Raw genomic sequence first — 61,356 nt, 5'->3', positions numbered from 1 at the left:
AAGGTGGTATTCTTAAGACTGTTCGTTCACTGGCAGTTTCAAGCCATCATAAATATCTTTAAAAACACAGGTTTTGTACACAAGCAGTATTACCACAGGAACTACATAAATACAATACATTGTTCGTATCAAAGTGCACTTGCACATTGTTCTGATTTGGATAATAACAATATTGACACTGATGCGTTGTTGTACGGTAAGTGTCTCAACATGTTCAACACAATTTCAGTCACACTATGGTGACTGGATAACACAAAGTAACAAAAGTCAAAGATATCTATCACTTTAGCAAAATCCCAGACTATGGGTAAGAACCTGAGACAGTGGCAACTGAGGGAAAGAACTCTTACCAGTGACAGAGTTTGGCTTCAGAGACAAGAACAGTCAAATGGGGATTTAAATTAACAGAAAAAGTGAAATCTGTTTACTAAAGCTCAATGTAACACTAAGTTTTCAAAAGCTTTCTACAAAGGCACAGTTCAAAGTTAACAACATTCAAAGACTTCTGAACTCTTATACTACTCCACATTTGATAGGGATATTTTTATCTTTCCATGATTAGTCCTGGAACAAATGCAAGAAAAGTGCCCATGTTTTAGGATCTTTAGCAAAAGTGTTAGCCAGTAATTTGTATGACAGCTCCCACCCTATAGAAATTACTCTCAGTATGGAACTAGCCACAGAATGTATCAGGTTATTTACATGTTTTTTTCCATGTGTTCCATTATTCTTTCATTTATGAACTCCCTGCCGTGATATTGCTCAAATATTGCTAAAAGATGCATAAACCATACTCACTCATTTATAAACATGCAAAATAGTTTACCCAAGCAGCTGCTTAGTTCAATATGCCCGTAGTTGTTTGGGTCAGTCTTATCACCCTTCTCATGTCAGGTGGTGATAACCGCGGTTGCCCAGGTCTGTGGGAGGTGACCACTATTTGAGACATCATTAAACAGTTTAACCAACTGGTCTATAAATGCACAAGATATTGATTTTGAAAGTTCATCATCTCTTTGTTTTAGAGTTGTAATATTCCTGAAGTGCTTTGTCAGCTCCTCAGGATCAGGATAAATTAATTCCTTGTTTTGATAGGGTTTCCAGTTGTCCTAGCTGATTTTTTTATATACACGTTTTCTTCTGGGTAACATTTGTATTCTTTTTTGGGGGGCAAAAAGAGCCCTATCATTAATTGATAAATTGTTTTCTTATTGAACTCAAGACATTTTCCCTCCTTATTAAGTTTTGCCTCTTTACATTCAACATCATACCATTGGTTTTTTGGTTCCATTTGATTTTTTTCTGCAAGGCTTTGTTGATAATTAGTTGACGGTTTGTAAAATATCAGAGGATGCGCCAACGAGTGCTTCACATTCAGAACTATCTCGTGGGCTGGTGGTTAACATAATTGTTTAAGGCAGTTTGAATATTTAAGCTAGAAGTAGCATGTTCAACACATATGTGACTGTTGGATGCCAGCATCTGTATTTAGTAAAGGTTACATTGGTGGCCTTATGAGTGAGTGAGTGAGTGAGTTGGGTAAACACCGCTTTTAACAGTATTACAGTTATATCGTGGCGTGTCAGCTTAATGTAGGAGGAAAGCCTGAAGTGATGCAGGTCTCAGACGTTTACCACTTCGGTGAAACCCACAAGCACGGGTATGGTGCTGACAAACCTAGAAACATAATCGGGTGAACCGGGATTTGAACCCACAATCATAGGATTCTGGCGTACCCAAGGGATGCAACTCTGCACAGCGAATCATGGCGCCTTAGACGACTGGGCCACCCGTGCCCCCTGTGGCCTTATGAAAAGTTATGCCAATTATATGAAAACATATACTTAAAACACTTCAATAGAACATATAAATATTATGATTGTACTGTTAATAGACATTTTAACTTTTCATAAGTGTTTTTCACATTGTGAATATATCCAATAACTACCATTCTTTCTTCTCACTTTGTTTAAAAAGAGCAAACCCAAATCAATGAGCCCCTTACTCTGTGCTGACCACAGATAGGCAATGGTGCTCTACATGGTCCAGCATTGCTGTGTGGGTGATAGGGCAGGAGGTATCATATTACCTGATTTTGATGGTATCTCTACATTTTGCCCAGCAGTATGATCATGGACCCTAAATATAGTATTAAGTGTCCATGGTATGATGCACAAAAGTGATTCTCATAATGTCAAGTGTATATTTACAAAGTCATATATGATTACCCCTATCAAAAGTCGAGTAGTATATGTTGCTTCCTCATCGTAAGTACACACAGACATCATTCACAGTTTCAACACAGAGTAAATTTCAAATCTAGTCCACATCAGACAACAAACACACATCCACTAGAGTCAGTACATCAGTTATGCAACAACTCATGCTTGCGGTAAGAGGCGACTATGCGTGTCGTAAGAGGTGACTAACGGGATCAGGTGGTCACGCTCGCTGACTTGGTTGAAGCATCGTATCCCAACTGGGTGGATCAATGCTCATGATGTCAATCACTGGATTGTCTGGCCCAGACTTGACTATTTAGAGACTGCCGTCATATAGCTGGAATATTGCTGAATGCGGCCTTAAACAACAAACAGAACAAACAAAAAACATCAGTTATGTCTCTTCCGGCCACCACCCCAGCCTACATCCACGTCAGTTGGTTTGTTCCTCCATGACATCTTCTCTTTCCGCCGGCCTCCATTACTGCCACTGCTTCCTGCAGAGTTGGACTTGATCGGAGGCAAGAATGTAGTTTGACCTGGAGTAGACAGGTCAAGACCAGTCAGGTACTGTCAGTTGTGGATGCAATGAAATTTGGTCACTTATGATTTTTTTTTTACATCGATACCATTCTGTCACTCATCTCACTTTTTGCAACTTTGCAACAATTAAGACAAAAGGCTAAAAAGGTTAAAATAATCGCATGCCATACTCAGTGCAACATTAAAACAAAAGCCCCATGTCTCAAACTACATTAATAAGAAACTTAATGACCTTGACCCTCACTTTCAGCAAATCATATGATTTATTCATTCTTGTAGAAAACATCTCATACAAACAAAAAGGGTCAATTCAGTACACAAGGAGGCAGAACGTCCTTGAGACTGGCCATTCCAGTCACCTTGACCTCCAAGGAAGGATGATCAAAAGCCTACAATTCAATGCCCAACCCTTAGGATAACTAGTATAAATGGTATCCAATTACAGTCAACACTTCCAAAGTTATTAGATATTTTTGACAGAATGACCTTGTGGGTGAATTTGTCCTTCAATATCAGTCGCAAGATTTTTAAAGGAATAACCTGCATATAAACCAAATATGCATATTGGTGGAATTCAATGAAAAAAAAAGCATACCGTATGCTACTTATTAATAGTGGGCAGCAGTGACTTCTGATCTCAAAAGATTGTCATCAGTTGCCATACCTAAGTATTCAAACAATATAACCACAACATGCATAAGACTTTTAAAAAGGGCATTATAGTGATCTTTACTGTGACCTTGACCTCATACGAAGGTTAAATATAGTAATACAGTTTCTTGAGTTACAGTTTAAACAAACTTTTCTTCAGGATATGACCTGGAGGATGATCTAGACATCTGACATGACTGGTCAGTAAGTCCAAAATATTCCCAGGGCTATATGGGAGATATACATGACATAATATCCCTGGCATAACCAAGCACCTCATGGTTAAAAAGACAAATGGCGGTGGCGGACAAATTCAGACAAAACCTTAAAGCATCCCCATTTACACAGGTCTGCTTAATTATCAATCATATATAGAAACTAATCAACTTAAGTAAAGGAAACACTCCTACTTACCACTTAATATATATACCTGGTATTATTATGAACTCTAAGACCTTTCAACAAAACACTTCCTGGCATCACTGTTTCAGCATAAATATTAAACTGAATTATTATGAAATAAGCAAATTTGGGCACTTAAGTAAAATTCCATGTTCAGCTTTTATTCTTGACGTGTGATGTATCCGTACCTTGAGCTCATGACCCATGACCTACCTGAACCTTCACCTGACGAGAACCTCCTGCCTCTCCGCTCCTCCACATTGTACGAGTCATCATATCCAGAAGTCTGTGTGTACAGGAGAAAACAATTATTGGGAAATATTATAATGGCCTTTTAGTTCTTGTTGCTTGGTTTGCCGATTTTTCTCTCAAAAATAGATGTGGTCAGTGAATGTTTTCTAAAGTGGTCCCTGTATAGTAAAGTAGGTAGGGTAATCCTGTTTAAAAACATGACCAGTTTTAGAACCAAGATCGCAAAGTCATCCCAGAGCCAGTAAGCAATGATGACAATTATTACAGACATATTCTGTTTATACCATCAACATTATGGGCCCTGAAAATGTCCCAACTAGTGAAATATATTAACTTGGCAGAAACAGACAAATGACTTCTCATAACTGTTTTTTTACATCTCCATTTGTGAAATGAGGATTGGAACACTTTCATACCATAACCCACATGAGCAAGTGTCATTGGTACATCTTGTTGTAGTCATACAATGGTTTAGAAAACAGGAATAGTCTTCAAGTAATGTCCCTATTCTGGGGACAAAACAAAGATCTTGTTTGTGAAAAGTGATGGCAGTCACCACTGTGCCACCACCCACTCAGAACAAGGAGTTTCTATCAGTCACATTCAAAGGACGTTGAACCAAACACTCTCACTATCAGTCACATTAATTATAAAACAATAATTACCTACATATATACTACCATACATATAGGTTTAATGCATTCTTTTACAACTCTCCCCCCCCAAATAGTTTTGATTAATTACATTCTGATTCCTAAAATGAGTGGGTGAGTATGGCTTTATGCCGCTTTCAGCAATATACCAGCTATACCAGCAATATCACAAAGGTGGACACCAGAAATAGGCTTCACACATTGTACCCAATAGGGGGATCGAACCTGGGTCTTTGGCGTGACAAGTGAACGCTTTACCAACTACGCTACCCCACCGCCAAGATTTCTAAAAGATCATTAACATCAAAGAGATCAGTAGAAGTCATGATGACTTACCATGTTCATGTGTCGAGCTACAGGATGACCTCCCTCATAGTCACTGTTCCTCTCTGACGGCCTGGATCAGTCAATCAAATGTTCACTCAAATCTTACAGACACTATGTTTCTTTTATATTTTAATTTCTGTTTGATGCTTAACACACCTCAGCAATATTTCAGCTATATGACAGCATCCTGCAAATTATCAAGTCAACACCATACAAACCAGTGATTGATATCACGAGCAACATCTCAACCCAGTAGGGTACGTCGTCAGAGTACATGTTATAAACCAGGACACCGACTCTGACCACCCAATCCATGTAGACACCTCATATAACAAACAATAGGTTGCTCAGGACCTTTTCTAATCCAGAAACCTGTTATAGTTATGTTAGATAACATCTTCCCAAGGCAAGGGAGTAACCAGTTTCCACTAGGGCTGGGACGGGTAACTAGGGTATCGGGTTGGGTGGGTACTGAGTAGGACCCAGGTACCCGCAGGACTACCCGGACCCGTGGTTAGTCACGTGATATATTGTTTAATGACAAAAATTATCAAGAACTCTTTGGTTACACTACAAGTCACTAATGTTCACATTTCTTTCTGACTAAGCACCCATTCCTTCTGATTTTTCATAAGGTTGAATAAAGATATAACTTAATTCAGCTTCAGTGTATGAATGACCAGATTGTTTACTACATGTATCTAAATACGTTTTGCCAGGGCTATGCTAGAAATGTTCCCAATCGGACATTTTGAGACATCTCCTGCGACCTACAATGGCTACCCGGTAGGGTCAGGTAATAGGGGGGTGAGTACCCGGGTAGTAAATTTGGACTCGTCCCAGCCCTAGTTTCCACCTTGACGAACTAGGCTGGAAGTATGGAGCAATACTTTGGCTGGACCAACGAGTTTGTGCATAGTCCAATTAAAATTGTGTAACGAAATTGACATCTGATTCGTAAACTGCTGTGCAGATTTCGTTTGATTGCAGCATTTGCAAAGCATCTGTACTGTCAACATGCTGTCAACAGAAATTTTCCAATTCTTCTCATGTATTTTTATCAGGGTGCACATGTGATTTGATGCACTTGGCAAAGTAAGATCTGCTTTATTACAAAATAGACCTTGATTATCAATCAGATTGTCTTCCCTGGACACTGCCATTTAGTTTGAAGCAAATGCAAGTAATATGAGAGGTGGAATCTGATTGGTCAAGAGGAGGGACACAGAAGCGACATTACCACTGTTGGCTCTTTGATTGAGCCCAGAAACTGTAGTCTAGTTCGGCAAGGGTGGAAACTGGACTTAAATAGTCAGTTAACTCCTTTGCCTCGGGAAGATGGATAGATAAATGACAATCTGAGTCCAATACATAACACAGACTACCAGTGCTATGATAGATCGGTGGAACAAGGCCCAGTTCATCAGGTATTTCAACAAACTTCTCCATGCAAAGGTACTGGGGCTATCTCAGCTATTGCAATGATATTTCTATGGTGTTATACTTTCGTTTGTCTTTCCTCAAACTCACATTTCCATGTTCCTTTATTTGTTTGTTTGTTCGTTCGTTCGTTCGTTCGTTCGTTCGTTCGTTCGTTCGTTCATTCATTCATTTCTTTATTCCATGTTCGATGAACGATGTCAACACCAAAATGACAACAGAATCTCTACTCTGCAATGTTTTAGCTTCACAATATATACCCACTATGGGAATGGGGGTCTTATGTGAGAGAAGTTAATATACTAACAGCATAGCTACCATAAGTACAGCTTCACATTTACTGTTAGTTGAGACCCAGAAACAACCATTGATGGAGCCTTATTTTCAGTATATAGTCTACAACACTTTTTGCGATATGTCTACAAAATTCTGCCTACCCCTCCTGGAAGTTGGCAACCTGTGTGTGCAGCCACTCATATGTGCGCACACTTCGTGTCTTCGCCTCCTGTCGTTTCACAAAGTCCTGGCGTTGAATCTCATCCTCTCGAGCTGGACCCCAGAAAACAAACATATAGTCAAGAAGCAGACAACATACAATCAAGAAGTAAACAACATGGCTGCCCAGACTGTATTAAGCCTCTGTTACATAAACTAAATAAGTAATATTTAGCAGGGGTAAGAGTATTCGGCATCACGGCAGTCATCACTTGTTTGTAAACATAACAGTCAGTTGGCTGTGAGTTCAACTCCAAGCGTGGTTGTTTTTGACTAGTGGCAGTGATAGTATAGAGAGCTCCACGAATGAGCTATTGCTGTGAGGAACTTGGTTGATTCATATGGAAAGGTAAGTAACTGTTACCAAAACATGTAAAGTAAGACTTAACTAAGGTGACCTCAATCTACAACTAATCGCAGTAAATAAATAAAAGCAGTAATGTGCTGGGTGCAAATGGACCTATCTTTGGACCAAGATTGCCCTAGATTCTACTTTCTTCCTTTCTTCCCTACACATATGCTGCTTCCATTTTCCCCCATCAACCATACTTTCCTCCAGAAAGAATATGTTTTTGCAATTTTATTTTATTACAACCAACCTATTCTTTTTATCTTCTTCTCATAACTAGAATGAACCTTAATAGACTATAACTGATAAATCAGGAAAACAAATGAAGCTAAAGTGGTCTTTGATATCAAAACATTACCAACAAGAAAGCCCCATGGCAAATACATCTGAAATAGTCCTTATAATTTAAACTCAAACACAAAGTTTGACAATAATCTAAGAACATGATCTAATTAAAACAAACAAGAAGCTGTTAATTGAACTTGTAAATTTAACTGTGCTCAAGCATATTGCATTAGTGACCTACTACTACCCATCAATATAATGCAGAGGCACAGAAAGAATGGTGAACATTCTAGACTCTTGTGACAGGCAGGCAGTGGGTGAGTGAGTGAGTGAGTAAGTTGGATTTTTACACTGGCCAGTAAATCTGTTCTACCTTTGTATTTTGTTTTGTTTGCTGTTGCACTCAGAGATATTCCAACTAAATAACAGACTCTGAACCAGAAAATCCAGTGATTGACATCATGAGCATCGATCCACGCAATTAGGACACAATGACATGCATCAACCAAGTCACCGAGCCTGAACACCCATGCTGTTTAGTCACGTCATAAGAGAAGTACAGCTTGTTTGGGACTTATGTCCTGACGCAGAATCCCAACGGGCTCTGTTCTGTCATAGTGGGTTTGCTTAATGTGGGAGGAAGGTTCAAAGTGATCAAGGTCGTAGGCTTTGATGACTTGGTCAAACCAACTATCAAGGGTATAGTGGTGACACACACTTGGCTAATTAGGACAGTGATATGGCATCCTAGCATCCTAGGCTAACACTTACAACAAGCAGACGCCACATCTGGAAACACAACACAGAAATACCACATACAGTAAAGCTACTAATCATACCATGAGTTCCAGTTTTAGCTAAAAATACAAATAATTAAAAACTGGTAAAGTATCATATATAAAGACAAGTGCTGAAGACCATGTATGTTCCTGTTGATTAACTTTGAGTCATGGAGGATGTTTAAAGCAAAATTCTCATTAAGTATTGGAGAAAACACACTTACGAGGTTTTGGTAGACAGAGCATGCCCTGGGGAGAGGAAAAAACCAAGGGGGCGAAGCGGTTTTTCCCGCTCCCCAGGGCATGCTCTGTCTAACAAAACCAAGGGAAAGTGTTTTTCCATACTTATAAACCATCTTAATTGATTAAATGTTATAACGAGAAACTATAAATGAGGCGCTTCATTAAAGCGCTTCCTTGAAGACGTGATATCATAACATGCACGTGAAATTTTCGCTGACTTGCCAGGCGTCCAAGAGCACTTGGATGTGTCAACAACAAAACACAACTAAAATACTTACTTTTAAATGAAAGTAAAATCTTCGGTTTCTAAATGTTTGTGTTGCAATATTCCACTTCTTTTAAACTTTTCAAAACAAAAATTCGCAAATCGCAGGTAGTTGTCACGTAACGGCTAGCAGTTACTGCACATGCAAATGGTGCAGCATTGATAAGCACTTGTTTAAAAGCACGTGTTTTGAAACCTCACTGTCCTTTCACCAGCATCTTCACGAGGCAAGAGAGTTAACTGACTTGAAAAGTCCAGTTTCCACCCTTGCCGAACTAGGCTGGAATTCCTGGGCTCGATCGTAGCGCCACCAGTGGCTATTACCAATTATGTCCCTTCTAAGCCTCTCCTAAGGACCAATCAGATTCCACCTCTCGTATCACTTGCGTTTGCTTCACACAAAATGGTTGCGCCTGGTCAGGACAATCTGATCTATAATCAATATCTATATTGTGATAAAACGGGTCTTACATCGCGCAATGCATCAAATCACATGAGCACCTTGATTAAAAACAATAGAAGATTTGGAAAATATCTGCTGACAACGAGTTGGTGGTGCACATGCTTTACAAATCCTGCAATCGACCGAAATCTGCACGACATTTTATGAACCGGATTTTGATTTCGGTGTGCGATTTTGATTGGATTATGCATGGACTAGTTTGGCAAGGGTGGAAACTGGACTTTTATAGTCAGTTAACTCTCTTGTCTCGGGAAGATGTTCACCAGAGACTCTGAAGTGATGTCGCTTTTAAATGTCCACGCGGAACTGTACACCTGACATTCAATTTTAATTGAATTAAATTTTGAATTGTTGTCATTTTTTCAGTAACTTGGTTAAACCAGGTATCTGAGGTTTTACATTCAAAGTAAAACCTGCCAAACGAAAATAAATACCTCATAATAGGTTTTACTTTGAAAGTAAAACCTCTTAATGGGTTTTACTTTGAAAGTAAAACCTCACAATAGGTTTTTAAGCCTATAGAAAGAACTCTCTTACTTAATAGAGATCCCAATGAATAGGTTTATAAAATCAGATATTTCACTTTGATTATGGAACCTCTCTGTGAAGATATAAGTTATCAGCCAATCAACGTTGAGACTTCTGATTTTTTATTATGAGTGAAAGAAGCATTCAGACAAGCATATTTGATTTCTGTGTGTCAAAAACAAAAATAATCATGAAGTTCCAAATGCAAAAAATAAAGCTGAGCTATCATATTGAAGTGGAGATCTTATCCTCTGTCATTTCTGTTTGCCATGGCACCCACACCCAAAGGTGTCTCCTTTGGAGTTTATATTTGTAAAGAAATGAAGCCAAACAAGCGTAACGAGACAGAGCGATCGGTATGGCCAATATGGGGGCTACTCAATGTCAGATAGCCAGAACCTTAAACTGCCCCCAGACCACCATCAGCAAGTTGATAATCCGCTACCAACAGACAGGACAGACTCAAGACCGGCCAAGATCTGGAAGACCGAGAGTGACAACACCGGCCGAAGACCGTTACATCCGGCAGATTCACCTCCGAAACAGATGTGTGACGGCAACGTCAATGGCGGCAACAGCACTAGGGCATGCCATCAGCAGACGAACAGTCCTTCGACGACTTCGTACAGCTGGTATACAAGCCTACCGACCCTTCCGTGGAAAGGCCTTGACCTGTCTCCTCGTCAACGCAGACTGCAATGGGCACGAACTGTACGTCGGTGGCAGCGACGTGACTGGGCGAGAGTGCTCTTTACAGATGAAAGTCAGTTCTGTCTGTTCAGGACCGATGGCAGAGTTCGAGTTTTTCGACGAAGGGGATATCGACTGGCGCCAAACTGCATTAGAGAAGTTCACCCGTTTGGAGGTGGAGGCGTCATGGTATGGGGTGGCATTTGTGGCCAGATTACAACACGGCTGGTTATCATCCGAGGAAACCTGAATGCTCAGCGATACAGGGATGAAGTGTTGATACCTGTTGTGGTGCCCTTTATTCAACATCAGCCAAGAGGATTAATTTTGCAACAAGACAACGCAAGGCCTCACACCGCCCGAATTGTTCAAGACTACCTGAACAACATTAACATCAACGTATTGCCCTGGCCACCTTGTTCTCCAGACATGAACCCCATTGAACATCTCTGGGATCATCAGCTGGTTCAGCTGAGACAACATGTACCGCCGCCTTCAGCGAACCGACAGGAACTTGAACAGACTCTATTGAACTTATAGAACAGGATTCCTGTTGACGTTATCTGCCGACTGACGACGTCAATGAGGAGGCGTATGTTGGCGTGCATGGATGCCCAGGGTGGTCACACTCGCTGCTGATGATGTGTTACCTGACTACTGTGTCATTAATGGACTCTTCATGCACTTTTTCAATGAACTCTGATTTGTGTAATTTTTAATTTGGACCCCTTGACTCTTTCTTTGTGTATTGCGGAGAATGCAATATCGGCATTACAATGCATTTTCATTCTAATTCATGGAAAATGATTTCTGTTTATAAATTAATCATCATAAATCTCACATATGCCTTTGTTTTTGGTGTTTGGTCAAGTGAAGTCGGTGAAAACTTTCTTTTGCTCGGTAGTTTAATTCTAATACAACTTTGTGGGATAGAATGCTTGGGTTTTAATGCACAGAATAGTTCTAAAGAATCTGAAAGTTAGTGTTACATTGGGTAGCAAATGGGAACACACTTTTCTTTAGATCAACCATCATCTAACATCCGAAAATGCCACTTAAGCTATTCACACACTGTCAGCAAAATGTTTCTATTTATATTCTTACCTTGGAAATATTCCTTCCTTGGTAATGTTCGCCTAACAACTGGTCTTATTGGAGACAGCTTTGTTGTTTCTTCCAGTTTGCGAAACAAAGCAAGTCTTTGTTTGGGATCTGTTAAAACAAAAATCATATTTAAAGGGCATTCTTGTGCATTTGTAAAGTAATAGCATCCTGTTCTTCTTGCTTTTTCGAAATAAACATAAATGTTCATGTGATTCATTTAAACAAATTATTACTGTGACAGGAGTTGTTCCATCATGCTATGCAGGAAAACAAACAACCAGTATATACACAAGTGACTGTGTCACAAATGTGTTCTTAGAGTTATCTACCCTTAACAGGTACTAACATAGTTACCTACCCTTGTCCTGCTATAAGACCAGAAAACAATGACCTATGTCATATACAGGCTGGAGAAGAATGGTGAAAACAACAAAGAAGGTTGTTTCTTTCCCTTGATTAATTATTGCTTCCATACCTAGTTTACTCAGTTTCTGTTTCTTGTCAGAGTTCAACTTCATTTTCTTTGCTCTCTGCATCATCAGTTCTGCAGTGCGAGAGCTCTGGAACCCCCTGTAGTAGAAGGCAGGCAGCATTTTGAGTCAACATGGCAGAGCTAACAAAACATCATACACTTCATTTTGTATAAACATGTTGTATTTTCAGCTTATATTAATTTCTTGCCTCTGAAATGGTTTACAAGCTCATTTCGAACGTTTCATTTAAGGCTAATTATGTATTGGTTGTTTTTCCTTTGTTACATTCACACACTTTCACTGTCATGAAAGTACGATTCCAACCCTGATATCATTACATATTAATCTAAAGATCTATTCTTTCACACAGTAACTATTAACATCTATAATGGCAGGTCGTAGGCTAAAAAAACTAAGATTGGGTCAGGCAAGCCAGTGGCTTGAGTAACAGTTCATGCTGTCCACACACATATCTTTTTCTTTGTTTGTTGTTGAACACCACACTCAACAATATTCCAGCTATATGATGGCAGCCTGTAAATGATCGAGTCTGGACCAGACAATCCAGTGATTGACTTCATGAGCATCGATCCACGCAATCAACCAAGTCAGCGAGCCTGACCACCTGAACCCACCACACACAGACCAGTTGTAACTATCTCATCCTCATCACTTCACTCCTACTACATCAACGGGGTATAGGGACCTATTCTGCCCTGGAATCCCCACAGAGGTGGCAATCATAAGGAAGTAGTTACATCTTTTGACATGTTGAGTGAGTTGGGTTTAACACTCCTTTGAACAGCGTTCCAGTTATATAACGGCATGTAAGCTTCATGTTGGAGGAAAGCACTAAGTGATGCAGGTCTCAGATGTTACCACTTTGGTGAAATCCACAAGCACGGGTACAGTGCTGACAAACTTAGAAACATAATTGGGCGAACCATGATTCAAACCCACGATCATAGGTTTCTGACATGCTCCTGGGACACAACTATGCACAGTGACTTGCGAAGCCTTAGATAACTGGGCCACCCTTTGACATGTTGAAGAGTAACTTGCGAAACAAAAGGCCTCATAACTCAACTATATACCTAGAGAGCCACCTAGCTCCTCATGGTATTTCCTGGTTGGTAAAGCAATAGTTTTCAGTGTCAAAAACTTCATAATCAATCTCCTTAATGAAATATTCAGGTTTCAGGTTCATGTTCGTTCAAATGCAGGATTGCACAAGTTGTGTGTAAATGTAGCCTGGGTACTGAGGTTGGTCCCAGAATGCACCTGCTGACATATGTATTACAATTACACAGCATCTACCATTCCTCGGCCAACTTCTCCTCCTTCTTTGACAGGCCCGTACGATGGGTGTCGGTGACACTCCTCAATGAGGAGGGGGGTCGTGGTGGGTGGGGACCCAGGTCAGACAAGGGTGAGTCCGCATTTCTCCAGGCCTGGCGGGGACGGTTGGGTGGGTGGACGGGGGCTAGCTCCAGCTTGAGGACATCCGGTGTACCCCGTCTTCCGATAGGTGGTTTGCCCAGCACAGGATGGCTGTGACATCAGTAAAGAAATAATGTATGAAACTACACCTTTTTCATTTTTCAACTGACTAATAGCTACAATCAGAAAATTAAAACAAAACCTAGTTGAAATTTATTTCTATGTACTAACCACTATATCTTTAAAAGTAAAGTAAACTCCATAAATGTTACAAACATATCAGTTATTTTTAATAGGATAATAGTTTCTGGTTGCAACTAACCCCTTACAAAGAGGAAAAACCTGATGGACACAACTAAATGTTTTAGGTTGCTGGTTCACCTAAACCTTGATTCAAAATGATTTTTAGCTTGCAAGGTCTGCAATGTCAGGTTCCAATAAATACTAATGTCTGGAACAGACAAATTAGTGAAAGAGGTGTGAGCGACAGTCCACTTCATTGGGATATTCCAACATGCAAAGAGCCAAGCCACAGAGTCTCTGATTCCCTGGTTAGTTGGCTCTTACAATAGGCATGAGGTCATGGGTACCCAGAATCCCCACCGGGATAAGACTCTTTGGCTGCTATAAGCTTTTATCATCACAAATTGGCTCCCACAGGTGATATCGCTTGAGTGAGATCTACACTGTAGATATCGCTGCAATGAAATTGCATCACAATGCTTTGCAGACCATTGTGACATCATTGGTTACCATGATGTCACAATCAAATGACATCACTAATCGCTCTGCTACTGAAGCTGTAAGCAGTACTTTTTACACTTAAGACACTGCTTATTACTGTCTACCAACTGAAAAAGTTGGAAGAATGATGTTGGATGATAAATAAAATTGTTGATAAAAGTGGAAAAAATCCTTGGCAAGCCTCAGAGTTTTCCCACTTTTATCAACTTGTGTTGATATATTTGATATCAAAAGACACTCAAGTGAGATTCTCTATTTGTCTCACCTCTGTGGAAGCTGGGGGGTTTCTGTTGGTCTCCAGCCCCTCTCCAGAGATTCCTGTAAATACAAAAATGGGGAAAACTATGAAATCCATCCATGTCTACTTGAATAGTGAGTATGATTTTACGCCACTTTAAGCATTATTCAAGCAATATCTTATCGGTGGACAACATCAGAGATGGGCTGCACACAATTTACCCATGTGGGGAATCGTACCTGGGTCTGTGTACTTGTAACTGCAATAAGCTATTAACTGTTCTTGCAAGATTTCTCTCACAACATTCCTATGAAGCAGTGACATTTATTTGTGAGCGATTGAGCATTGTTTACAAAGCCATTCAGCAATATCCCAGCTACATCACAGTGACCTGTAAATGATTGAGTCTGTGCCATACAAACCATCTGGGCTTTTAGTTCTTAGCCAGGTTACTGTGCCTGATGTGTGGGCCAAACCTTGAAATTGGATGTCATAAGCTTTTACTTTAATTGCCTAGCTACCCTACTCCAACTTCTAAGAGTGTCAAGATATTACCTCATCAAAGGTTAGATCATCCATATTGAAGTCGTCTAGATCGGAATCATCATCATCTCCCTCCCTCCTTGCATAGTCCAGCGCAGCCGACAGCTTCATGCGCAGGTTGTGGCCCCGCCATGTGGCCTGCAGGCAAATATAGCATTGGATCATCTCAGTGTTATTATGTACCTCTTCCCTTCTTACTGCATGTAAACAGTATATGTTGATTTTAAGCTATAGATTTATCTATTGCATTAGATCTTGTACATGTAAATATTTGGTCCGAAAAATATGTAAACTAAATGATAGAAAACTCTGCCTAAGAACTAAACCACCAGCATCTAAATCCACAAAGAAACCTTCACACTACGACTGTCATTGGTCAATGTAACATGTTAAAGTATGGCAAGTAAAGTCATAGTGCAAAGGTCGCTATGAGGAACAGGACTCCATTCTACAAAGAAATTTCAGAACTAGGACCATCTGGCCATCTTAGCACTAAGATAGCTCAGCAGAAAAGTGTCCCAGATCACAAACTAATCCCAATCTACAATGGTCATATTCTGTAAGTCAGAGTAAGTAAACTTGCATTTTAGAACAGGACCAACTTGCACAAGCGATCTTAGCACTAAGGCTATTTGAACGCCTTTACTTCAATATTGACTTACAATAGTTTTAGCACTAAGACAACTTTGGGTTAAGTGGTCCTATTCTTTTAAGCAATGGGGTTCCATGGCCCTAGTCCATAAGCAATCCTAGAGCGATGACCTCTGTAAACAAGTGCTAAAGAATGGTTATGAGTTACGACTGTCTTAGCGCTAAGATCGCTGTGTACTACAGGACCCTGGCTGTAGATTCTCCATGCTGCAGCTCACCTGTATCCTGGTGGCTGCTGAGTGCAGCTCCTCTAGAATGGCCAACTCGTCTGGAGGCAGATTCTGTAGCGAGGCTCGAAGATTCAGGTCACCCCGGGCAGTGTCAGCAGGCCATGCTGTGTTCTGTGAACCAGTTCTGAAGCATGGACAATATAACTCTTTGAAGTTCAACTTTTCAGTCAGTGTTATATTCATAAAAGATGTTACCGGCTAATGTAGAAAGTCCAAGCGACATTGACATTAGCAATGTCCATACAATTTTATATATTGTATATGGATCATATCAATTTTGAAAAAAAATTGTATAATATTTCCGACAAGTCACACAGTTTAAGTCTATCATAAATATGGTTTCGAATCTCTCTTTTTAAAATTTCGGGTGCACATATGATAGAAACAAATGAAAGATGAGTGAAAATAAATTCTGGAAACAATTTGCACTGTTAGCCGAAGATCAGCTCATCAATTCTACATTTTATTAAAACTATGTCACCAAATGATTTAGTTATGTCATTTAATTACATCAATGTAATTACTATGCCTCATAATGAGGGAGTGCGCACCCCTGCAGACCCTGTGTGTTAGCATTAACAATGAATTAACAAAGATGGTTGTGCTTCTATTAATGAAGACAACAGATCCATGGCTAAACAAACCCTATATGGCAATCAAATACTTCCTATCCATCTCACCTCTGTTCAGTCATCTGAATCTGTATAGACTTTTCAAATAGATCCTTTCCACTGCCCATCCCCTGTGATGTCTCAGTTCTCAGACTGCTTTCAAACAATTTCTTGGCATCACTGCATCCTCCATGAACTTCTCCAGCAGTACCACCACCCCCGCCAGTCTCTGTGCTGGCCTTCAAAGCTTTCTCAAACAAGTCTCTGGGGTTATCAGATACCAGGCCACCCTCTTGTTTCATCTCTTCATCCTTCTTGTTGCTGGAGTTCAGAGCCTTTTCAAACATTTCTTTTGGGCTCAGATAAGAATCTGTGTCTTTTTGAAGCGCTTTTGTCCTGGCGGATTGTGGCCGACCAGACTTGGGTGTAGTTGGGGCAGTGGGTATTGTCATAGACACTTCACCATATTCGTGCGCATAACGGTGTTCAACTGCCATTTTGAAAGATTTGTCACAGTAGCGGAAATACACCTCACACAAGGCCAGGTCATCTACTTGAGACTTGGATTCAACAGCCCTAAAAACAAAGTCAAGTATTGTAATTAATGAATTTCATCTTGCTGATTATGGTGGCCGTATGTTTCTTTGACATTCTGAGACATTTTGAAAAAGGGAAGAAAGGGATTTTGCTGAAGACAAATGGCAGGCATTGGGACATTTTCATCGATCTATCAACTTTTTATAGGACATGCTTCTATATCTCAACCAAATCTGCTAAATATCTGTAGAGCATTTTGGATGACAATCAGTCATTGTTCTAGAACATGAACTCATCTGAAACCCTGGAACATGTTGACCATAATATTGAACATATGCTGCATTATTTCATCAGCTGCAGGTGTATTGTTATTCACCTTGTTACTATTGAAACATATACTTTGAAAATGTTGTAAGAACTTTTAAATCATGTGGAAACAAATAAAATATTATGAAATAAATACAATTTCACTCTTGTAATTCTAGTTTAACCTTGTTAAGGACATAAACATCATAAGGCTCGGGCCAATAAACCAGTGGTTGACAGGGTAAGCAAAGTTCAGTGTATGATGACACACACTGTCACTATCACATACTCATTGAGCTGTTACTACAAGGTATAGGGGAGCAATGATTGCCATAATTTAGCAAAACATGCCTTACCGTAGAATAGGTGACTTATAGTAACAAAATGCGCATTATTGTTAGAAAAGGTGACATGCTGAAGCAAAAAGTGCCTTAATGTAGCAATAAATGACTAACTGTAGCAATAAGTAACAAGTGTCTTACTGAAGCAATACATGACTTACTACAGCAATAAGTGACTTCCTGCAGCCATAAGTGACTTTCTGCATCAATAAGTGACTTACTGAAGCAATAAGTGCCTTACCTGCAGCAACAAGTAACTGACTGCACCTTACTGAAGCAATACATGACTTACTACAGCAATAAGTGACTTACTGAAGTATTACATGACTTACTACAGCAATAACTGACTTACAGCAGCCATAACTGACTTACTGCAGCAACAAGTAACTGACTGCACCTTACTGAAGCAATACATGCCTTATTGTAGCAGTAAGGGACTTTCTGTAGAAATATGTGCCTTAGTGTAGCAATTAATGAGTACCTTACTGTAGCAATAAGAGCCTTACTGTGGGAATAATCGAATAAGCGAAGCAATAAGTGACTGACTTACTAGCAATAAGTGACTGACTCACTGTAGCAATAAGTGACTGACTTACTGTAGCAATAAGTGACTGACTCACCAGCAATAAGTGACTGACTTACTGTAGCAATAAGTGACTGACTTACTGCATCAATAAGTGACTGACTTACTGTAGCAATAAGTGACTAACTTACTGTAGCAATAAGTGACTGACTTACTGTAGCAATAAGTGACTGACTTACTGCATCAATAAGTGACTGACTTACTGTACCAATAAGTGACCAACTGTAGCAATAAGGGACTTACTGTAGCAATAAGTGACTGACTTACTGTAGCAATAAGTGACTAACTTACTGTAGCAATAAGTGACTGACTTACTGTAGCAATAAGTGACTGACTTACTGCATCAATAAGTGACTGACTTACTGTACCAATAAGTGACCAACTGTAGCAATAAGGGACTTACTGTAGCAATAAGTGACTGACTTACTGTAGCAGGAAGTGACTGACTTACTGTAGCAATACGTGACTTACTGTAGCAATAAGAGACTTACTGTAGCTCTTGCAGGAAGGTATTCCTGACACTGGTGTGGAACTGACACTGTGTCATACACATGGCCTCGAAGTCAGTCTTAGGATGCAGGACGGTGGTGCAGCCAGGAGACGTTACTGTTGTACCATCTAGCGTCTTCAGTCTGGTAAAAACCTTTGTAAACTTCTCACTGAAATGCCAAAAGTGGAAATTTCAAAGAATTTATATGTTGCTGAACAGCTTGCATATTGACAACTACACAAATTGATTAAGAAGACAATATTTTGGTTTGCAGATAAACAGATCAGAAACAAAAGTTACAATCACAAAATTCAATAAAAATAATTTGTATTTATTTGCTTTGGTTTGATCTGTTGTCTTGAATATCATTATAATTATTATTATTGACAGTGAACATTTTCTTGCCTCATACAATAAATACAGGTAAAACTAGAATGTGTTTCACTCATGATATAACTGAAAATTCCAAAAAAAGATCAAAAGTGTGCCTCAAGAATTACCTTGAGTGAATGTGCAAAGGTTTTCTCCTGAGAGATAAGTGTTGCATTACTTAATATTGATTTACTGAATTAAATAAACACTCACTGATATGTGACTCCATCGGTGGCTGGGTTGTCCTGAACATTTATGACCTCCAGGTAAGGGAGATAACTGACAGCTGAACACAGTCCCTCTAGGTCTGTAGGAAACAGAGATACTTGGTATACATCCTTGCTGTTCAGCCATGCTACAGTGTCTGCTGCTGTGCGATCATTACTATGGGCGGCCATTCGGTCCAAAAATACAAAGTTGATAAAAAGGACAAAAGTATGCAATAATGGTCATATGTGACTAATAATTGCATTTATGGTAGTACTAACTACTAAATGACTTTATTGCACGTATCCAAACCATTGGCATATTACGTCCGTAACTTAATCACCCCTTGTAACTGAAAGACCCCTGGGTCAGCACCCTGAATTGTGCCCATTGGCACTAGATCCCACGCAAGTGTCATCCCTCCTTTGTTCCCTCTCTATAGTCCACCATTCGCGCACCGTCTTTCATCAAGTACACACATGTTTTGCTGTAACTAATCGCTTTTGTTTCACTGTATCTAATCGCATTCGCTTTGTACGATTTCTTTGTACACAATCGCGTTCGTTTCGCCAATTTTTGCCTCGAATACCTTCTATATCAGCACTTGTTGTATCACATTTATTTTGCTCTACTCCAGTTCACCCCAGGGACATTTATCACTTGTGGATTACCGCCTGAATCAACTCGACCTGCCGTGATGCCTCCTAAGAGAAGAGCAGTCATCAACCACAAGCTTGTGAGGGGAGCGAAGCAGGCAAGGAAACCCAGGAGACAAACCCCGGGAGTACACATTGTACAGGAGGCAACAGCTGATGGTGAGTCTTTGAATTATGTGAATATCGATGGTGGCACATCCACGCTTCATCCCAACAATACAATTAATGTTCAATCGGCACAGCTAATAAATGCAGAGCAGGCTACTAACTTCGGTACCCAGGTAAACCAGCAACTGGAAAAAATACTACAGATTGATTGACTACAGTTGCTGGAACATTCAGCACTCGGTTAACACAAAGCAACAGGTAAGGCCTGGTTTAGTTCTCCCACCATTTTGCCCAACATAGGGAGAATCCATGAGGCTAATAACGAGGCTGCCAGTGACATGGCTTGGCCATCCAATCAGAACGCAAGTTATGGGGATTCCCTTTCCTTCTGTGCGGAAATGATTTCAAAACATCTTCCTCATTTTTAAATTATGCAGATAATAAGGGGCCCTTATAATAACTTCTCCTTTCTACCATAATTTGCATCCCCTAGGCATGCTAGAACGCTATGATCATGGGTTAATTCAATTCTTTCTTGGCTTCAAGGACATTCTGATCTATGCAATTGGGATAGGATGACATGTGTCAACCAAGTCAGCAAACCTGACCACCGAATCCTGTTATTTTCCTCCTAAGACAAGCATAGTCGCCTTTTAGGGCATGCACGAGTTGCTGAAGACCTATTCTACCCCGGATCTTCACAGGTCAAAACCACAAGGTCTGATGAAGCCATGTAAAAGATGACAGTGACAACTGACCCAATAGTTGGTTGTTGGTGATGTCCAGGCTCCTCAGTAGGAGCAGATTGTCCACCACGTCCACCTCGGTCAGACTGAAAGTACAACACCCATTTAGCATATAGTTATCGTAAGTCGTTTTTTTCAAAATGCATGATATCATACGGATAACAAGTTCTGTATTGTTTGTAACAATGGATGATGGAACAACAGGTAGGCATAAAACATTTCATCCATAAAAACTACTAAATGCCAATCAAAGACTGTATATAACTATCTCAGATGAATTATGAAAAAATAATGGCAGTCAATCGGATTGGTATAATGCGTGCAATTTGTGGAGACACTGATGGGACCATTCTTACCAATATTAGCTCCATATGCCTTGTAGTTTCTGAGGTGTAAAAGTTGCAGTAACACTAGAAAAATGTGGGTATGCGAAAGTCAAAAAAGGTTGTAGCTTGATGAAAAATCAAAATATGCCAAAATTCATATCATCATGATAATGTTATTCCTCATACAACATACTTGCTGTATATCAAATTTCATAATGATACATGCAAAAATATCTGAGTAACGGGCAAACATAACATTTACAATATTGCTGTCATGTTTAAATTGGATTGGAATTCTGTTATCAAGTTTTGAAGACAACATACCAGGGACCATTCAAACAAAGTTTCTTCTCCATAGGCCTTGTAGCTTCAGAGGAGATGTCGAAAATGTAAAATTTATTTACGGACAGATGAACGGATGCAGACAACTGAAAGTTTCAGTCAGATGAGCTGATAGAACTAGACCATCAATTTCTACTAAATGGGGTGGGGTGTGTGTGTTGGGTTGGGGGTTGGGGGTTGGGGGGGTGGGGGAGTGGGGGGGGGAGTGGGGTGGGTGGGTGGGGGAGTATGGATGGTAGGATGAGAGGATATAATAGATTTAAAAACTCAAACATACATATGTCATGTTTGTGAAAGAAGACCCTGATCATATTGTGGTATAAATCTTACGCACTGACTGACCTGTTTTTGGCGAGACTGAGTGTAGTGAGGAGGGGCAGCCAGCAGCTGGTGAGTCCGTCCAGGCAGCTGATGCTGTTGTCCGACACGTCACACTCCTCTAGCAACACTTGGTTCCTTACATCAGGGAACTGCACACAGAGGGAGTGAGTTGGTGGGAATGAACACCACTTTAATCAGTATTTCAGCCTCATCATGGACAGTGACATCAAAAATAGCTTTCACACATTGTGCCCATTTGGGGGCTCAAACTCAGGCCTCAGGCATGACAAGACAATGCTTTACAAACAAGCCTTCCCCCCCCGGGCACTGTATCTCAAGAGATAACCACTGGATCCATTCCCATGTTTCTAGAGCGATCTCAAATTACCTTTCTTGAATTTTATTAACATTTTACCGACGAATCAAATGTTGAGATAAGGAAAAAGGAAATCAGTAAAGAAGGACTCTGCAAGAACTAGTCTTGATGATCTCCATACATCTAGCACAATAGCCAACAAGCCAAGACAGGGGTTACTGTTTCCAGGCATACCTGCAGTAGGTTGTTAGCTGACACATCCAGCTTCTGCAGCAGGCACAGCTTGTGGAGTCCATCCAGTCCTTGCAGATGGTTGTTGGACAGGTTGAGATACTGCAGCGTTGGAACGTCGCTGATGCCGCTGCAGCTGATGAGCTGATTGCTGGAGAGTATCAGGGTGTGGAGCCGACGCAGGGGATCAAGACAGCCTGGTCAAAGGGAAAACAGTCCTAGTCTTGAGTGAGTGAGTTAGCGTTGTTTAATGCAGGTCAACAATATACAAGCTATATGACAACAACCGGTAAATAATTGAGGTGCCAAACCAGTGGCTAATACCATGAGCAACTATCCATACCATACACTACTTTATGTGGTACCGAAGCTTACCTAATCTTGTTATCCTGTTACATGAGAGGTCAAGCCAGCGGATGTTGGTGCAGCCATCAAGCCCGTGTACTAGAGACAGGTTGTTGTTGGAGAGGTTAACGACCTGCAGGTTGCCCAGGTCCTTCAGGTCAACGTACTCCAGCTTGTTCCTCTGAAACACACAATCCATGAATTGGATGTTATGCCACTTTGAACACTATTTCAGCTGCATCACATCATGGAGGGAAGGGAACAGGTTCTATATGCTTACCACTTTGCTGAAGCCCATGAACATGAGAATGGTGCCGATAAACCAAAGTTAACAAATAAGGGAATCTCAAATATTTTGAATTGAAAACAAAACATATTCTGTCTAGATGTCAAGAGATCACTAGATCAAGAGTGCTGTGTGCTTTATATTCATTTATTAATATCCATAAGAATACAAACATATTTTGTTAACTGACTTATGATTCAAGAAGTTGTATATAATTTCAGAGCAATGAACAGATAATGTAGTAATTAGTGAATTAACTTTTATTTCAGTCAGTAATATCCGAGTTCAAAGAGGGGTCCTGGGGTCTTTTGGGCTTGCTGCTATCATGTCTATAGTAATAATCTAGGTACCCCTTTTATAATTACTTCTATCATAAACCTATGACAATGACCCTTAACTTGAATTTCTCATACTGAATATATTTAAGATATAACATAGCAGTTTGTTTATGATCAAGTTTCGACCATACAAACTGGAGTTCTACTTACATCTTGTTTCCTCAAACTTACCTTCACGTTCAGATACTGCAGCTGTTTACACTCATGTAGACTGTCCAGGGCCACAAGATTACAGTTGGTCATTGTCAGAGACTTTAGGCCCCAGCAGTGACTGAGAGTGGACAATGTGCAGCCTGGAAGGTCACTCAACTGGACTGTGGTCACCTGAAACAAACGGTAAGATATCTGAGGTAGTCCTAGAAAACATAAGCATGTGGCAAAATGTAGGGTCGACTTGTCATCAAACAAGAAAATATTATTGTCTCACCATAACATTCTAAAGTCTGACAATAGTATGGTAAGTGTGATAAGCACTGGTAAGCATGGTAAGCATATCAAGTGTGGTCAGCATGGTAAGAATGGTAAGTGTGGTCAACATGGTCAGCATGGTAAGGGTGGTCAGCTGTAAGCATATCAAGTGTGGTCAGCATGATCAGCATGGTAAGTGTGGTCAGCATGGTAAGAATGGTAAGTGTGGTCAGCATGGTCAGCATGGTAAGTGTGGTCAGCATGGTCAGTATGGTAAGTGTGGTCAGCATGGTAAGTGTGGTCACCAGGATGGTAAGAATGGTAAGTGTGGTCAGCATGGTCAGCATGGTAAGTGTGGTCAGCATGGTAATCATTCTGGCAAGCATGGTAAGAATGGTAAGTGTGGACAGCATGGTCAGCATGGTAAGTGTGGTCAGCATGGTAAGAATGGTAAGTGTGGTCAGCATGGTCAGCATGGTAAGAATGGTAAGTGTGGTCAGCATGGTCAGCATGGTAAGTGTGGTCAGCATGGTAAGAATGGTAAGTGTGGTCAGCATGGTCAGCATGGTAAGTGTGGTCAGCATGGTCAGCATGGTAAGTGTGATCAGCATGGTAATCATTCTGGCAAGCATGGTAAGAATGGTAAGTGTGGACAGCATGGTCAGCATGGTAAGCATGGTAAGAATGGTCAGCGTGACCATGTGGTCAGCATGGTAATCATTCTGGCAAGCATGGTAAGAATGGTAATCATGGTAAGAATGGTAAGTTTGGTCAGCATGGTAAGTGTGGTCAGCATGGTAAAAATGGTAACCATGGTAAGTGTGGTCAGCATGGTAAAAATGGTAATCATGGTAAGTGTGGTCAGCATGGTAAGTGTGGTCAGCATGGTAATAATGTAAGTGTGGTCAGCATGGAAAGTGTGGTCAGCATAGTAAGAATGATAAGTGTGGACAGCATGGTCAGCATGGCCAGCATGGTAAGCATGGTAAGCATGGTCAGCGTGACCATGTAGTCAGCACGGTCAGCATGGTCATCATTCTGGCAAGCATAGTAAGAATGGTAAGCATAGTAATCATGGTAAGTGTGGTCAGCATGGTTAGTATGGTAAGTGTGGTCAGTGTGGTCAGCATGGTCAGCATGGTCAGCATGTTAAGTGTGGTCAGCATGGTCAGCATGGTAAGTGTGATCAGCATGGTAAGTGTGGTCAGCATGGTAAGTGTGGTCAGCATGTTAAGTGTGGTCAGCATGGTAAGAATGGTAAGTGTGGACAGCATGGTCAGCATGGTAAGCATGGTAAGAATGGTCAGCGTGACCATGTGGTCAGCATGGTAATCATTCTGGCAAGCATGGTAAGAATGGTAATCATGGTAAGAATGGTAAGTTTGGTCAGCATGGTAAGTGTGGTCAGCATGGTAAAAATGGTAAGTTTGGTCAGCATGGTAAGTGTGGTCAGCATGGTAAAAATGGTAACCATGGTAAGTGTGGTCAGCATGGTAAAAATGGTAATCATGGTAAGTGTGGTCAGCATGGTAAGTGTGGTCAGCATGGTAATAATGTAAGTGTAGTCAGCATGGAAAGTGTGGTCAGCATAGTAAGAATGATAAGTGTGGACAGCATGGTCAGCATGGTCAGCATGGTAAGCATGGTAAGCATGGTCAGCGTGACCATGTAGTCAGCACGGTCAGCATGGTCATCATTCTGGCAAGCATAGTAAGAATGGTAAGCATAGTAATCATGGTAAGTGTGGTCAGCATGGTCAGTATGGTAAGTGTGGTCAGTGTGGTCAGCATGGTCAGCATGGTCAGCATGTTAAGTGTGGTCAGCATGGTCAGCATGGTAAGTGTGATCAGCATGGTAAGTGTGGTCAGCATGGTAAGTGTGGTCAGCATGTTAAGTGTGGTCAGCATGGTAAGAATGGTAAGTGTGGACAGCATGGTAAGCATGGTCAGCGTGACCATGCAGTCAGCACGGTCAGCATGGTAATCATTCTGGCAAGCATGGTAAGAATGGTAATCATGGTAAGCACTGGTGAGTGTGGTCAGCATGGTCAGCATGGTCAGCATGGTAAGCATGATCAGCGTGACCATGCAGTCAGCACGGTCAGCATAGTAATCATTCTGGCAAGCATGGTAAGAATGGTAAGTTTGGACAGCATGGTCAGCATGGTAAGCATGGTAAGAATGGTCAGCGTGACCATGTGGTCAGCATGGTAATCATTCTGGCAAGCATGGTAAGAATGGTAAGTTTGGTCAGCATGGTAAGTGTGGTCAGCATGGTAAAAATGGTAACCATGGTAAGTGTGGTCAGCATGGTAAAAATGGTAATCATGGTAAGTGTGGTCAGCATGGTCAGCATGGTAAGTGTGGTCAGCATGGTAATAATGTAAGTGTAGTCAGCATGGAAAGTGTGGTCAGCATAGTAAGAATGATAAGTGTGGACAGCATGGTCAGCATGGTCAGCGTGACCATGCAGTCAGCACGGTCAGCATGGTAATCATTCTGGCAAGCATGGTAAGAATGGTAAGTTTGGACAGCATGGTCAGCATGGTAAGCATGGTAAGAATGGTCAGCGTGACCATGTGGTCAGCATGGTAATCATTCTGGCAAGCATGGTAAGAATGGTAAGTTTGGTCAGCATGGTAAGTGTGGTCAGCATGGTAAAAATGGTAACCATGGTAAGTGTGGTCAGCATGGTAAAAATGGTAATCATGGTAAGTGTGGTCAGCATGGTCAGCATGGTAAGTGTGGTCAGCATGGTAATAATGTAAGTGTAGTCAGCATGGAAAGTGTGGTCAGCATAGTAAGAATGATAAGTGTGGACAGCATGGTCAGCATGGTCAGCGTGACCATGCAGTCAGCACGGTCAGCATGGTAATCATTCTGGCAAGCATGGTAAGAATGGTAAGTTTGGACAGCATGGTCAGCATGGTAAGCATGGTAAGAATGGTCAGCGTGACCATGTGGTCAGCATGGTAATCATTCTGGCAAGCATGGTAAGAATGGTAAGTTTGGTCAGCATGGTAAGTGTGGTCAGCATGGTTAAAATGGTAACCATGGTACGTGTGGTCAGCATGGTAAAAATGGTAATCATGGTAAGTGTGGTCAGCATGGTCAGCATGGTAAGTGTGGTCAGCATGGTAATAATGTAAGTGTAGTCAGCATGGAAAGTGTGGTCAGCATAGTAAGAATGATAAGTGTGGACAGCATGGTCAGCATGGTCAGCATGGTAAGCATGGTAAGCATGGTCAGCGTGACCATGTGGTCAGCACGGTCAGCATGGTCATCATTCTGGCAAGCATAGTAAGAATGGTAAGCATTGTAATCATGGTAAGTGTGATCAGCATGGTCAGCATGGTAAGTGTGGTCAGCATGGTCAGTATGGTAAGTGTGGTCAGCATGGTCAGCATGGTCAGCATGTTAAGTGTGGTCAGCATGGTCAGCATGGTAAGTGTGATCAGCATGGTAAGTGTGGTCAGCATGGTAAGTGTGGTCAGCATGTTAAGTGTGGTCAGCATGGTAAGAATGGTAAGTGTGGACAGCATGGTCAGCATGGTCAGCATGGTAAGCATGGTCAGCGTGACCATGTGGTCAGCACAGTCAGCATGGTAATCATTCTGGCAAGCATGGTAAGAATGGTAATCATGGTAAGCACTGGTGAGTGTGGTCAGCATGGTCAGCATGGTCAGCATGGTAAGCATGGTCAGCATGGTAAGTGTGGTCAGCATGGTAAGTGTGGTCAGCATGGTAAAAATGGTAATCATGGTAAGTGTGGTCAGCATGGTCAGCATGGTAAGTGTGGTCAGCATGGTAAGTGTGGCCAGCATGGTAAGTGTGGTCAGCATGGTAATAATGTAAATGTGGTCAGCATGGAAGTGTGGTCAGCATGGTAAGAATGGTCAGCGTGACCATGTTGTCAGCACGGTCAGCATGGTAATCATTCTGGCAAGCATAGTAATAATGGTAAGCCTGGTAATCATGGTATGTGTGATCAGCATGGTAAAAATGGTAAGCATGGTAAGTGTGCTCAGCATGGTAAGCACTGGTAAGTATGGTAAGCAGTAGTAAACATGGTCAGCATGGTAAGGATGGTAAGCATGGTAAGCACTGGTAAGTGTGGTCAGCATGGTAATCATGTTAAGTGTGGTCAGCACGGTAATCATGGTAATCATGGTAAGTGTGGTCAGCATTGTAAGTGTAGTCAGCATAGTAAAAATGGTAAGATTTGACAGCATGGTAAGGATGGTAACCACTGGTAAGAGTGGACAGCATGGTAAGCAGTGGTTAGCATGGTCATCATGGTAAGCACTGGTAAGTGAGGTCATCATGGTAAGCACTGGTAAGTATGGTAAACACTGGTAAATATAGTTAGCAGTGGTAAGAATGGTAAGTGTGGACACCATGGTCAGCATGGTCAACATGGTAATCATGGTAAGTGTGGTCAGCATGGTAAAAATTTTAAGCATGGTAAGTGTGGTCAGCATGGTAAGCACTGGTAAGAGTGGACAGCATGGTAACCACTGGTAAGTATGGTAAGCAGTGGTAAGTATGGTCGAATGGCAAGCATTGGTAAGCATGGTAAGCATTGGTAAGTGTGGTCAGCATGGTAATCACTGGTAAGCATGGTCAGCATAGTAAGCATTGTAAGCACTGGTAAGTATGGTAAGCATGGTAAGCACTGGTAAGTGTGGTCCTAATGGTAAGCACTGGTAAGTATGGTTAGCAGTGGTAAGCATGGTCAGCATGGTAAGAATGGTAAGCATTGTAAGCACTGGTAAGCATGGTAAGTATGATACGCAATGGTAAGCACTGGTATGTATGGTAGTGAGTGAGTGAGTGAGTATGGTTTTACACCGCTATTAGCAATATTCCAGCAATATCATGGCGGGGACACCAGAAATGGGCTTCACACATTATACCCATGTGGGGAATGGAACCCGGGTCTTTGGCGGTATGAGTGAACGCTTTAACCACTAGGCTACCCCACCATCCCTGGTAAGTATGGGTAGCAGGGTAAGTGTGGTCAGCATGGTAAGCAATGGTAAGCAGGGTAAGTGGTCAGCATGGTAAGCAATGGTAAGCAGGGTATGTGTGGTCAGCATGGTAAGCAGGGTAAGTGTGGTCAGCATGGTAAGCAGGGTAAGTGTGGTCAGCATGGTAAGCAATGGTAAGCAGGGTAAGTGTGGTCAGCATGGTAAGTATGATACACAATGGTAAGCACTGGTAAGTATGGTAAGCAATGGTAAGCATGGAAAGCATGGTAAGAATAGTGAGAAGCCCCTCAAATTGGTAACATTATTTCCTCACTTGTTTCAGTGTAGCTACTCTGGCTGCTGCTATTACGATGTCCTCAGACAAGGGAGGTAACTTCTTGGCAGATGATGGTCGTCTTGGAGCCTTCTTGGACACACCTCCTTTAAGTTTCCATGGTTCATTGCTCACTTTGCTGAAAAACATTTTTGTTCACTTGCTTAAGTAAGATTGAATTCAATCAAACATTTTTATAAAAGAATATATTCTTATCAATATAATTAGAATCTCTTGAAAATCTAAAATATTGAAAACATGATGTATATGTGCACGTGCGAGAATGTGTTAGAGTGTTGTTTATTAATACTGCACTCAACAATATTCCAGCTTTATATGACAGTGGCCTGTAAATAAGCCGGTCTCAATCATGCAATCCAGTGATTGAAGTCATGAACAACAATCCACACCGTTGGGGTAGAATGACACGCTATCAACCATGTCACTGAGTCCAACAATACGATCCATTAAGTCAACTCTTACAACCAGGATACATCCTATTTATAAGACCTTGTACAGTCTGTAAGGCTCTTAGCATCATCATTTTCAGATTTTGTGGAAATTTTTATATGAGCTTACAAGAAAATGTTTACTAGACCATTTTTGGACCAGTGGCTACAGTCAGACTGTTGTTACTTATTTTATATCCTGACCATGCTGTGTGAAGAGAAGCCCTGTAAATCAGGACAGAACCCAGTCAAGTTGTCCACATTAACAAGTCATTGTTACTTTGCAATACTCTTTGGATACACAGTATATTTTATAAGTTCCCATCAAAGATTGTCATGAAAAGCTGTGTTTCTCGGCCTAGTTTCATTGTGTATATTTTCTCCGAGACAAACCTACCTCCAAGGCAGACACTCTTTGATCCAGGCCAGCCTCCTCGCCTCTAGGTGGGAGGGCAGGGTGCTCCCAAGAGTGTCAGCACTCCCACTCTGGCACACACTCTGCTGCTTACTCTCCTCGAACTTTTCACGTTTTTCTTTCAGGGATTTGCGAACTTCACCAGATGTACCTTTATTTTCTGGTTGCAATGGTTCTACTTCTATTTTAGGTTCTGTCACCACTATGCTTTCCACTTCCTTCACAAGCTGTGTTTCAGAAGAATGTTTTTGACTTTCTGCTGTGTTATTCTCTCCTCTGACTTTCCGTAGTTCTTCCTTTAATCTTTCATTCTCTTTTCTCAATCTGTTTTCCTCATTTAATTTTGAGTCTTCTTTATCCTTTTCCTGTAATCTTTTTTCTTCTGCTTCTTGTCTCAATCTTTCTTCCTCTATTTCTTTTTTTTCCTTTTCCAACCCTTCCTGCTCTTTCATCTTCCTTTCCTCTTCAAGTCTCTCCTTTTCTTTTCTTTCCTCTTCAAGTCTCTCCTTTTCTTTCCTTTCCTCTTCAAGTCTTTCCTTTTCTTTCCTTTCCTCTTCAAGTCTCTCCTTTTCTTTCCTTTCCTTTTCCATTTTCTGTTCTTCCAATTTTCTTTTATCTTCTTTTCTCCTTTCCTCCTCTGCTTTCTTCGCTTCCAACTGTCTTTTCTCATCCTCCTCTCGTCTCTTTTCCTCTTCTTTTTTCTTCCTTTCTTCTTCTGATCTTTTTCTCTCTTCCTCCTTTTTTATTTCTTCCTGCCTTTGTTTTTCCTCCGCTTCTCTCAGCACCCTTTCTTCTTCTTGTCTTTTTGCTTCTTCAACTTTCTGAAGTTCCTCTATCTTCTGTTTTTCTTCTTCCTTCTTCTTGTTGATTTCTTCCTTTCTTTGTCTTATTTCTTCTTCAACTTCCTGAATCCTTTTCTCCTCTCTCAGTTTAGCTCTCTCTTCTCGTTTCTGTTTCAGTGTGGAATTTGATGTTTTTCGTACTCTAAGGAAAACAAATAAAACAATTCACTCTTAGCGTGACAAGTCTGTAGCAGTGAACAATGTGTGTTCTTGGTTACTTGTGAAAAAAATAACTAATGAATCAGTTAATTAGACATTCTCAACTAATGAGATCTGAATGATTCTTTTTCTGTTTACCATGGTTACGGACAATCTTACATTACATTTTTCACACAAGAAATATAAAACGTAAGAAATGCTGTGTTTGAGTGAATACCTGCTTTTTTAAAACATATTTTGGTATTTGGTGAAAAAACACCTATGATTTCCAGAAATCTTAAAACATGTCGAAACCTGTTATAAAACTATTATAAAATTCAGTTGAATCCTGACTCTTCGCTTATTGACCTGAGCTAGAATGCACTCTGAATTTGTCTGACCTGATAATAAAGAGGTAATAAGGAGGCGGCAGGATAATAAAGGCCCTTTTTGGCTGGAAAATCATCACAAATAAGTTGAAATTCTTTATACACTTGCAAGGTTTTCACTTCTGCCATGATCAAGTAACAACTATGGCTAACCTGTGTGAAAAACAGGCTGACTTTTCCTGCTTTGAGAAGAAATCTACAATGAGCAAGTCCAAGAAAAGTATGTTACCATATGTTTGTACTGTTTTAATCTACATCTGAAAAAAACATCTTTTCATCAAAGTCTTGCTCATGTTCAAACTTTAAACAAATGCATTTTGAAAACTTCTCAAATCAGACTTTTCGGCACTTTTTACCCTCACATATATAATAAGTGTTGCAGTAAGTACAAACAATCCTGTCTAGCTAGCTCTCATCATGCTCATCTGTACAACATTTCTTTAAAAAGGATAAAAATAACTGTTATTACTAAAATCATGTAGATCCTGTGTGCCAATAGGGCCACATCATACCTTGTCCTTTGTCATCATCAACTACACTTTCATCTGAGTGAGTGAGTGCGTGAGATGGATTTAACGCCGCTTTTAACAGTATTCCAGGTATATCCCGGCGTGTCAGCTTAATGTGGGAAGAAAGCCCGAATTGATGCAGGTCTCAGACGTTTAGCACTTGGGTGAAACCCACGAGCACGGGTATGTTGCTGACAAACCTAGAAACAATCGGGGCGAACCGGGATTCGAACACACAATCATAGGTTTCTGGCGTGCCCAAGTGAAGCAACTCTGCACAGCGAATCGCAGTGCCATAGATGACACTTTCATCTAACATCCTCATCATGACATCTTCCCGTGGCAAGTGAGTTAACTGACTATAAAAGTCCAGTTTCCACCCTTGCCGAACTAGGCTGGTATTATGGAGTTACATTTTGGCTGGACTAATGAGTCTATGCATAGTCCAATCAAAATCGCGCACTGAAATCGAAATCCAGTACGTAAAGTATCATGCAAATTTCGGTTGACTGCAGGATTTGCAAAGCATGCGCAGCGCTAACTCGTTGTCAACAGGTATTTTCTAAATCTATTCCTGCTTTTAATCAAGGTGCTCACGTGATTTGATACACTTTGCGATGTAAGACTCGTTTTATCACAATATAGATCTTGATTATCAATCAGATCGTCTTGACTGGGCGCAACCGTTTTGTTTGAAGCAAATGCAAGTGATACGAGAGGTTAAATCTGATTGGTCAATAGGAGAGGCATAGAAAGGACATAACTCGTAATAGCCACTGGTGGCGCTACGATCGAGCCCAGGAATTCCAGCCTAGTTCGGCAAGGGTGGAAACTGGACTTTTAAAGTCAGTAAACTCTCTTGCCTCGGGAAGATGCATCATGATGACTGTCATGATGACTGTCAAGTTACCTGTATCCTCTGTACCCAGCCTGAATGGCAGTGGCGGCCATCTTCTCACTGTGTTCCCTCTTCTCCTGCTGTAGTTGTACAGATCTCTCCAGTTCCTGTTGTTCCCGGCGAGTCTCCGCCTCTAGCAGAGTTATCTGCTCCTGGGTACACATAAAATAAGGATCTATAAATATAGAATCTTGGTTCTCTGCCTCTCTCCCATATCAATGAAGCAATCCCTAATGCCACAATTCTACTTCTGCTTTTAGACAAACAAAACACATTTTGGTGCGAGATATGGTAGCACGTTAAAAACATTAATAACAAATAGCTGATTATCAATGATTTGGTGGAATTTCTAGCCCTAGACGGTCAAAGATGTATAAGTTTAGACTTTATTGAGTTGTTTATTTTGCTTTTCGCAGACGACATTGTTTTGTTTGACAGTACACCATTCGGATTGCAAATGAGAATTAACAAACTAGATTCCTATTGTCAGAAATGGATGCTTAAAATAAATACTGATAAAAGTAAAGTTATTATTATTTGGGTAGAGAAAACCTAGAAATCGTTAAATCTGACAGCTGAACAGGCATGGAAAGTGTTATCATTAGCTAGATCAATTAAGGATTTTTATAGTTTACCACTTAAGGTCTTATTGCATATTTTTTATATATGGAGCCGAAGTTTGGGGTTTTCACTCTTCGCCTAATATTCCTCATGTTCAGGATAAGTTTTGTAAACAAATACTAAGACTTTCTGTCTCAACTCCGAACATTGTAGCTCGTGGTGAGCTTGGCAGGTACTCTTTGAATGTCAATAAACACATTAAGATAGTTAAATATTGGATGAGGTGCATAAGTCAAAGGGAAAATATAATATTGTACAATGTATATAGATATCAGTATAGTTCAGCAGAGAAAAATATAGATTGCTGGGCACTAAAAGTAAAAAACCTATTGTTCACTTATGGTTTTGGACAGGTATGGATGGAGCAGCGTGTTGTCAATGTCCAACAATTTCTAGTCGAGTTTAAACAAAGATGTATTGATGTTGACGTTCAAAATTGGCTATCAGACCTTGGTAAATATTCTAAACTTGAAATGTACAGACAAATTAAGGTGCAGTTAAGCGAAGCAGATTATTTTAATGTAATTAATGTAAAAGCTTATTGCATAGCGTTATGCAAGTTCCGCTGTTCCAAGAAAGTCTTATTCTAGAATTTTATTATAAATTTCCATCGAACAATAAGCTTATTTTATTATTCACATCATGGAAAATCACGGTCATAAATGATTTGGCTAAATTTATCTTTTTAGCTTTAAAGAAACGTAGTGAATATTTTGCATAATATGGATGTTCATCATTTAATATTTGCATAAACAGAAACTGTAATCATATTATATGGCGCTTCAGTGCTTATTATGTCAAGTTTCATGTATAATAGGCCGGTGGCCCCTTTACCGTAATAAACACACTCTCTCAATAGCGTACTCACCTACAGTGAGTAAGTGAGTTTAACGTCCCTTGAACTTTATTTTCAGCTACACCACAGCGTGATGTGTCAGCTTGATGTGGGAAAGATAAAACTGATGCAGGTCAAGGACGTTTACCAATTTTGTGAAACCCACGAGCATAGTATGGTGCTGACAAACCAAAAAAAATGCCATCAGGTCAAACAGGGAATCGAACTCAGTCATAGGTTTCTGCATGTCTTAGCGATTCAACTCTGCCACCTGTGCCCAATACTCACCTGTAACCAATGTAGCAGTTATTTCTTGTCATTGCTTGAGAACTAATATTTTTGTCAGCTGAAATGTAATTCTGTTTTGTCTTACTAAAATAACTTCTTCTCTGAAAAGGCATTGACACAAATCATATCATTACTACTATTACAAAAATGAAAAATATATGTGTTTATTAAAAATATAATGTATACATATCTTGACTCATACATACTGCTTATCTCTACTCATTTTGGATTCCTGTACTGTGTCCCTGGAGAACAAAGCAAACATGTCACCATGGACTGCGTATGCGCACTGGTAGCATTGTACCAAGGCCGGTTACTCGTCAGTCTCTCACAAAATACATATGTTATCTTATCCTGACTAATACTTATTGCTTGAATCCCACAGTTGGTGGTTGGTTCCAACTGTTTGAAGTTCAGATCGAGATCTGTTCATTAACCCTTGGGAATTTGATATTCTTCTTAATTCTTCTGTACATCAAAATAGGGTACCACCTACTTCTTGTGCAAGAGAAGAGTAAATCTGTTAGATTTCGTGGATTAGTAAAGTTTGCTAAGTGAAAGTGATTTTCCCCCACTTACGTTTAAAATTAAGTTGGTAAGAAAAGGACATAATCTTAACATAAATGGTTTCACTCATGCTCTGAATAACATAGTACAACAGGGGAACGTGTACTTTCAGTCGTTAGTAAGTCTACTTGAATGTTGCATGAGTTTTCTGATAGTATGGCCTATCTTCTGTTAGAGATATTTAAGTGTTGTGCCACTGTATCCAATCTCCAGAAACAGCCTTCCATAATTGTTGGGAAGGGGCAATTTCCATGTATCACTATTGTATACACATCAAAAAAAGTTAGGCACCCCTTAATATTATGTATGATAATACATTACCATAATGCAACACTAATTGTGATATTAATGTTGTTTTGTCTGAATAATGTGACCGTTCATGTGTGATGGTGACGTCCCAATTTCCCGTGTTTTCCACGTGCATCATGCCTCCCTAGCACTGGTACTGAAAACAGTGTAAACTGATTTCCAAACCAATTCAGTGAAGGACCTGTCATGTACAGGACGCCCTGCTGTGATGTCAGGACGTGAAAAGAGGATATGACTTAGTTAATTAATTAGTGCAAAGAAATCCATTTGCGACGAGTACCTACCTCAGGTGTAATTGGTTACCACGTCCGTCTTGCCAAACATTGCGGAATTGTTTAGGAGCTGTTGGAATGAAGGCCTGAAGAGTTGTCAAACGCCCCCTACTGGTACAACGCCATTGGAGACTGCGATTACAATGGTGATTATAATGGTGTTTGGCACACCAAGGATGGAACCTCAAATAATGGCGACGTGGCCATTGGTCATATGAAAGCAGGTTTCAGCTGCATGTGAATGATGGCCAAACGAGAGTGTGGAGACACCAAGGTACAGCATACACCCCAAGAACATTAAACCAACTATTCTGTTTGGTGGTGGCTCCATGATGATATGGGGGTGCAAGCTAGACCTTGTAACTATACCATGTACCTGGGGCAATCTCAATGATGAACGTTACATCCAGGAAGTTCTAGAACCAGTTGTTGTTCCCCATTTTGATAAACACCCTCTGGCATCAAGACCCCTGTTCATGGACGATAACGCTAGACCCCTCTGTGCAAGAGATGTGACTGCATATTTGGCGAACAACACCATTGCAACTCTACCTTGGCCTGCAATGAGTCCAGATCTTAACCCCATAGAGCACATTTGGGACATTCTTGGGCATAGAGTGCAGGCAATGGACCCTCCTCCACACAATCTGGATGAACTGGCAGTAGCTTTGCATCATGAATGGGTGCTATTTCCCCTTGAGATGATCTGGCGTCTGACTGAAGGGATGAGGAGAAGGGTCGAGGCTGTCATCCGGGCAAGCATGTTATCACACTTTCTGACACACGAATGTCATTAATGGACGTTAATACTCATTTTTATTCATTATGTGCTATAATTTATCGTTGTACCAGATTAGCAGTGCTACACTTATAGAGGGTGTTATGTTGTGGTAAAAACAGTACCGGTGTTTGGGCAACCATACTTTAATTAAAATTCCATTCTGGCTCAAACTGTTTTGTTTTGTTTGTTCTCAGATGATTGCGTTTACAAACATAATGCTTTCTCCAACTTCACTCAGCCCATTTGATCATGTTCGTTATTCTTATTTACTATACAGAAAATGTCTGGGGGGTGCCTAACTTTTTTTTATGAGTATAGACGCTATGGCTGTCACTTCATGTGGGTTGGAGGCTGACAGTGCTAACCTTGCCACACTGTAGGCTCTGAGGATTACAGGGTGAAATGGCTGTTCTGGATATTTCTGTGGTATTATTCCTAGATATTTCTGTCGTCTGGAGCTTGTTCTGTTTCGATAGATGTGTAAGGCTCGAACGGGACATAAGGATAAATCCTAGGTCTCCTCAGATCCTAGGATTGATGAATGGGGCGGAATATGAAACTGTCTGGCTGGCTGACCAGGTATTTTTTTCTTGGTCTACGTAAACCCTTTTTAGGTCATAAAATGATCAAAGTTCTTCCATTTATCATCAAATAAGTTCCTTGTAGATCTGTGAAGGGCTAGGGAGACTGCCTTGGCTGCTCTGTCAGAATATCCCCTAATAGTGAGGTTGAACATATGTTCCATAAGTGAAGTTTGTAAGTGTCTGGGTTTTGATGGCTTTACATGGTGTGAGGATGCAGAAGGTTTGGTCAGTTTGGGAGTTTAACTGTTGGTTTACCAGTTAGGGCGGTGAGCTCTGATAACCTGTAAGGCACGACCAAAAGGGGCAATGGATTGTTGGTCTGTCTGATTTTCTGAATGATAGCTGAATTAGTGCCGGTGGTGGGAACACGTAAGCATATAGCCCTTCCCAGGATATTGCCAGGGCATCTACTGCCCAAGCTAGTGGGTCCGGTACTGGTGAAACGAATGTCATTATTTGTTTGTTGAACCTTGTTGCAAATAAGTCTATTGACAGGCAACATTTCTTCCTTGTTATCAGCTGGAGTGCCTCCAGGTGGAGCATCCATTCTGTTGGAATAGGTTTGGATGGGTTGGATAGAGCATCGGCTAGGACACTTAGCTCTCCTGGGATGTGTCCTGCTTTTATGCATAGCTTGAGACTGTCAGTCAGTGTGAACAGTTGAAAACCCTCTCAGAAGGGTTGCTGATCTGGATCGTTCCTGGGAGATTGATGTAAAAGGCCACAGTTCAGTTGTCTTAATTAAAGAGGTGTCTTCTTATCATTAAGAACTTGTGTTTGAGTAGTGGGGCCCAATGTGTTATCACTCTGATGATGATTTTGAACTCAAGATAATTTACATGCAGTAGTTTTTCTTGTGGGGACCATATCCCTGAGGATACTTCCTCATTGAAGTGAGCAACCAAACCTTGTAGGGTGGCATTGACGATTATATGCTGGTGGTAAGATGGCTCATTCAAAATGTTTCCTCTGCAAACATTTGATTTGACTGTCCACCACATCTTCAGTTGTTGTATTAGTCTAGGAATGAGGTCTAAGAATGGTCTAGGAATGGTCAAGGAATGGTCTAGAAGTGGTCTCAAAAAACGAAGTTGCAGTCAGCCTCTTTAGTTAGGGTTTGGGTACAGGTGAGCAGGTCTAAGACTACCTGCCACTGATAGACTAAAATCTGTTTGTGAATAGCGGTCTGTAGATTGCTTTAAATCTTGTTCCACCAGTTATCTCGTACCTGAATCAGGTTTTCCCTCGTGAGGAAAAGGGCAGGACTACCCACTGGAAATGTTGTCCTTGAAACTGGAAATGTAGCTATTTAGTGGACATAGGATGAATGGGGATATGTAGGTTAGATTGATGCTTACTAGGTGATCGTGCTGTTATATCAGCTGCTTTAGCTGAGCATTTTGAACTTGCCCAGTTGTTGAAGATATTTCTTGTTGAAATCTTTCATGTTGAATGTTGAACGAAACATTTCGGTTGAGTTTTTCTTGGTGACCAGAAATATTGGGAATCAGTTATGAGGCCCTGTCGATGTATCAGTGTACATTGTGTAAGGTCAGCAGACGTACAGCTAATGTGGTCTGAGTTGAATTATTGATTTTTTCTATTGTGGAATCATTGCAGAAAGAAACATCCTCTATATCTGTTTGTGGATCGTTGAGTTCATTAGAATTGCCTCATTGAACATGACATAGTCAGACCGAAGAAGGTTCATCTAGTTAAGTTGTCAAGTTGTGCTTCTTATCCTCTACCCAGAAGGACCTGCTCTTAGAAACAGATATAACAGTATAACCTTGGTCGATCTCTGGAGCCCGAAAAAAGGTGACATATAGTGTAGTGGGAATTTCTTCATCTGAAACCCTGGAATTGGCAGCCCTTGTGATCTAGTGGGCTTGGTAGACGATATATCAAGGTTCTTGGCGATTTGAGAGACAGGCTCAATTGGTGGAATAGTCAGTGTCGATTTCTTCCCCCTTAATACAATAAGTATCTGCCAGTGATGACTCTCTAGATGGCAGTGGGAGAACCCTAGGGCCTGTGTGCAAGGAAGGGCTGGTAGCTGTGCGGTCTGCGCCTCAGTGTAGATAGGGTGCTGCGTGAAGGCTTTATGTGTGTTGTTAGGCTGCGCAAACCCCTGCATGAAAACCCTCAAGGCTGTGCGAACCCTCGGGGCTGAGTGAAGGTCTGGGCTGTGTGAAGGCTGGAGGCTTCACACTTTCATATATAGTAAAAAGTCACTTTTTAAGCCAAATCTTGTGGAAATATTTAGGCCAAAAGTAAAAAATATTCTTTAGATATGATAGTTGAAGGTTAGAAGAACCTGATCTGAACAAAATAATTTATGAAAAATGTTTAACTTTGATAGGATGGCTCAGATTACAAAGCTCAGGAAATTTTCTTCAATCACTCGGTTGGCGCGAAAACAAGAGAGTGACGAACAACCTGTGCACATGCATAGTCCAGGAGTGAGATGTTTTCTCTGTTCTCCAGGAACTCAGTCCAGGATGTTTCCACTACCTTTTCGAAAATGAGTAGAGATAAGCAGTAAGTATGAGTCTGGATAAGATAAAATATGCAAGATTTGTTCACTTACTTCAAATGTTTTAACCTCTTCACTGATGACTTTTCGTTTTTCTTCAATTTCTGCCTTAAGTTTTTCTGCTGCAATCTAAAATATAAAATTAAAAAAAATAATAATAACAAACTCCTTTCTCTTACCAAAACACCCTTCTTCATCAAGATGTGTGAGGTGATGTGAAACAGGTTTTAATGCTGCTTTCAAGATTTTTTGACTTGTATTGCATTGTGTTTTCATGCCTGTGTGTGGCTGTTCATACTGGTCTGGACTTATGCTGGTTTTACAGTGATAGCCCTTTGAGATACAATATAGCATACTGAATGCAGGCTGACCAGTTCTTATTTTATCCCCTTAATACTCAGTGCCAGGCAGGGTACCAACAAGTGCCATCTTTTAACATCTTGTTGAATGTCAGGTGAACTTCAGTCAGGTATGAGTCAGTGAAGTATTCAGACCAACCTTGGTTTCTCGATATGGAAACCAAGCTAAAAAAAAACAGATCAGAAAGTATAAAATAAAAGCCCAACATCCATAGTGTGGACACTTTATACACTCGGTCATTTCTGAGTGCCATGGCATCTACACACAAATGTCAATTCCATCAAAGAATATTTCTGTTCTGTATGGGTTTCCTTTGTTAAAATACATCATTCTGAATTGAGTCAGTAAAGAAATGATTGGCTCAAGAACTCTCACATCATTCATTATTGGGCAGTCCAATTTGACCCAGAGTTCACCTGACAGGACCTTCTATGTGTTGACCCGTGAAGATACAGGTTAGAATTGGTCTTCAGCAACCCATGCCTAGTTTCCATAAAAGGCGACTCTGCTTGTTGTAAGAGGTGAGTAATGTGATGGGATGGTCAGGCTCACTGACTTGGTTGATGCATGTCATTGTATCCCAATTGCGTGGATTGATGCTCATGATGTCCATCACAGGATTGTCTGGTGCAGACTTGATTATTTACAGACCACCATCATATAGATGGAATATTGCTGAGTGTGGAATTAACAACAAACAAAACAAACAAACAAACAAATCTATGATGTTATCACGTCTTCACACAGCCCAGTGAACACACATTGTAAAAGATCTGTTTGTAATGAGATTGTAAGCCCAAGATACTCATTAGTCAGCTCTTGCAACAGCATGAGCTGCTGCTTGTATTGAGAACCTTCTATTCCCCAGAGAACTGATCAAGAAACACTAAGACCACTGTCCCAGACCTTTTTGTGTTGAGCCAAAGTCTCTTCTTCCTGCTTATGCTGTATCATTATCTCTCTCCTTCTCTCGTTCTCCACATTCTCTCGTTCTTCCTCCTCTCTCCGTCTTGTCTCAGTGTCCTTCAAGAGATAAATAAAGGAATTAAAACAATAGTCATGGTAAAAATTCAGAAACCTGGGTAATACAGTAAACTATGTTTATTACAAACACGCTTATAACCAACTGACGGATATAACAAACTATTATTTTTGTCTCAGCCATTTGCTGTGTATATGCTGTATATATGCTGTATATATAACAAACTAAAATAAGTGGTCCCTTTGAGTTCATCATAACCATAGTTTACTGTACATTTTTTACTGGCCTTGAACTTAGACTTGTGGCAACATATGATATCAATATACTCGAGAGTGACCATATCAGTCACTTGCCAGAGATGGGCTTTTTATTTCAATTATAGATTTGACAATCTCATTGCCAGTTATATAATCTATCCTTGTACCTGTTTCCATTTTGCCTCCCTCTGTCTGTACTTAATGTCCATCTCCTGCAGCTGTTGTTTGAAGAACTGTTCCTGAGTTTGAATCTCATCAACCACCGCCACCACGCCATCACCTTGTCATGATGAGAGGAGGAATGAGACAATCAATCAAGGAATGGAAAAGCCATGCACATCTCAATAAGTTAGAGTGCTGACCAAGTAGAATTTGTTTCTACATTGTCCACAGACAAGTTCTAAATATACCAGAAACTAAACTAAACTTGCACATTTTTAAAAATAAGGGACAGTAAGTCAACAGTTCATATCAAAGTCAGTGTTGTGATGGATTTTCTGGGGCCACAGGGGTCTCAGTAATAAGCTTTGGGGGTCTGAGGCATCAGCATGGGGGTCTCAAGCTGTCAATATGTGATAGGTTTCAAAAATAACAAGAGTTTGCCACTAACATGGCTGTATCCCCTGCCCCTGTTGAAGAATTTATGACATAATTAAATCTAAACAAACCCTTACCATTTTTAACCGAGATGGAACTTGTCATGGAAATTGTAAAAAAAGAAGAGTTTGGAACCGAAGTCCATCTTGTTGCCATGGAAACGTAAAAATTTCTAAAATTTCTAAATAGCAAAAGGCACCAGTTCAGCATGTACTTGACAGACCTGCAAAGTTTCATGTAAAAATATTTAACGGTTTCTGAGTTATGCTCCGGAAACGAAATGTGACGTACGGACGGAGCCCGTTTCTATATCCCCCGTCAACTTTGTTTGGCGGGGGAAAATAACCTAATGCTTAGAAGCCTTAAGCCGACCATTGGAGAACTTTAACGGGACCAGTGATAGAAATTGGCACAAGTCCTACAGTCCTTGACAAATGCCCAATATCTAAGACATCATATAAAGGCTTGAAGAAATTTTCCACTTTTAAGGGGTTTGCAATATGTTATCATTATAAGTACAAGAGGACTAAAAATGTTAGTTGCTATTTCTGATTACCACTGATACACTGATACTGAGTGTACTGGACTAGGCATTCAAACCCATGCTGCATCCCACAGGACTCACAATGTAATTTATGTGCGTCCGTTCCCAATGTCTATGTGTAGGTAAAACCTTGTTGCAGATACGTCAATATTTTTTTTTATTAGAACATAGAACTCACAGAAACAGTCGTTGTCCCTAAAAATTCCAGACACTAATTCTGGACAAGTGGGTTTTGACAGTTATTTTTGCCCTAGTACAAATGAGCATGTTAGCAACCACCGATTTGTCTGGTCAAGACTTACCCATTCACAACAGGATGTGATATAGCTCTTATTTGCAGAATCACCACACAATACTCCATCACATAATCTGGGTCAAAAGGACACACAAGAACATGGGTGTAGTGTCTGATGTTACCAAAAGTTCACATAAACTGGGTGTCATACCTGGTTCAAGAGTGCTTTGTTCCTCAAAATCCCCTGCTCTGTCTGTCCCGTCATCCTGCTTCCCTGTAAGGAGCTCAACTTCGCTTGTAACAAATAAAGGAACATCACTCTGTCCTGCCTCCTGAGGACTATCCACATCAGACAAGTCCTCTATTTCATCTTCTCTTTCTATCTCCTCCAGAATCTGATTCAAAATACAACACTTGTGCTTGTTTTATGCCCAATATTAGGTAAATCAAGTACCATCTGTTAATGTTTCTTGGTAACAGGCAGACAGGGGTTTGAACCACCAACTTTATGCTCTCTGGGCTGACAGTCTATTCACTACACAACGGAGGTGGTCCTAAACCTGAGAGCACTGGGCCACTCATCCCCTAACGAAATAACAATAGTGTTGCATTCCTCAACATCAATACTTCACAGGTTTGTGTACATGTTCCTCCATCACCCCTGCATAAAATCGGTCAGTTTGCAGTGTAATAGTAAAGTGTGTCTACTGTTAGTTAGCTAGGAAATGAGGCCAAGAATATCTCATGCAAGCCATGATCATTCCGTTCAAGAGCACTGTGTGAACCAACCATGTGTAGTAATGTGTAGAGTAGAGACAGAAAAGCTATCTCACATGCTGCATGAGAAACATTGCTGTGTAAAGTTTGTTTGTTTGTTGTTTAACGCCGCACTCAGCAATATTCCAGCTATATGATGGCGGTCTGTAAATGATTCAGTCTGGACAAGACAATCCAGTGATTAACATCATGAGCATCGATCCATGCAATTGGGATACAATGACCTGATCAACCAAATCAGTGAGCCTGACATCCCAATCCTGTAAGTCGCCCTTTACGACAAGCCTAGTCTCCTTTCACAGCAAGTTTGGGTTGCTGAAGACCTATTCTACCCGGATCTTCACATGTGTTCTGTGTGATGTAATCGGAGGGCTCATAGGTCACAGTAATCACTGGTTTCCCCAACACTGGAACCAGGCTGTGGCTTGAGTTAATAATAGAGACAGCACTGCAAATAGGCCATATGTATTTACGAGTGACGGAGGAATATTGTGAATACAGGTTCAGTTAAGTATTCAACATTGTTTACAATATGTATTTATGAACCCACCTTCCTTCTGAGTTCAGCTGGATCTACCCCGGCTCTACTGGCTTCCTCGTTCAGGTCACCAAGATCCACCTCCTTCACAGCCCCATTGTCTGTAACAAATAGTTCATTGGGTTTACATTGGTACTAGCATGACTAGTGGTAGGTCTGTCTTTATGGTCGTTTGCATTTTTTAACCCAACTGCTGATAGGACATTCTACTATATCATTACCAAATTAGAAAAACATATCTTTAAGACATTTTGGATAACTTAACAATCAATATCCAAGAAAATGAACTGATCTGAAATCGTGGCATCCATGGTTTTATATATATATATATATATATATATATATATACAAACACACACACACAAGTATGATCCAATTGCAGAAGAGAGTGCTCAATACAAAGTAGAGCATAAACGCAGATTTGAATACACTTTCCTTATATCATTTTGCTACTCTGAGTTTCACGCACCCATGGTATTGCGTACGATCATCAGGCATAATGAAACATGGTTTTTAGTTTGACCCTTTCTTTTTTTGAAAAAGGCATGAAAAACATCCAACAAATAATCAAGGCACATAACAGCAATGTGATGAAGTCAGCCAACCAATCAACCAAATCAAAGGACTGTAACTGCAGACAAAAAGCCAATTGCCCAATGAACGGTAAATGCCTCACTCGTGACGTAGTCTATAAGGCCACGGTTACAACAGATACCAATGCTGTAACCAACATTGGGTTAGCAAGCGGTCCCTTCAAGACAAGGTATAACAACCACACAAAATCATTCAGAATTGAGAAATATGAAAAAGAGACAGAACTCTCCAAACATATTTGGAAGTTAAAAAGAAACAAAACCAATTAAAAAATCAAATGGGACATTATCAAGAAATCAAACACCAACAAAAGAGACTCAGGGATTTGCAATCTATGCATGGAAGAGAAGCTCTAGATTCTCATGCTAACATCTAAGAAGCTAAACAAAAGAAGCGAGCTCATTTCCACCTGTCGCCATGGTAAACCGCCAAGCCGAGCAAAAAAGAAAGGGTCAAACTAAAAACCATGTTTCATTACGCCTGATGATCGTACGCAATACCATGGGTGCGTGAAACTCAGAGTTGCAAAATGATATAAGGAAAGTGTATTCAAATATATATATATATATACGTCTTTGTACAAATGTGCTGATTGGCATGTTTTTCTGAATGACACATGTGAGAGTTGCTTCCCTTGGTCTTACCTGGGTTGTGGTAGTTGATGAGGTCATCGCACTCTGTCAATTCCCTCTCGAACCTCTCTGTCTGCTGCTGGAGTAGACTCAAATAATCGTGAGCCTCATCCAAAGCAAGCTGCAGGGAGACATAAAGAATATTAGCAGAGATATGAGTTTAATGGTCAACTGAATGATGAATACTGTAATTTCCACCTAAACAGGCTCCATCGACTATACACTCAATCAAAACCAGTTGTGCAGTCGCTACTTCCATAGAGAAGGTTGGGCGTGTAACGAAGAAGCTAATCCTGTACACTGACTGCAGAATCTCTGCATTTTATTTGATCAAAATCAATCTAGATAATAAAAATATAACTCTAGCTAGCCCTGTGTCACTGTCAGTGATATTTGATACGATTGTTGTGTTCAGCACCCCTTTCACTGCTGTTTTTGAGTGCATGATTTTAATGCAGTTATAAGGTCAGGACATACACACATGTACATGAGATGGCAGTTTATTGCCTAATTATTGAGAACTAAGAATGTAACTAGTCGAGGGGAAAACATTTGGTTGCACGTAAACTAAGTGGAAATAGCACACATTTCTCATAATGTACATGGTAAATACAAGTATTGTTTTAGCTCAAACTCATGTTGCAGGATGTAAATATTTCTACCAAAATTAATAAATAAGAAGTTTATCCTGTATATGGTGAGCATTAATTAGATAGTTGGTTATCACGGTTACACATAAACAGTAAATGCAAAATACAAATCAAAAGATTTCAACAAACATCAAACAGAAATAGCAATTATTTTCATGTCATATTTCAGAGTTTGAAACTAAAGTCCAGGGGTCTTTGATATTTGCCTTATAGTTTTTTAATCTTAGAATACCCTCAACCTTTTGCTTTTAACATTTCATGCTCGACTTTCATGCGGATATCCTTTTATCAATTAGCATGTAAGTTGTCATATGGCGAACCGTATCTCCATTTCTGTCCTCCAAGTTCTGGAGAGGCCTCTCAATGCTTTGACAGTCATCAATGTTGTTGTTTGGATCATCACTGTCGAGGTCGATGATCTCCAGCTGTTGTCTGATCTCTGCCTCAATGAGTGCCTCCTCATCCATTTCACTCTTTACACCTGATGGTGGCATGGTCATTGCTCACACAGACTGGTCAAGGCACCTGAACATACATTAGGCAACACTTTAAATAATATTCAGCAAACACTAAAAATCTGATCAGTCCTTTTTTTTGTTCTGCCAAATGCAAATTTATGTGTTCACCACTAAACAATTCTGTAAAATATATGCTTAACTGAAAGACAATAGGTTACAAAAAGTTAAATGACGAGTGAGTGGGGGAGTGAGTATGGTTTTCAGCCGCTTTTCCCCAGCCTACAAACAAGGGCTTTTCAGCAAACAAATCTGAAAACCAAGAAATAATTTTGACAACCCATGTAATCTGTTTCTGCAGATGATGAAGACTGATTATTTTCTGCTGTTGATGCTTTGTACTTACTGTGGCAAGCTTTTCTAAACAAGATATTGTGGTGCTCCAATCTTGCTACAGTAATGATATAATGTCGATGCCAGAGAATAGTCAGTCTCGATTATCTGCAGAGATTACACTAGATGTAAAATATATATAATAGTGCCATGATAATACTTTAAAAATAGTTCTACACACCTTAGGGTTAGCCTGGTTAGGGCTTGGATTAGTCAGAATGACAGGTGTGGTTTAGTTAAAAGATGAATGGAGAAGGTGTGACATCAGTAACATGCATGCGCAATAATGCACTAATATTGTCGCTAGAATGACAGGTGTGGTTTAGTAAAAAAGATGAATGGAGAAGGTGTGACATCAGTAACATGCATGCGCATTAATGCACTAATATTGTCGCTAGAATGACAGGTGTGGTTTAGTTAAAAGATGAATGGAGAAAGTGTAACATCAGTAACATGCAGGCGCATTAATCCTCTAATATTGTCGCTAGAATGACAGGTGTGGTTTAGTCAAAAAGATGAAAGGAGAAGGTGTGACGTCAGTAACATGCATGCGCATTAATGCTCTAATATTGTCGCTAGAATGACAGGTATGGTTTAGTCAAAAAGATGAATGGAGAAGGTGTGACGTCAGTAACATGCATGCGCATTAATGCTCTAATATTGTCGCTAGAATGACAGGTATGGTTTAGTCAAAAAGATGAATGGAGAAGGTGGGACGTCAGTCACATGCAGGCGCATTAATGCACTAATATGCAAGCCAGTAAACCAGCGAAAGCACGTTTGAACCCCCACAGTGCTAAGTGCATCTAGGCAAAGAGCACTACTCCACTCAGCTTTCCTTTGCTGTTTCTACCTATGTTTAAGGTAATAATGTTATGACAGGTACATGTATTGAACATGTTGAAAGAGAATTGTTTGGGGAGTATAGCAATATCCAGTCAAAAACAGGTGCAGGCTTAAATGACACCTCAGCAAAATGTCACCGATTTTTCTGGCGAAAACGGCACCGCATTTGGCAAAAACGGCTACTATGTGTTGGGCGTAAACGTCACCTCTATTTTTAATGACGGTAAGAACGATTTATGTAGTATCATATATGGTTTATTTACATGGTATTTGATGTAGTTACATGGTATTTGATGCATTTACATGGTATTTTCTGTTTTCACAGATAAGTAGACATATATTCACATATATACAGTTCTTCACAGTTGTTCTAGTTGTCATCTTCATCAAATATCAGCCCATGTACCACCGAACATTGTGATAGTAGCTGACATACAGTTTCAGCTTGACACTGAGTTAGATTGAGTAAAGGTACTTAAAACTTCAGAGTATAGTGTTTTCACAATAAGTTAGCTGCGCCTCCCAATCAGAATCGTCAGAGTAAATTGGAGTGGGGGCTACTTTCTAAGGTAAACTTGTTTTAACATTTCACAATTATTGGTGTTTGCAAGTTATCATGTAAGTTTAATTTCATTTATTTGACTTGAGGTGAGGTGCCGTTTTCGCCAATCGGTGACGTTTTAGCTACAACTCGTCAAAAACCTACGGGAAATACAAATATCTCAACAAAATACAATTGTTAACAGCCACCATAATCTGCATAGCATTTATGAACGAGATGTTCTCAATGTGATGTATATAGGGTGTATTGTGTCTTCATTGTTTTGAATGTCCATGCATCTTATCATGGTGGTGTATAAAAAAACATGCGGGATTATTTAATCATCTGGTGAACTGTCAAAAAGAAAACATAAAATGAACTCAGTAATTGCCACGAGTAGGGTTATTTACTTATTTTATTTAATTTCGTTGATCAATCATCAGAATTTATCGATTTAAGAGAACAGTGAAACCTATGGTACAAGACTAGCCATTTCTTTAACACACAATACTTACGTGTTCATAAGGTAGATCATTTTACCGGCAATCACAGTCGCAGGTGCCCAATGTTGTTTACGTCCGCCATTGCGTTGGTATGTTACCCACAATGCATCACAAACTAGGTTTTACTTTAGTCTGCGATGGAAACATTGCGACTTTGCGAACAAAGCCACAGCCGTGATCAGAACGCTATGAGTATGAGTTTTTTAAACATCTATTTGGACAGGAAATACAAATTAAATTCTGATCTAGTACAATAAGTTATGTTTTCTCTAATCTATACTAATCTTGAGGTTTTTTGATGGAAAATAACCCATTTACATTCATTATTAATTCATAATGTTGCGAAGATATATTTTGAAAACAGATGATCAGGCAATCTATTCTTCCCTGTCAATTAAGTTCTGCACATAAATAATATATCACTAACGGACGGAGATTTTGAAAAGAGTATCAGCTGACAGATAGAGAATATCTTCTTTTTTTCAAACGTAAAGATAACAACCTATTTACTAGTTATAGATATGTAATATTTCTCTAGATGAAACGAAATGCTCAAATTTTAGCACGTTTATTTTGCAGTATGTAACATATAAGTGAACACGCTATATATTGAAGTATTTACATTTGGGTAATCACTGTTTATTTTAAAGTGTTTAACACATTAGTAGTGAACGGTTATTTTGAAGTACACGTATTAACACCGTTTATTTTGAAGTATTTAACATGCAATTGAACACTGTTTATTTGGAATAATTTAACAAAAATGTAACACATAGGTATAAGTTTATTTTTAAGTTTTTACGTATGAATGAACGAGGATGAGTTGGAAGTATTTGACGAATACATGAAAGTGGAAACTTTTAACGAGTGAACATCATTAATTTGAAGTATTTAACACATGAGTGAACACAATTTATTTGAGAGAGAGAGAGAGAGAGAGAGAGAGAGATAGAGAGAGAGAGAGAGAGAGAGTACATGTACAGACTTTAATAATATTTATTCGTATTTTAATACTGGTGACTCCCTGAATAGAATTCAACCTCGGCAATGTTCTTCATTGTTCTTTGCGATTTCTCAGATGTAAAACGATCGAACACTTGAATGAAGTGGACGTACAATTTTTTAGATCTGTCTTTTTCCAGCGGAGGCAGATGACAAGAGACGTCTGTCTGTCTATAAGGGTTGGATTCTGTTTGATTGGACTTTGTTTAAGGCCGCACTCAGGTGTTTCCCAGACGGCGGTCTGTAAATAGTCCAGTTTGCACCAGACAATCCAGTGATAGACATTATGAGCATCAATCCACGCGATTGGGATCAGTTTTATACGATCACAACTAATCCTGAGCCTGATCACACAATCCGCTGAGTCTGCCCTTACGACCATCACTGGGGTCCAATTCTAACCCGGATTCCAAACGTGTAAGAAACTAGTTGTGTTAAAACGAATGAGACATTGCCTTAATATTCAGTTTGTTCCAGTCGATCAGTGGCGATGCCTTATGCAAATTGTTAAAACCTTTTCCTGTTACACCATTAACCAGAGTTGGGTTTCTATGGTTACCAGTAGTGTAACAATTTTATCGATTTTTACATAGACATTCCATTTTCTCTATTCTGTTTTAAGACAAATGTCTTTACTTCAGTGACCACCCTGAGACCTATTTGAAATGCTCAGTAACTGGATGAAAACTCGATTTGTTTCAGTCGAAGGGCCGTGGATTCGACTAGTGGTTCAAGCGTTCGCTCGTCACGCTGAAGACTCAGGTTCGATTCAACACATTTTCACAATGTGCTAAACACATTTCTGGTACCCCCGCCGCGATATTACTGGAATATTTCTTAAAGCTGCGTAAAACCATCTCGCTCACTTCAGTCGATCAGGGCTGATGAGGGTTCAATAAGTCAGGGTTGCCTTGATAGTCAAAATGTGGCATTCGGAGGAAAGATTGTAGAATTGAAATCGAGGTCTGAGTAGGTCAAGCTGTGTTCCACCTATCCCCACTATACCTCAGAAAAGAGGTGATGATTTATTTGTATATATCAAACCATTCAAATAATCCACCAGTTGGAATCTGAGAATTTGGTATACCTGGTTTTACCACTAATTCTCAGTGACCCATTCCTTTAATTTTCATCACTATACCTTTCGAACCCAATGGAGCCATGACGTTTTATATTTGCATTGCCAAATAGTGTGGTGATCTTTGGGTTAAATTACTTAACCCCTTATCTCTTTCCAGCGTACTACATGAATGCAATGTGTGAAGCCCATTTCTGGTGTGGCCCGCCGTGACATCACTCGAATATTACAAAATCGGCGTAAAACCGTACCTACTCTTTAGAGTACAAACTGTTTCACCTATATTTATGGATCAATTTAACTAGTGGCTGCATCAGTGACGGCGGCACGAGTCAGTACGACCGGTGTTCCCTACGATTTTGACGGCGTCGATATCCGGCCAGCAGCCACTTACAGTTCTGTTGATAGTGATACGGATGGCATCTGTTTTGTAATATATGGCTTCTGAAAATAAGAATAAACATTTAGTTTCTGTTCAAGTACCGACGCATTTAACGATTATTGTTCTAGATATACCTACATCAATTACATCAATAGAGAACAAACGGGTCACGTCAGTCCGACAGGACGTCGGCCAGCACTGGCAGGAAGATTCGTGACCATCAAATAAGATCTCGCGAACGTCGTTCAGATTATTTCTGTTTGGTTTCGTCTCCAAATCAAAGTCGATCCCTAAAAAGTACCCCATCTTAAAAAAGGCCGTCATGTTATACGACAGAGCATCCAACACCATATGTGAGGGTTTGAGAACCAGCGTTTTGGGGGCGTGGGGGGACTCCAATCCATTTAGTACCAAACCGATTTACCCTTCCGCAATTTCTCGGTTAGTGAATATCGATTCCTCCTGTTTTAATCGGGGTTTCCACCGCATATTTTTTGGTTCATTAACCGCCGATCTAGGTGAAGCTGGACATGCTTTAAATTGTTGTACCTTCAAGGACAATCTTCTAAATGCTGGCCTTCTACTGGGATCTGTTCAAATTTGCGTTCTTTTTTTGTGTCATTGTTTTTAGTGTATGAGTTATAACACTGTATAAAATCCATTGCAGTTTGTGCTAAATCATCGCGTGGTCGCCATCTTTCTTAGAAAGGAAAAGATTGTGTTACGCTTAGGCGGTTTCAGTTAGAATGGGGACTGTAAACGCTTATTGTTAGCACTGCGTGCCCGAGTAAATTTCTGTAAAGTGAGTTCTACGTCGGGGAGATTTATGCACTGCCTCATACGACTCAGACCCAGTCAGCCTTAGTGGCTGCGATGATATCGGATGAGAAAACGAAGGTGTCACGCACTGGGTAGGAACGTCTTCGGTTGTCGGTCTAAGGGAGACAACTCAATATCGATACGGCTCTTGGATCTGAGGACCCGTGCGGTTGATGGTCAAAGGGAAACAACTGTAAATCCTATTTACGATTTTCTAAGCAGACTTACCTCCCTTTGGGACAAGGGACATAACTCTTGATTTGTTTTACTCGCTTAGCTCCCTTTGATTGTCGGCAATGTGTGAAGTTTGAAGCAAGACACTGCGCGGAGTTTAGGTAAGGGAGTTAACTCTTGTAAAACAAACACGATTACCTCCCTTTGACCACAAACAAACCTAATCCATTTCTGAAAGACGAAAATACGCACAAAGGGAGGGTGGCGGTTGGGGGAGGGGAACATTTAAATGTGCTTGTTTTTTAATTCACGTAATTGAAACTGCTTACTGGCAGCGATGGTATTGGAAGAGTAAGACAATGCTTCTCGCTGATAAGGAATGCCTTCGGTTGACGGTCTAAGGGAGACAACTCAATATCGATACGACTCATTTGATCGAGGACCCGTGCCGTTGATGGTCAAAGGGAAACAACTGTAAATCCTGTTTACGATTTGCTAAGCAGACTTACCTCCCTTTTGGACAAGGGACACAACTCTTGATTTGTTTTACTCGCTTAGCTCCCTTTGATTGTCGGCAATGTGTGAAGTTTGGAGCAAAGACACTGTGCGGAGTTAGGATAAGGGAGTTAACTCTTGTACAAACAAACACGATTACCTCCCTTTGACCATAAACAAACCCACTTCTTACTACCACGCGGTCCATTTCGAATTTTTTTTCAAAAGAAAAAAATACGCATAAAGGTTAGTTGGTGGTTGGGGGAGGGGAATATCTAAATGTGATAGTTGTTTTAATTCACGTAACTGAAATCGCCTTTGTTGACAATCTAAGGGAGACAACACAATATCGATACGACTCATTGGATCTGAGGACCCGTCCCGATCATGGTCAAAGAGAAACAACTGCAAAACCTATTTACTATTTGCTAAGCAGACTTACTTTCCTTTGGGTCAAGGGACATAACTCTTGATTTGCGTTACGCGTATAGCTCCATTTAACTGACGATTATTTGTGAAGTTTGAAGCAAGACACTTCGCTGAGTTAAGCCCAGGGAATGAGCTCGTGTACAAACAACCACGATTACCCCTCTTTGATCATAAAGAAAATCACCGACAAGCAGAACTTCAAAGTTCAGAGCTTTTCGTTGAGAGCCTACTCCTTTTTTCATTGAACAAACGAAGTGGGTGAATATTGTTTTATCCCACAGGCATGGTTATTTCAGCAACATCACTGCGTCCTGAAAGTAATCGAGTTTTGGCCTGGCAAGACAATGGTGGACAGTTTGACACGACGACACCCAATCAGCTAGGTCACACATTGTTACTATCTTTTCCTCACTAGTCTGATGATAAGGGCAGCGTTGGGTGCTTGGAACAATTGCTGCCACAGACTCCCTACTACGGTGGCCCATAAGGGACATGGAGTCTTTTTTTTCAATATTTTGATGTTTCACTTAATTTCATCGTAACCTTTTGCAAATTAACACAATTTCTCATACAAATATGTGATAAATCATGTATAAAAACAACCGAAAACATGGAAAATGTACTTTCAAGTAGCTATTGAGTGTCTGAAATGTGAAGCGAAAATTTCCAAAACTAAAATGGAAATGTCAAAAACCAAAACGAAAATGTCAAAAACAAAAGCGAAAATGTCAAAACTAAAATGAAACCACAGAAAACTATTTCCACCGCGGTGGAAATATTATCACCTCGGTGGAAATAGTTTTCACCGCGGTGAAAATACTTTTCTGTATTTTCATTTTAGTTTTTGACATTTTCGCTTTTGTTTTTGACATTTTCATTTTAGTTTTTGACATTTTCGTTTTTGTTTTTTGACATTTTCATTTTAGTTTTTGACATTTTCGTTTCACTTTTCAGCGATTCAATATCTTCTTTACACATGATTTATCACATATTTGTAAGACAAATCGTGTTAATTTGCAAAAGGTAACGATAAAAGTAAGTGAAATATAAAAATATGGAAAAACAGACTCCATGTCCCTTATGGGCCACCGTACCCTACAGAATAATTAACAGTATCTTGAAACGGCAAACCCATATACCTTCATTTTTTTAAAGTGTACTCTGAATAATGAGAGAGAGAGAGAGAGAGAGAGAGAGAGAGAGAGAGAGAGAGAGAGAGAGAGAGAGAGAGAGAGAGAGAGAGAGAGAGAGAGAGGGGGGTTGGTTTGGTTTGGAGAGAGTTGGGTTTAACGCCGCTTTTAACAGTATTCCAGTTATATCACGGCGTGTCAGCTTGATGTGGGAGGAAAGCCCGAAGTGATGCAGGTCTCAGACGTTTACCACTTCGGTGAAACCCACGAGCACGGGTATGGTGCTGACAAACTTAGAAACATAATTGGGGCGAACCGGGATTCGAACCCACAATCATAGGTTTCTGGCTTGCCGAAGGGACGCAAGTCTGGACAGCGAATCGCGGTCCACCCAGAGAGCAAGGCGCAGGCCCGAGTGGTTTATTCTCCCTGCAGTGTATTATTGAGTTGTTTATTTCTTAGAAATCCACATAATGTACAGCCTGTTTACAATATTTAACATGTACAGGCTTTAATAATATTTATCCGTATTTTAATACTGGTGACTCCCTGAATAGAATTCAACCTCAGCAATGTTCTTCATTGTTCTTTGCGGGAAACTGTCGCAGGCAGCCTGGGTTGTATACTCCTCTGGTAGATGAGAATGAAAATTGAATCACACCGATCTAATGATATCGCTCTTTAAGCATACATGAGTATAGTATTTAGCCTGAAAAGAAACCTTATAATTACCATTACTATACGTTTGTTGAGAGCCAACCAGAACCCACTCATTCGCGCTTACAAAGTGCGCGAGCGTCATTCCACCTATGTAGGCACGTTAGACCAGTAGAAACGGCAAGGATATATTCATGGATGTACAACATGCCTTGATTCAATATGAATGCCACTGCCACCAATATTATACAGTAACATCAATCATAACAACACTTGCCCCTATCAATGATAGTATCTTTGTCATTAATACTAATGTCAACTTCCTAATTAACACTGGAACCAACACAATTACCACTGCACCCAAGACTACTACCACTATACCCAACACTGCTACCATTACACCCAACACTACTACCACTACACCCAACACTACTACGACTCCACCCAACACTACTACCACTACACCCAACACTACTACCACTACACCCAACACTACTACCACTACACCCAACACTGCTACCATTACACCCAACACTGCTACCATTACACCCAACACTACTACCACTACACCCAACACTACTACCACTATACCCAACACTACTACGACTCCACCCAACACTACTACCACTACACCCAACACTACTACCACTACACCCAACACTACTACCACTACACCCAACACTACTACCACTACACCCAACACTGCTACCATTACACCCAACACTACAACCACTACACCCAACACTACTACCATTACACCCAACACTACTACCACTCCACCCAACACTACTACCACTCCACCCAACACTACTACCACTACACCCAACACTACTACCACTCCACCCAACACTACTACGACTCCACCCAACACTACTACCACTACACCCAACACTACTACCACTACACCCAACACTACTACCAATACACCCAACACTACTACCACTACACCCAACACTACTACCACTACACCCAACACTACTACCACTACACCCAACACTACTACCAATACACCCAACACTACTACCATTACACCCAACACTACTACGACTACACCCAACACTACTACCACTATACCCAACACTACTACCACTACACCCAACACTACTACCACTACACCCAACACTACTACCACTACACCCAACACTGCTACCATTACACCCAACACTGCTACCATTACACCCAACACTACTACCACTACACCCAACACTACTACCACTACATCCAACACTGCTACCATTACACCCAACACTACTACCACTACATCCAACACTGCTACCATTACACCCAACACTACTACCACTACATCCAACACTGCTACCATTACACCCAACACTATTACGACTCCACCCAACACTACTACCACTACAGCCAACACTACTACCACTACATCCAACACTGCTACCATTACACCCAACACTACTACCACTACACCCAACACTACTACCACTACACCCAACACTACTACCACTACACCCAACACTACTACCACTATACCCAACACTACTACCACTCCACCCAACACTACTACCACTATACCCAACACTACTACCACTACACCCAACACTACTACCACTACACCCAACACTACTACCACTACACCCAACACTACTACCACTACACCCAACACTGCTACCATTACACCCAACACTACAACCACTACACCCAACACTACTACCACTACACCCAACACTACTACCACTCCACCCAACACTACTACCACTATACCCAACACTACTACCACTACACCCAACACTACTACCATTACACCCAACACTACTACCACTCCACCCAACACTACTACCACTCCACCCAACACTACTACGACTCCACCCAACACTACTACCACTACACCCAACACTACTACCAATACACCCAACACTACTACGACTCCACCCAACACTACTACCACTACACCCAACACTACTACCACTACACCCAACACTACTACCAATACACCCAACACTACTACCACTACACCCAACACTACTACCACTACACCCAACACTACTACCACTACACCCAACACTACTACCAATACACCCAACACTACTACCATTACACCCAACACTACTACGACTACACCCAACACTACTACCACTATACCCAACACTACTACCACTACACCCAACACTACTACCACTACACCCAACACTACTACCACTACACCCAACACTGCTACCATTACACCCAACACTGCTACCATTACACCCAACACTACTACCACTACACCCAACACTACTACCACTACATCCAACACTGCTACCATTACACCCAACACTACTACCACTACATCCAACACTGCTACCATTACACCCAACACTACTACCACTACATCCAACACTGCTACCATTACACCCAACACTATTACGACTCCACCCAACACTACTACCACTACAGCCAACACTACTACCACTACATCCAACACTGCTACCATTACACCCAACACTACTACCACTACACCCAACACTACTACCACTACACCCAACACTACTACCACTACACCCAACACTACTACCACTATACCCAACACTACTACCACTCCACCCAACACTACTACCACTATACCCAACACTACTACCACTACACCCAACACTACTACCACTACACCCAACACTACTACCACTACACCCAACACTACTACCACTACACCCAACACTGCTACCATTACACCCAACACTACAACCACTACACCCAACACTACTACCACTACATCCAACACTGCTACCATTACACCCAACACTACTACCACTACATCCAACACTGCTACCATTACACCAAACACTATTACGACTCCACCCAACACTACTACCACTACAGCCAACACTACTACCATTCCACTCAACACTACTACGACTCCACACAGTACTTCTCGTGCAATATGCCTTGAGGCCATCTACTCTCCACATTGCTTCAACATCAGGCAACGTTGATACAGCCTTGATGCCATCTACTCTCCACATTGCTCCAATATCAGGCAACGGTGATACAGCCTTGATGCCAACTACTCTCCACGTTGCTTCAATATCAGGCAACGGTGATACAGAATTGAGGCCAACTACTCTCCACGTTGCTTCAATATCAGGCAACGGTGATACAGAATTGAGGCCAACTACTCTCCACATTGCTTCAATATCAGGCAACGGTGATACAGCCTTGATGCCATCTACTCTCCACGTTGCTTCAATATCAGGCAACGGTGATACAGCCTTGATGCCATCTACTCTCCACGTTGCTTCAATATCAGGCAACGGTGATACAGCCTTGAGGCCAACTACTCTCCACATTGCTTCAATATCAGACAACGGTGATACAGCCTTGATGCCAACTACTCTCCACGTTGCTTCAATATCAGGCGACGGTGATACAGCCTTGATGTCATCTACTCTCCACGTTGCTTCAATATCAGACAACGATGGTACAGCCTTGATGCTATCTACTCTCCTCATTGCTTCAATATCAAACAACGATGGTACAGCCTTAAGGCCATCTATTCTCCTCATTGCTTCAATATAACCAACGATGGTACAACCTTTAGGCCATCTACTCTCCTCATTGCTTCAATATCAGGCAACGGTGGTACAACCTTTAGGCCATCTACTCTGCACATTGCTTCAATATCAGGCAACGGTGATACAGCCTTGAGGCCAACTACTCTCCACATTGCTTCAATATCAGATAACGGTGATACAGCCTTGATGCCAACTACTCTCCACGTTGCTTCAATATCAGGCGACGGTGATACAGCCTTGATGTCATCTACTCTCCACGTTGCTTCAATATCAGACAACGATGGTACAGCCTTGATGCTATCTACTCTCCTCATTGCTTCAATATCAAACAACGATGGTACAGCCTTAAGGCCATCTATTCTCCTCATTGCTTCAATATAACCAACGATGGTACAACCTTTAGGCCATCTACTCTCCTCATTGCTTCAATATCAGGCAACGGTGGTACAACCTTTAGGCCATCTACTCTGCACATTGCTTCAATATCAGGCAACGGTGATACAGCCTTGAGGCCAACTACTCTCCACATTGCTTCAATATCAGATAACGGTGATACAGCCTTGATGCCAACTACTCTCCACGTTGCTTCAATATCAGGCAACGGTGATACAGCCTTGATGTCATCTACTCTCCACGTTGCTTCAATATCAGACAACGATGGTACAGCCTTGATGCTATCTACTCTCCTCATTGCTTCAATATCAAACAACGATGGTACAGCCTTAAGGCCATCTATTCTCCTCATTGCTTCAATATAACCAACGATGGTACAACCTTTAGGCCATCTACTCTCCTCATTGCTTCAATATCAGGCAACGGTGGTACAACCTTTAGGCCATCTACTCTGCACATTGCTTCAATATCAGGCAACGGTGATACAGCCTTAAGGCTATCTATTCTCCTCATTGCTTCAATATAACCAACGATGGTACAACATTTAGGCCATCTACTCTCCTCATTGCATGAATATCAAGCAACGGTGGTACAGCCTTGAAGCCATCTACTCTCCTCATTGCTTCAATATCAAGCAACGGTGGTACAACCTTGAGGCCATCTATTCTCCTCATTGCTTCAATATCAGGTAACGGTGGTACAGCCTTAAGGCCATCTATTCTCTTCATTGCTTCAATATCAAGCAACGGTGTTACAACCTTGAGGCCATCTACTCTCCTCATTGCTTCAATATCAGGTAACGGTGGTACAGCCTTAAGGCCATCTATTCTCCTCATTGCTTCAATATCAGGCAACGGTGTTACATCCTTGAGGCCATCTACTCTCTACATTGCTTCAATATCAGCGACGGTGGTACAGCCTTGAGGCCAGCTACTCGCCACGTTGCTTCAATATCAGGCAACGGTGGCACAGCCTTAAGGCCAACTACTCTACTCATTGTTTTGATATCAGGCAACGGTCTATGACCATCTTAGACTTATACTCCTATTGAATAAATTCGCACACTAAACTTAATTAATCTTTAATCAGTATAAAATGTATTCACTTAGTTATCAGTGACAATAATTAACAGCCGGTCGACATGAGTTCACCAGGGCCCCTTTCACCGGAATAGACTTTCGTCGGCCAACTTCTCGAGCGCTGCCGTTAATCTGGATTACTTCAGATTACCCGAGCAGCTACGTGGGACCGTTTCGTGGTATAGTAACAGTCAGATTGAAGCAAATAGACTGTTATTAATGTTGACGCCCCCACACCAACGCACGGTATAGCCCAGTGAAGTAATTTCACATATTCAATCTGGTTTCAGAAAAAGGCTTTTCTAAAGAAGATAATGTTTTCATTATTCAAAATCCTATCAATCAAATGCAACAGTGCCAAAAAAACCCTACATATTTGTGTTTTTATAGATTTCTCAAAAGCGTTTGACAAGGTATGGAGGGCTGGTCTTTGGATGAAATTGAGAAATACTGGTGTGAAAGGAAAAATATTCACTTTGATGTAAAACACGTACATATATATAAAACCCTGTGTAATGGTACAGAGTTATAAATCAAATATATTCCCATGTCTGTCTGGGGTTAGGCAAGGTGAAAATTTGTACACATTTATAGTTCCCTATTTTGACTTGTACCATACATTCCCACGAACAATTGACTTGTCTTTGCACGTGTTTGTGACGAGTGCCACCGGTGGGGCAGGGTACGCCCACCTTTTCGGGAACACCTGGTATCATAACTATTTCATAAAGGTTCATAAACACATGCTCATGATACAGTTGGAATAGTACAATCAACTCTGCTTTAAACAGAGATTCCTTGTGGCTATGGAAAGGGTTGTGTCGCTTTTATTTAATCAATGAAGCAAGTATACTTTATTTCTGAACTTCGCTCTGAAGAGACTGAGAGGAGGCTTTATTGCACGTAGAAGTGGCATTTGTGAGGAATTCTTTCAATATAACAAAAAACACAACAACTATACCAAGCAGTACATGAGGGATGATGACGATTTTCTAATCGTGAATTTGCCCTTCATGTCAAACAATATACCATCAGTTTATGGCGTCCACATTTTTCAATTATTTAGGTACATTAGAACATGTGCATCTTATTCAAATTCCACGGAAAGACAAACTTAACTTTTCAATCAAAGTTTCACCAACAAAGGCGTGTTTCGGCAGATATTCGAAATTGATTTTTCTCTTTGATTGACATTTTCATTTAAACGTTCGATGATAATTTTCAGGAGTCAGTAAGACGGTAGATACTTTAAGCTATCAGATTGAGCTGAAATCGGAAAGGTTCACGAACTGGCAGACAAATAAACGAACGGACGGCGGACAAGGGACCTAGTACATAAATTATTAAAAACATGTGCTTATCACAGGCTGTGAGACATTTCACGTAGTGGCCTCTTCACGCTGACTTCTGCTCGTTTTCAGCATGCCAATAGCCCGTAGACGCCCCGAGCGTTGCAGACGCCGCATCGCTAGTCCACACACAAGCAATGAATGAAATAAAAGTCAATCAGAACTGTATGACAAACAGTGTGCTTCAGCATTCAAAACCTCAGAAAAGCTTCAAGAAAGGTTTTATTTAGACATGGGAAGGACATTTCCAAATCTGACGCATCAGTGGCCGAGATGACGTCTGACGGAATTCCCTATTTTGACTTGTACCACATGTCCCTGTTTTTTTTGTTCATGTGCA

General features: G+C 40.7%; 1 protein-coding gene across 3 annotated transcripts; it reads right to left on the bottom strand.

Moving 5' to 3' along the window:
- Positions 1 to 1,169: 1,169 nt before the first annotated feature.
- LOC139462448 (leucine-rich repeat- and IQ domain-containing protein 1-like) lies at positions 1,170 to 48,618 on the bottom strand. 3 transcript variants are annotated; one of them, XM_071244175.1, is made up of 30 exons: positions 48,533 to 48,618; positions 46,103 to 46,307; positions 45,145 to 45,253; positions 43,919 to 44,007; positions 42,803 to 42,986; positions 41,383 to 41,495; positions 40,883 to 40,999; positions 39,671 to 39,745; positions 32,836 to 32,975; positions 30,030 to 31,031; positions 29,184 to 29,322; positions 23,644 to 23,796; positions 22,879 to 23,029; positions 22,507 to 22,700; positions 21,978 to 22,105; positions 20,980 to 21,053; positions 19,464 to 19,557; positions 18,880 to 19,047; positions 16,691 to 17,197; positions 15,999 to 16,134; positions 15,142 to 15,267; positions 14,614 to 14,666; positions 13,482 to 13,715; positions 12,167 to 12,261; positions 11,692 to 11,799; positions 8,459 to 8,476; positions 6,928 to 7,039; positions 5,060 to 5,120; positions 4,032 to 4,104; positions 1,170 to 2,761 (listed from the first exon to the last, which is right to left on the bottom strand). In XM_071244175.1, exons 2-30 carry the CDS (start codon positions 46,280 to 46,282, stop codon positions 2,613 to 2,615), a joined length of 4,782 nt encoding a protein of 1,593 aa, XP_071100276.1. In that variant the 5' UTR covers positions 46,283 to 46,307; positions 48,533 to 48,618; the 3' UTR covers positions 1,170 to 2,612. The 3 variants fall into 3 exon arrangements, with proteins under 3 accessions (XP_071100276.1, XP_071100277.1, XP_071100278.1); XM_071244176.1 differs by lacking the exon at positions 8,459 to 8,476 and adding an exon at positions 8,391 to 8,408; XM_071244177.1 differs by lacking the exon at positions 8,459 to 8,476.
- Positions 48,619 to 61,356: the final 12,738 nt, after the last annotated feature.

The sequence above is a fragment of the Haliotis cracherodii genome, unplaced genomic scaffold, assembly GCF_022045235.1.
Source record: "Haliotis cracherodii isolate W230 unplaced genomic scaffold, xgHalCrac1.p SCAF_15, whole genome shotgun sequence".
Taxonomy (NCBI): Eukaryota; Metazoa; Mollusca; class Gastropoda; order Lepetellida; family Haliotidae; genus Haliotis; species Haliotis cracherodii.
The sequence above is the reverse complement of the archived record's forward strand: the minus strand, read 5'-3'. Positions and strand labels throughout refer to the sequence as shown.

What these genes read in the sequence shown, in the direction of transcription:
- LOC139462448 (XM_071244175.1), bottom strand. Translation starts at nt 46,282, where the DNA reads ATGACCATGCCACCATCAGGTGTAAAGAGTGAAATGGATGAGGAGGCA. An exon ending in AGGACAGAAATGGAGATACG is followed by an intron (nt 45,254 to 46,102) that starts GTTCGCCATATG and finishes GTCTCCCTGCAG; the next exon opens with CTTGCTTTGGATGAGGCTCA. An exon ending in CACCAACAACCAACTATTGG is followed by an intron (nt 19,558 to 20,979) that starts GTCAGTTGTCAC and finishes TGTTTCCTACAG; the next exon opens with ACCTAGAGGGACTGTGTTCA.